General features: G+C 34.9%; 5 protein-coding genes and 2 long non-coding RNA genes across 10 annotated transcripts; 3 read left to right on the top strand and 4 right to left on the bottom strand.

The window, feature by feature from the left end:
* Nucleotides 1-6053: 6053 nt before the first annotated feature.
* Nucleotides 6054-7019, top strand: LOC132613030 (uncharacterized). The gene is made up of 2 exons (XM_060327091.1): nt 6054-6219; nt 6358-7019. Exons 1-2 carry the CDS (start codon nt 6054-6056, stop codon nt 7017-7019), a joined length of 828 nt encoding a protein of 275 aa, XP_060183074.1.
* A 5820-nt stretch (nt 7020-12839) lies between these two features.
* Nucleotides 12840-19805, bottom strand: LOC132614661 (uncharacterized). Of its 2 annotated transcripts, none has more exons than XM_060329169.1 (2): nt 19645-19805; nt 12840-13572 (listed from the first exon to the last, which is right to left on the bottom strand). In XM_060329169.1, exon 2 carries the CDS (start codon nt 13531-13533, stop codon nt 12943-12945), a length of 591 nt encoding a protein of 196 aa, XP_060185152.1. In that variant the 5' UTR covers nt 13534-13572; nt 19645-19805; the 3' UTR covers nt 12840-12942. The 2 variants fall into 2 exon arrangements, with proteins under 2 accessions (XP_060185152.1, XP_060185151.1); XM_060329168.1 differs by having other exon boundaries at nt 12840-13584; nt 19645-19791.
* LOC132613029 (uncharacterized) lies at nt 14627-16157 on the top strand. Its single transcript, XM_060327090.1, has 2 exons — nt 14627-15416; nt 15859-16157. Exons 1-2 carry the CDS (start codon nt 14627-14629, stop codon nt 16155-16157), a joined length of 1089 nt encoding a protein of 362 aa, XP_060183073.1.
* A 10544-nt stretch (nt 19806-30349) lies between the features above and the next one.
* Nucleotides 30350-35100, top strand: LOC132614244 (uncharacterized). The gene is made up of 8 exons (XM_060328660.1): nt 30350-30641; nt 31021-31148; nt 31349-31596; nt 31711-31920; nt 32004-32096; nt 32996-33100; nt 33188-33576; nt 34833-35100. The coding sequence occupies exons 3-8, from the start codon at nt 31432-31434 to the stop codon at nt 34864-34866; spliced, it is 996 nt and encodes a 331-aa protein (XP_060184643.1). The 5' UTR covers nt 30350-30641; nt 31021-31148; nt 31349-31431; the 3' UTR covers nt 34867-35100.
* Nucleotides 35101-38412: 3312 nt separating this feature from the next.
* Nucleotides 38413-41551, bottom strand: LOC132615461 (uncharacterized). Its single transcript, XR_009572697.1, has 3 exons — nt 41392-41551; nt 40917-41041; nt 38413-38805 (listed from the first exon to the last, which is right to left on the bottom strand). It is a non-coding gene; the product is annotated as an uncharacterized LOC132615461 (long non-coding RNA).
* Nucleotides 41552-43717: 2166 nt separating this feature from the next.
* Nucleotides 43718-49174, bottom strand: LOC132615063 (uncharacterized). Of its 2 annotated transcripts, none has more exons than XR_009572540.1 (3): nt 45825-49172; nt 45450-45545; nt 43718-44427 (listed from the first exon to the last, which is right to left on the bottom strand). It is a non-coding gene; the product is annotated as an uncharacterized LOC132615063 (long non-coding RNA). The 2 variants fall into 2 exon arrangements; XR_009572539.1 differs by having other exon boundaries at nt 43720-45545; nt 45825-45908; nt 46107-49174.
* Nucleotides 49175-50753: 1579 nt separating this feature from the next.
* On the bottom strand, nt 50754-65222 carry LOC132615416 (two-component response regulator-like PRR37). 2 transcript variants are annotated; one of them, XM_060330020.1, is made up of 9 exons: nt 64971-65222; nt 63041-63523; nt 56425-56586; nt 56180-56313; nt 55769-55951; nt 52924-53110; nt 52357-52795; nt 51478-52276; nt 50754-51122 (listed from the first exon to the last, which is right to left on the bottom strand). In XM_060330020.1, exons 2-9 carry the CDS (start codon nt 63396-63398, stop codon nt 51015-51017), a joined length of 2370 nt encoding a protein of 789 aa, XP_060186003.1. In that variant the 5' UTR covers nt 63399-63523; nt 64971-65222; the 3' UTR covers nt 50754-51014. The 2 variants fall into 2 exon arrangements, with proteins under 2 accessions (XP_060186003.1, XP_060186004.1); XM_060330021.1 differs by having other exon boundaries at nt 55790-55951.
* Nucleotides 65223-72089: the final 6867 nt, after the last annotated feature.

Raw genomic sequence — 72089 nt, 5'->3', positions numbered from 1 at the left:
CTATTTTAATTAAAGTTAACCATAGTGTTGATTATTTCTTACATCCACTATTTTTCTTTAAATTGATTGAATTAGATCTAAACTTACTAATTGCTACTCAATTCTATCTAATACTTAGGCAAACTGAGATAATTCAATGTTTCAATTAAAGTCAATCATAGTATTGACTACTTGTTACATCTACTTTATTTTTTAAAAAAAATTGATGAAATTGAATTAATAGTTATCAGTTTTTTTTAACTCAATCTTATATAATACTTAGCTAAATTGAAACAAGTCGATATTTCAATTAAAGTCAATCATAGTGTTGACTACTTATTACTCCACTATTTTTTTATTGAATTAGATCTAAACTTACTAATTGCTACTCAATTCTATCTAATACTTAGCTAAATTGAGATAATTCAATGTTTCAATTAAAGTCAACCATAGTGTTAACTATTTGTTACATCCACTTTATTTTTGTTTTAAAATTGATGAAATTGAATCAATAATTATCAATTTATTTTACTCAATCTTATATAGTACTTAGCTAAATTGAACCAATCCAATATTTCAATTAAAGTCAACCATAGTGTTGAGTACTTGTTACATCCACCATTTTTTTATTGATTGAATTAAATCAATACATGTAATTATTACTCAATTATATCTAATGTTTAGCTAAATTGAGATAATCTAATGTTCCAATTAAAGTCAACTAGTCGTGGCGGCCATGAATGTGCCCTCAAGTCTCCGTGTAGAGAAAGAAGAGAGTGTTAGGGTTTTAGATTAGATTATGTACTAGTTGATTCATTTTTTCGTCCCAATCATAGTGGTGAGTGTGTGTGTGTGTGTGTGTGTATATATATATATATATATATATATATATATATATATATATATATATATATATATATATATATATATATATATATATATATATATTCTTAAAATTGACAGAATTGAATCGACACTTGGCAATTTCTTTTACTCAATCATATCTAATACTAAGCTACATTGAACTAATTCAACGTTTCAATTGAAGTCAACCATAAAGGAAGAAATGAAAAAAAAAAGATGAAGAGAAAATAGGATATATAAAAGATTAAGATATATGTGATGATCAATGAAAAATTAAGAGCTTATATCCATCTTAGTATGTATTCTTATAAAATAATACGTTTGCTAATGTATAAGGAAAAAGAGGAAAAATTAGGCATGCAAAAATTTATCTAAAAGTGAAGTTCGATGCACGCCCCCACCTTGCATCGCTTAATTATAAAAGTGAAGCTAAAACCACAATATCAGAACTATAAATCTTTGTTAATAATTTTATTTCTATGTTTTACTAGACTACTTTTTTATCTAAACATATTTATGGCCTTATATCAAAGAAGACAGAGGTATAATAGGAAGAAAACATAATTCACGAGAATGTTCAAAGAAAGGCATTAGGAATAATGGGACCCAACCCCACGCGCCCCATATATGCTTTCCAATGAGACATTCTCGGAGTAGATTTTAAAAAAAAATAGGCACGCAAAAATTCATCTAATCAATATATTGGAAGGAAAAGCAATAATTACATTAAAGAGAATGAGAGTAAAATTCTGTTACACCTCGGACATTTCCTGTCGTTGTGCTGTGAATAGACTAACGCAAGATTAAGGTGAACATGAAGTCCTTAGGACATGAAGGAGAGTAATTGGTAGTTTAAAGTGAATACTATAAGATTTTGAAGTCATATGAACCGGTGAAATTAAGTTCGTCGAAGGAAGTGAAGCGTAAGATGTGTTTGGGAAGGTTTCCCAATTATTGAGTTAGTGACTATTTAGTAATGTCTTGAGGAGGAGCTATAGGGATCCTTATATGGTTGATGAAGTGTTATACAAGTGCCAAGGAGGTTCCATAAGGATTGGAGATCAAACGAATCAACGAGAGAAGTTCGAGAAAAAGTGGGTTATACGACCACTTATACGGTCCGTATAAATTTATATGGTCCGTATAACATTCACAGAGAAGGTTCATATCAGATGGAATTATACGGTCACTTATACGGACCGTATAAGTGTCCGTATAACTCAATCGGGTCACTTTTTCAGAGTTTTTTTTCTCTTTTTATATATATGTGACCCAAGTTCATATTTTTCATTTCCCACATTTTCCACACCTCTTGAAAGCTCTAGAACATTCCCCAAACCATATCAACACAAATCCAATAGAAACCAAAGATTAATTAGCAAGAACCAAGGGAATCAAGTGTGGAGAGGCATTCTAGGGTTTGTAGAGTTCAAGATTTCTTTGGGTACTGAAGTTGGAGTTCCATTCAAGTGGGATACTTGATCCAAAGTTCATCCTTACATGATCAAAGGTGAGTATTACATCTATTTCATGTTATTAAGAGTATTCAGTTGTGGAGTAACTTGAATGAAGGAAGGAAGAAGAGTATGAAACTCAAACATGGATTTAATGATATTCTTGAATAGTAACTTGACTTGAGTCATGATTCTTACTATGCTATGAGTATAGTCTTGTCGTGAATAACACTAATGATGTTGAGGAAGTATTATATGTAGATGAAAATGGTGTTGTGTTGTAGTTATTGATGTGAATGGCTTTGAAAGGGAGTTTTGACAATTGAACAATGTTTAAATTGAAGAAGTCTCTTGATTATGATATTATGGGTGTTGTTGTCGATGCTTGGGAGTTGTTTACCATATGGAGAAAGTTCTTGAAACAAAGGAAATGCTGCCCAATTTCCAATAGCTTTTGGTCGCTTTAGCTTAAACTTAAGCGAATCTTCAATTATCTAATTTTAGTGTGAATTCTCTTGAATGTAGAGTCATGAGCTGGAAGGAGAACGTGTGGTCATTATGAAGACGTAAAGGTATGTTATGGCTAGTTCTCTTTCTTTCAAAGGCATGACTCCTATACTACGATTCCCTATATGCTTCAATGACCTTCTTACATTCCAAAGGTTGAGAGTTAAAGATTATTAAGAACTTCTTATGAGAAAAGAGATGAGATGTTTCTATGATGATTATGATAATGACGATTTCAATGCTAGAAGTTTCAAAGCTTATGGTTGCAAAGATACTGTGACATAATTGAGCTTATCCTATGATTTTCGTGATATTTCTCATTGTTATGCTTTCACCTTATGTTACTTGTTCCTTCGAGGTGAGATGTAGTAATGATGATTATTCCATAAGGTAATCGGAGGTAACCGACCTTACGTCACTCCAATATGATTGTAGCTTTAATTGGGCTCACATGCATGCTTATTTTTATATATGATTATACCGGGCCTAGTTGGTCGGGCAGACACCACTACGTTGGGCGTAAGTGGGCAGCTTATGGATGATGATAGTTACACCGGGCCTAATTGGTCGGGCAGTCACCACTAATAGGCAGCGTGAGATGACTATCCCGGACGCGGACTACTAAAGATATATATGACTCAGACAGCTTATATATGTATATATACATATGTTATGATGTGGTTTTTAAAAGTAAAAGTTAGCATGCATGGTATCCGCCTTAAGAGGCAATCATATGTGTTGGTTATCTTTTTATCTCATGTTTCCTTATCTCTTTATTATATCATTATTCATGCCTTCTATACTCGGTACATTATTCGTACTGACGTCCTTTCTTTTGTGGACGCTGCGTTCATGCCTGCAAGAAGACAGGGAGACGACTCAGATCCCTAGGAGCTTATTCAGCAGATTTTCAGGAGCACTCCATTACTCCGGAGTTGCAGCTGATTGGTATATTCTTTTGTGTACATATATAGGCATGGCGGGGTCCTGTCCCGTTCTTATGATTCCAGTACTCCAGTTAGAGGCTCGTAGGTACATATGTGGGTAGTAGGTATCTTATGATCTCTTTAATGTATGTTTTGTATATTATTTTGTAGCCTCGTAGGCTTGTACATATATGTATATTTTGAGGAGTAGTTGAGGATCGTTTCATGGTAATCTTTGCTTAAGAATTGTGTTGATTCAGGTTGAATATGATAATGAGCTTGATGAGTGGTGCTCGGTAGGCTAACTCCGGGTGCCCGTCACGGCCCCTAGTTGGGTTGTGACAAATTCAATCAGGGGCAGATTTAAAGGGAGGTCTAATTTTATGTAGATATATATGTTTTGAACACCCTGAACAGCATGAAAAAAGCCTAGCTCAGCGGTTCAGGGTGTATAAATACACCCTTATGTCCCGCGTTCAAACCTCACGAATGGCATATTTTTAAAGTTTAGCCTTGTTATTTTTTTCATTTAATTTTGAAAAAACAGACGACGTCGTTTTTGGTACTTCTAATATTTTTTATTTAAACGTGGTGGAATTAGGAATATTTAATCTCAAAAATTCAAAAGTCAAAATCAGTTCAAAAAATCTTGTTTCCACTAGCACTTGGGTATAACCATTCACAAATCACAAAGCACTGCCGCAGCCATCGGCGCCCACCGCCCGCGGGCCGAAATTTCTTTCCAACTACAGTTGCTTTCTCTGGTGACTGGTAAGTAACACATGCTTGCAAGATTGTGAATCATTTGAATGATATATAATATATTGGGGGATGGGGGTTGTAGATTCAACCTGCTTAATTAGTTTAGTTAAAAGTTGTTGTTAAATTTTCAAATAGATACACGTTTTATTGGGGGTTGTAGATTCAGCCTTTCTGACAAGTTCTGAATTTAGTTTGCATCAGAGAGTTTAGTTTCTAAGCAGCAATCTTTTGGTAGCTATGGTGATTCGTTCCAATGGGTTTTGGCATTATAGGGATGCATTGGTGATAATATATTTTTAGTGAATTAGCATTTTGGGTAGATCCTTCAATTATATGTTCATTGGAAGTATTGAGATATTTATTTAACGAATCAGTTATCTTATACAGATTCAAAAGTCAATGAAGAAGTATTTCACCAAAGTATTCAAGTTCGGGTTCTCATAGTCAACCAAGTCGGGAAGAAAATGTGAATCATTTTGCAGCACCGTTGCATTTTTCTCAAGAGTTCGATTTAAGTTCTTTAAAGGCCGATCCAGGTGAAAGAACTCAAATCTTGGACTTTCATCCAAATCATCGTGATGCTATTAGGAGAGATTATCCTCAGAAACGTCCTTGTCAACCTCAATTGAAAGTTTTTCCTCAAATGTTGATTTCTAGAAATATGTGTTGTTTCAATCGTGAAGGTGGACGAAATGTATGGTCTAGTTTGGGGTTTAGGAATTGGCACAAAAAGGATAGTTTGACCAAACATATTGGTGGGCCGATTAGCATCCATAGTCAGTCAAAAAGAAAATTTGAAGGTCTAATGCGGCAACAACAATATATTCATGCTGCATTTGATAAGCAACTTAATCAAGATAAGCATGGATATCAGATCCACTTAGCAGCTTCAATTTGTGTAGTGAGATTTTTTGTGAAACAAGGATTGGCATTTCGCGGTCATGATGAATCTAAAGCATCACTGACAGAGGTAATTTTCTTGAAATTCTTTCATTTTATGCTGAAGAGTCTGATAAAATTCCTAGTTTTGTATTGGAAAAGGCTTCTCAAAATGATCAAATGACTTGTCCAGTGTTCAAAAAGAAATTGTGATTGCTTGAAAGATTGAAACAATTAAGGGTATCATAAAGGAACTAAATGGTGACTATTTTTCCTTATAGGTTGATGAATCTTTTGATGTATCACGCAAGGAGAAAATGGCAGTTGTTTTATGATATGTTGATAGAAGGGGATTTGTGATGGAGCGACTTCTTGACATTGTTCATGTTAAAAATATAGTGCTTTAGCTCTAAAAGGTGCAATTGTCAATTTACTTTCTCAACATTCCTTGAGTCTATTATGTGTGCGTGCAATGATATGATGAAGCAAGTAATATGCAAGGTGATATCAATGGCCTTAAAATATTGATTAAGAAAGAAAGTAGATCGGCTCATTCCATTCATTGTTTTGCTCATTAACCTCAATTAACTCTTGTTGGTGTTTCGAAAAAATGTCTTCAAGTGGGAGAACATGTACAATTGGTTTTAAATATTTTGAATGTATTGGCGGATTCTTATAACATATGGATGAATATCGAGAATCTCAAAGGAAACAAATTCAAGAAGCTTTAGAAAAGGGCGAGCTTAAAACTGGTAGGGGCTTGCATCAAGAACTTGGTATTTCTAGAGCTTGTGATACTCGCTGGGGATCTCACTTCAAATCTTTTAATTGGTTTATTCTTCAGTTTGGTACAATAATAGGTGTACTTGATACTATTGTTTAAACTGCACATACTTTGGATGAAAGTGCCAGGGCGACGGGATATATCAGAGATGCTCAAATGTATGAGGTTACATTTATATTACATTTGATAAAAGAAATTTTAGGAATTACAAATGACTGTAGTACATGCTTACAAGAAAAAGAGCAAGATATTGCGAATGCCGTGCGACTTATTAATGTGGCAAAGACAAGGTTGCAAGAGTTAAGGGAAGATAAAAAATGGAATTTGTTTGTTGCTGAGGTATCTACGTTTTGTGTCAAATATAACATTGTGGTACCTACTTTTGATGAGTCGTATGTTAACTCGGGGAGATCACGGCGTAAACCTGCTGATTATACTTTTTTACATCATTATCATGTTGACGTATTTTGTAAAATAATTGATTGGCAACTGCAACAACATAATGATCGTTTTGATGAGGAGACAACTGAGTTGCTTCATGGAGTTGCTTGTTTGAATCCGATAGACTCATTTTCAAGTTTTGACATCCAGAAAATAATGAGAATGACTGAATTATATCCTGATGACTTTGATGAATTTAGTATGTGTTCTCTTGAGAATCAGCTTGCAAATTACATTATTGATGTTCGTGATATCGATAAAAGATTCTCCAATTTGAATGGGCTTTGTGATCATTCAAAAAGACTGGTTCAGACAAAAAAGCATTCATGTTATCCTCTTGTATTTCTTTTAATGAAATTTGCTTTGCTTCTCCAGTTGCCACTGCATCCATTGAAAGAGCTTTTCGGCAATGAAGTTTATTAAGAATGAGTTGCGGAGTTAAATGAATGATGAATTCTTGAGCGGTTGCATCGTTCCTTTTGTGAAAAAAAACGTGTTTAATGATGTTTCAACTGATGATATTATTTTGACTTTTCAAGCAAAGAAACCTCGTCGAGTAGTGCTGTAAATGTACTTGAGAAGTATTAGCAGTGATCTTTTTTTTGTAGTTTGTACTTAGCACCCTAATTCTAGATTGATACATTGTAAAGGGCTAACTTTTTGCACTATTGTAGTTACGACCTTTCTATTCCTGTTAGTTTGAGGTCCTTTGTAATGAAACTAACTCTCTATGTATTATTACATTCTCTGAAATTGTGTTTTTTTCGGCTTTCGCATGTGTACGTTTTTATTTTCCGAACCTCCTGAGTGAAAATTCTAGATCCGCAACTGAATTCAATGCATTGGGAAGAAAACCAATAATTACCTTAAGGAGAGAGTAAAAGTCAAATTTTCATCTTCTTTTTTCATAGAAGGGTATTTTTGGTATAGAAAAAATAGTAAGCGACTATTATGTCCTCAAAAGTCGTGTGAAGTTACTTTAATGCCCCTATTTGCTTTCATTTGTGTCAGTTTTACCAAATATAATTTTAATTTTTTAATAATTTATATAGAATACATCTTTGAGGCTCCAAGCCATTGCTTTAGTAGCTTATAGTACCATCAAATATGGCTTCCGGCATATTATTTATAATGCTTTCTTGTAAGAATATCAAGATCTTGGTATGTATAAAGTATGAAGTATATATGTTGTATCAGAGCTAAGTTTACCAGGATTTCGTTAAGAAAAGATCTAATTATGAAGTATCAGAGCTAAATTTACTTGAATTGGTATTCTTATTCTCTTATTCAATAATACAAGAGAATAAGAATAGTGAAAGTGGGAAGGAAAATGCAAATATAGAAATAATAATATGGGTATATGTTAGTTGTTAGGATATAAATGAGACATCAAAATAGGTACCCAAGTACGGAAGGTCATATTATAATTATCTAAAAGTTATTCTATTTTTCAATTATTGCAACGGTCTCCCAATAAAAGATAAAAAGTTATTGTAGTTTCTCCCCGAAAATTTTTCTTCAAATTTAACAGTGCATACGATTTTTGTTAATAATCTATAAAGGATACATCTTTAGGAAAAGTGAGACCCTAAGCTATTGCATCAGTGGCTTTATAGTACAGTCAGTTCTGACTTCAGGTATATTCTTTGTAACTTCTTCTCGTAAGATTATCAAGATATTGGTATGTATAAAGCATGAAGTTTACATGAGGTATCAGAGACGGATTTACTTGAATTGGTAATCTTCATTAAGAAAATACCTAGTTATGAATGCGTTGATGTTATATGAAATCATGTGTTGCCTTCAACAAAATGAAATCATGACTTTAAAAATTACAGTTTATGAAAAGAACATGATTTTGTGAAAATCGAAATTTTACGATGTGTCTCATGTATCATGTCTAGTTGTGTGAGACATTTATTATTTTGACAATTGGACTTTTTGGGTCCCACCTACCAACATTCAAAATATTTTCAAAGAAAGGGTTTCTTTCCTCATTTATCCAGTTGAGGCATTCTTGATTGATTGAGACAAAACGACTTTCGGAAATGGGATTCCGAGAAGGTGGAGTTCAGTAACCCAGTTCAGTGACCCCCGTCGCGGCCTTAGATTCATTGGTGATTCCGCCGTGGCTAAAAGTCAACCAAAAAAAAGAGCTCAAACTCTTTTTTTTTTTTGAGTTCCACTGAGAAAGTCTAATGGGCGTTTTAGGGCGGGATCTAAAAGCTCTCCAACGTGTTGCGGAGCCTTCACTGTTCTTTGTCCTCTTCTAATGGTTTCTTTCCTTTCTTCAGTTCTTTCTTTCTTTACTTTTTCTAGTCATTTTTTTCCGGCTCTTTAAAATATATTTTTTAAATGTTTGGTGAAAATAAATGATGATATAATTAAGTTCATCATTATCACTACACACTCAAATTTACCAAATATACCCAATAAAACAAAACAATAACTTTATTATATTTTCATGAAGCTCCATTAATGAAAAACAATATCATTTATACTCATGAAAAATATACCACCACTTATGAGATTCAATTTAAAATTCTCCATATGTTTAAAAAATTTCCAACACAAAAGAAGAGCATAACAAAAAAACAGAAATACTACCATGGTCGAGTTGACCAAAAGATGTAATTTACTTACAGACATGTACAGATAAGATTTAGAAGGAAAATAATAGAGGGGAAAAAAAACTTTAGTATGTGGGACTCAAAAAGTTCATTTTTTCAATATAATGAATGCCTCATACAACTAAGACATGACATATAGGACACATAGTAAAAAAATTGTTAGTTTAAGCCATGTAATTTTGACAATTAAGTTGTTGTCACTTATTTTTACTCATTGCTATTCCCGTAAAAATCAATCTTTATTTACTGAGCTATAAAATATATTTATTGACTACAAGTTTTGGAGCCATTAAGTTGATAAAACTTTATTGACAAAGATTATTTATATTGTGCAATAACTAAAGATGATATTTATGTTAAGCAGTAATTGATGTATGAATTTCTTTAAACTAAAAAAGTTTGTTAGTCATCAAAGTGACTAAATTAGAATGTTTAATATCTATTTCATTGACTTATCTCATCCTTATTCAGCTTTTGATATAGTTAAGCTATTCTCGGACAGTATTTACAAAATACATGGGTTGACTCAAACTATTGAGTGACCTGGACATTGTATTTCTGAGCAAATTTTTATAGGAGTTGTTTTGCATATAAGATGTGCATTGTATCACTCATCAGCTTACTACCCTCAAAGCGATGGTTAATATAAAGCACTGAATAAATGCTTAAATGGGTACTTGAAATGTATGTGTGGTGACAGACCTAAGGAGTGGCTCCACTGATTGCCATCAGCAGAATGATGATACAATATTAATTTCCCTTCTTTATTCAGCTGACACCTTATGAAGTAGTCTATGGACAACATCCCCCTCGCCAGATTCCTTACTTTCCGCAAGGCTCCATGATTGAGGCTATAGAGAGGAGTTTGCAGGCAAGAGAAACAACTATAAGTTGTTGAAACATCACATAATCTTGGCTCAACAGAGGATGAAACACCAAGTTAAAAGAAAGAAGTTTGAGAGGGATGAGATAGAGAATTTTGTCTATGTTAAGTTGCAGTTATATAGACAAATGTCTCAGAGGGTCATTCTTTTCAGAAACTTGGACCTAAGTACTTTGGTCCCTTACTAATTGTTAGAAAGACTGTTAAGGTTGTTTATCGATTAGAATTACCATTACACGACAAAATTCATCACATATTCTATGTATCTCAACTGAAAATGAAGATTGACGATAAGCCTATTGTTCCCATGTTCCTATCTCATTGTCTGCTCATGGAAATGTCATTTTAGAACCTAAGACTATTAGACAAACATGTGATGCCTAAAACAGGCGTACAATTACACAAGTCCTAGTGAAGTGGTTTAATTGTTCTCAAGAAGATAGTGCTTGGATGGATTTGCATGTGCTCCAGCGGCAATTACCCTTATGCAATCTTGAGGACAAAAATTTCTTTAGGGAAAGTGTAGTTGTTATATGCCAAATATTTAGGAGGCCAAAAGAGTCCTTTCAATTGTTAGTTGTTAGCGGTTAAATCGTTAGAGGAGCTGTTGCAATTTGTCACTGGGTGAAAGGTTAGTTAGTACAATTTTCTTTTTAAACTCTCTCTCTCTACTTTCTTTACAATTCTACAACTTTGTTCAAGAACCTTTTTTCTTATAAGCTCTTTAAGATTTGCACTACATATCTCTGCTTTCTTTCTTAAAGCACTGTGAAACTGTTATAAAATGATAAAAATACACGATTTTGAAAGACCTATTCAAAGTGGCAATAGATAAAACAACAAAAACAAATTTCTTTTAACAAAAATAAGCGACTTGACAATCACTTAATTCATTCCCTCCCACTTCTATGCATACTCTTCATGTGATACTCAGTTTTAGAAGAAAAAAAAGAGGAAATACATAAGCTGCTCTCTAAACTTGTCCGAAAAAATTATTTAAACACTTTAATTTTATAGGCTAGCTATCATCTCTATTTTAGTTAGAAATGAAATTATTACCCCCTGAAATGTAGAATAAGTCTTGTGGTGAACAACATATTCCACGCGCTATCACATCAGACTCATATCAGATTCTAAATAATTCTAATTTCTCACTTTTTTGTTTCTCTTTTCACCTTCTTTTCTTTTTAATTTTTTTTATTATCTCTTTTGTCATTAAATTATATTATGCAAACCTCCCTTTCCTGCCAGGCTGCTACCACCTTAGCCAATCAAAACGGATTCAAGTCCATTGAGCTCCAATTTAATGTAACGACTTGCAGGACACTCATGATGCTTTTTGACAAACCAATACTAAGAGACATGAGATTAAAGTGAGAAAGATGAAATAAAAGTTGAAATTGAAAATTTTGCGAGGAAAAAAAATTGTCGGCCAACTTTTGTTGACGCATGACAAAACTTAGAGAATACAAATCAAACTCAATAGCTCTCAAATTAGTCTCTATTAACTCTTTTAAGTTGGACAAAATTTTCAATTTTACACTAACCAATCACACATCCCTCCACACAATGGGTATTAAAATTTGTCCTAATCACATATTCATTGATATGAAAACTCATTTTCTTGCTAAACTGTGGCATGTTTGTTGCTACTATGATAAAGAAAACCCGATCTGTTCTGAAATTGATGTATGGCACTGGTTGGGTGGGAAAAGAGAGGGTTGAAGTGAAAAAGAAGAGAAAAGAAAATATATCATAAATACTCTCTTTTATCAAAAAATTATTAGAGTCTAAGAGATGGAATTAGAGTACAAAAGGTTAACGGTATTTGAAGAGAGGAGGGGGTAAGGGGGCAAATTTGAGCGTTTCTATCTTCTATTCTTTTTTTTCCTCTTTTTTTTTTGGTAAATTAAAGAATTTAAAAAGTAGACCGCACTTCGAGCTCGTAGGAGCGGAGTTGGAGTTTACCTTGTAGGAGAGGAGTTGGAGTTTACCTTGTGTGCACCTAAAGGGTAGCGGTTGTGGATGCCCTTGTCATAAAAAAGAAGAAGGAAAAAGTAGACACTTTTTACAAGTTTTGATAAGTCTGCGAATTGCCCTTCGCTGGGGGTGGTCTTTAATTTTTGTCTCTCAAATTGGTGGTCTTTAATTTTTGTCATTCACTAAAAATCCCAAAAATTAAAAAAAAAAAATCGTAAGATAGAGTTTGGATTCACAAGGCAGAGTTTTGCCTTCAAAATTCTGCATTAAGAGAGTTTTAAAGTTCCTTCTTTTTTTTTTTACTGAACTGAAATTTAAACCCAGAACTTCGGGATATTAGGCGAAGAACAAAAATTAAAGATCACTAATTTGAAGGGCAAAAAATTAAAGACCACCCCAAAGGAAGCACAATCCCAGCGCAAAAAAAAAAAAAAAAGACTAAGAAAAATCTGTAATTTTGGATTTCCGAAGCACCTAACATAAGTTCACGCCAATTCCTTTGCCACGCATCACTTAAAGAGGTATTAGTTCCACTTCGGACCAAAATAAGAGGGTGATAAGTCACCATTAAAGTTAAAATGCGCAACTGAGTTTTTTGAACAAGTTTAAGGGGCAACTTAAATATTTTCCCGAAAAGAAAAACCTAGCTTAGTTTTTCTTTTTAAAAAAAGGAACAAAAGGAAAAAGAAAAAAAAAACACCGTGTGTTACTGTTGGACAGTGAAACAAAACAATCATTTCAAGAGATAAAGCGAGCAGAACTGAAACAAGTTTTATTGGAACATAGAGAAGCACACTTGCTATGTTCTGAATTTCTCACAAAAAATAGCTACAATAATTTAATGTCCTCAGCGCTAAGAGAGCTCAACTATGTTAGCTCGGTTTACTGACTGTCGCTTTCTCTTCACTGCTTTGTTAGGAGAATCCTTGTCCATAGGCTTAGATTCTTCTCCCGGAGAAGAAGCTCCATCATCATCATCATCACTTTTGCTGGTGCTGCTATCATGAATGTCATCCTCATCGCTGCTGTCTTCAGATTCTTTCTCGTTATCATTGGTAGGCAGATCGATTACCGGTTGGTAACTTGCTATTGCGGATTCAGCAGCTGATACAGCCTCCTGAGTGTGAAGCTCAGCGACACCCAACATTAAGTCCATCTCTATGTATTCAGATTCTTCACCGGTAAGAGCTTCAATATCATATTTCTCAGGATTCCTTCTAGCTTCAAGCTCCACTTTTCTAGTATTTTCCAAAAACACTCCCAAAAAATCCTTGACCTTCGATAGAACTTGGCTTTGGGGTACAGAAGAAATATCGGGCTTCTTATCAGAAAGGTCAGGTTTCAACTTTAGGGATTGAGATCCGCCATCTGTATTGCAGAAGAGAAGTTCCAAGGGCGAGGTTTCAGCCTCCAAATGAAGCAGATCTTTGCTGTTTGACTGCATATCAGAACAAAGGGCAAGCAACTGATGATCTCCTATATGCTGCATGATAATCTTTGAGTTAGACTTCTGATCGTCAGAAATGGGTTGCATTGCAATTGTCAATATCCAAATTTCATAAGTGTAGGAATAAGAAAACATCCAATTGAGAATGCAAGGCAACAAAAGCATATGCAGAGTGGGCCTGATATGGACAAACAAATGTACAATCATAAATGCTTTTAAGAACTAATAACTTGTTCTATAATTTAAGTTTCATATTTTGAAACTAATTTTTGGTTATTTCTGCTTATTTACATGAATTTGTTATTCCCATATCTCTGCTTACCCTTGAGTTTATTCAATAAGCTATGACTTGTCAAAGTGAACAAGTCCATAAATGCAACTAGATGACACAACAAGAATGAGCATAGACCTGTAAACATTTTTCCAGCAATTAGACAGGTCATTTTTTTATTTTTATTTTGAGAAGGTAACATGTAATTAGACAGGACATTTTCTGAATAAGGCAGGTCATTTTCTGAATAACTAATCAGCTTAATTTAATTAGCAACATTACTGAATATTAATGAAGTACCAAAACCAACTTATTATTGTTCATCTTCAATTTCCTCTCTATCCTACATCCTTGGCTTGGCCAATTTATTCTCAGTTTTGCAAAGCAAAAATCAAAGACGTCTTGTTTTGCATAGATTTTCAAAATTGGAGGTAAGTTTGGTTGGTATGACATCCACTCCCCATTTCTTGATTTTTCTTTTATTTGTCCTCCCACCCCAAACCCCCGCATGCGAGAAGCCTTTAACATTTAAAGATAAAAAGTAGACAAGACTGCAAGAGTTCAGTGGCTACTATTGATATATTTGGACTTATATTAACTGCTTGTAGTTCTAATATAGGGACTGCAATTATTTGATTTCTGGGTTGATTGCATGTCGATGATGTGATAAAATCAATTTATGAACAATGCCAAAATCATCACTTTAGAGATGATTTTATAAAGAATTGTACAGCAAGATATGGGCCTATATTCACCAACTTTTGAAGGGTTATCCACCTTCAAAAGTTGCAAATGCCCCAAATATTTGTTTCTTGGATAATGAAGTGTGTTACCACTGTTACTTACTCAATTACAATTAATGGTAAGGCCTCTACTCCATTCCATGCTAAGAAGGGTGTAAGTCCATTATCTCCGTATTTGTTTGTGCTTGCTATGGAGTACCTCATAAGAACTCTAAAGACCCTACATAAGCAACCTAGATTTCATTATCATCCAAAATGCAAGAAGCAGAAAATTGTGCAACTCAGTTTTGCTGACGATTTACTAATGTTCTGCAGGGGAGATAAAGTCTCTGTTATGCACTTCTATGCATGTTTTCAGGAGTTTTCCATGGCATCAGGTTTGATAGCTAATGTTGACAAAAGTTGCATTTACTTTGGTGGGGTTAGCACAGAAGTCCAAAGCCAGATTCTGCATGAGCTCAATTTTGTCAAAGGTGATCTGCCTTTTAGGTACCTGGGGGCCCCTTCCAGTACCAAAAGGATCACTATTGTGCAATGTAAACCCCTCACTATTGTGCAATGTAAACCCCTCATAGACAAGATACTGGGCAGGATAACTAGCTGGATTTCTAGGTTTTTATCTTATGCTGGTAGATCCCAACTCATTAAGAGTGTTTTGTTTGCTATACAAATATTTTGGTCTCAAATTTTTGCAATCCCAAAGAAGATTATTCAAGTGATCGAGTCTATATGCAAGAGATTTTTGTGGACTGGCAGTGTTGAAGTATCCAAAAAAGCCTTAATTGCCTGGGAAACACTATGCTGCCCCAAGTCAGCTGGTGGCCTGAGTATTTTAGACGTGTATACATGGAATAAGGCTGCTCTTGGTAAGTTACTCTGGAATTCATGCAAGAATAAGGAAAAAATGTGGGTTATATGGATTCATACTTGTTATGGGAAGAATTGCAATATTTGGGGAGCTCAGCCAAGCAAGCATCTTGGATGGTATGAAAGATTCTATAGGCTCAGAAATACTTCCTAGAGGCTGGTATACAAGAAGAAGAGGTGTTAAGAATGGAATCCTACTCAATTAAGGATGTATATAAGAAGATGAGGGTGTTTTTCCCAGAATTGAATGGAAGAAACCGGTCTGGGCAACCAATGGGGCTCCAAAGTGGAAGTTTATTTTGTTTCTAGCTCTGCACAGGAGGCTACTGACCAAAGCTTGACTAGCTAAATGGGACTCTGTTGATTCTGTAACATGTCCACTATGCAACCAAGTTGATGAAGATATTGATCACCTATTCTTTGCCTGCTCTTATGCTTCAGCTGTTTGGTCAAAGATACTAATCTGGCAAGGGATAGATAGGGTTTGTATGAATTGGCAAAGTGAAGTCGAATGGGCTCTGGAACACAGGAAAGGAAAGAGCAGCAATGCTCAAGTGTTTAAAATGACTTTAGCTGGGAGTCTATACTACATATGGCAGGAAAGGAACTTAAGGGTGTTTCAAAACAATGCAAGGAGGGCTGAAGTAATTGTCAAGCAAGTGATCCAGGATGCGCATGGTCGAGGAGCTTTATTTACAAGGATGAATAGGAGGCTGGAAGAGTCGAATATGTACCCCTGAGTTGCATTGATGTTCTGCCAAAGGGTATAAGAGATACTATAGTTTGAGTGCAAAACTTGGGGCTGTTTTGTCCTAGTTTGCTGTTTTTTCTGCTTTGTAACTGCTACTTTGGTAAATAAAATATTTACTTACCAAAAAAAAAAAAGACAGGGAATTATGATTATTTGGTAAATATATTGCAGCTTTAGTACTAAAAGTTCTTTAATTTATCTATGTTCGGCAAACTTGTAGCAGAGAGATAATATTTTTTGTGTATTTCACTTTTGATAACACTTGATTATCCATAAAAATTACTTGGATGTGAAAAAACAAGAGGAGAGTTGCAAGATTGATGGGAGAAGCGGGACAAGCGGTCACTTGGGAGTAAAGCGGTGGAAGTCATGATGGAAGAGAAAAGAAGGTATAAAGTGCAACCTCAGAAGGCAGAACAGTGAGTTGCAAGGCCAACAATGGATTGCCATAATTTCACTTGAACCTGAAAAGATGATGTGCAAGGTTACACAGAAAACTAGTTGAGGGTGAGAAGACAGAGAAGACGCTAAGTTAGTTGTTTTGGCCAGAAGACGAAATTATGCACTCTCTTTTGAAAAGATCAAATTATGCACTCTCTTTATCCCAATTGTATGATACAACTGCTACTTGAAAGGCTAAACAAAACTTCACTTAAATACAATCTTTTTAAATATTTTAAATATTTTTTTTGAGGTAAAAAATATTTTAAATATTATAATAGTTTAGTTTCTAATATTTTTTTTGATTAAGTAGATTCATTGCTGGCTCAAGAAGATGCTAAGTGAACAAAAGAGATGCTATCAGCTTCATTAAAGTTGTCTATGCTATAGTAGGAAGCTGACAAGCTACAAAAAAGGCTATACTAAAACTATTTAGAATGTTAGCTCTAGGAGGGGAAAAGCTAGTTTATGAGCATGGAGCTAACAAAATCCAAATAACTGTTAAGGGAAGATAACAGGGGATAGTTTGTCCCAGCTGAATACTAGTAGTACACATTCGGCTTTGACGGAATCTCTTGGAGTTGATAAACCATCAAAACATCTACGATTCCTTTCATTCCATATTACTCAAAAATAGTTTAGTTTCTTATATGCAACTCCTTTTATCCCATTCTAATAATAAAATTGCTTTCTGAAAAAGTCATAACTTCATGTTATTTTTGCTCAGTGAACTACGGGTTTCATGTTAGCTCGATCCCATCTATTTATCAATTACTACCATGTCTTCAACTGAATTACACTCCAACGCAGCCCTGTTGAAGCAACCAAAACTAGCTTCAGCCTTGAGAAGCCCATTTATTGGGGTTTGGGGAGAGCAATCTATCATGCTTTTTTTTTTTTTATTAGCCACGGGTGTCCGAGTCTCTTTGAGCCCCGACTAATCCCGTGGGTGCACAGGCCCTCGGCAAGGAGTTTCCTGCAAGTGCACCACAGTTAATTCAGGTTTCCCCAGTCCGATGGCCCTCAGAAATTGTTTGCACCCAGTGGGTTTCGAACTTGAGACCTTGAAAGGGAGCACCCCAAGGCTCAAGTCAATTGCCACCAGGCCAACCCCTGAGCTAGCAATTTTAGAATCTATCTATCAATTGCTAACATGTGCTCATTGTCTTTATTCCTTTAAACCCAGTGTAAACTCTCCAACGCTACTTCTTTTCTGAAGCATTTAGTTTAATGTTTTATTATTTTATACTAGTTTTCTGTATTTAAATCAGTGTCAACACAGTTTCTTTGCTCCAGCATTCAAGTAAAGAGCACGTCTTTTGCCTCCGAACATGTACAGCTGACTAACCTTTGCAAAACCCCACTAGATTGCAAGAAATATAAACCTAATCCAGATAATAAACAAGCACCATTAAAATAGCCAAGTCCGTGAATCCTCGTGCAAAAATAGATAAAATAAAACCCAAGAAGTGCCAAATTTGCACAGGAAAGAGAGAAGATCTAAACCACCCAAGGGTGTGGCCTAGTGGTCAATGAAGTAGGCTCAAAATCATGAGGTCTCAGTTCAACTCCCAGCAGAGACAACAAACACTAGGTGATTCCCCTATGACTTAGCCTTGATGGACATGCTTTTTGTTGGTGGGAGGTGTAAGGTATCTCGTGGAATTAGTTGAGGTGTGCGCAAGCTGGTCCAAACACTACGGTTATCAGGGAAAAAAAAAAGAGAGAGAATATCTAAAACTTTCCTGGACACGGGTGAAAAAGGAGAGAGTAAGAGAATGCTTCAGCCTTCAGCCTCCACCTTTCAGTTTCAGGAGCTGAGGGAGACACACGCTAAACCTAGCGACTAGGAGAAGCGACTAGTGAGCAGGAATAGTTCAGAAAAAAAGATGTTCACAGGGGTAACCGTCGGTCGGTTTGATTTTTTCAGTTTTCGATTTGGTGCACCAATAACCGAACCGAAATTCGTTCGGATTTTGCTAATTCGGTTCAGACGGTTATTGGTACGGCTAGGCCGGGTTGGGCCTGTCATATTGGGCTTTTTCTACTGAAATATGTGTTTTCAAATAGGTTTTTTGGTTAGTATTATTCAGAGTCTAGCATTAGTGTCCTGTATTAGGCATTAGCGTTTCCATTCACAAATTTAATAATTTAATTGGTTTATGATTTTAGCATTGCATGTCCTGTATTGTGGCAGTTTAATTTCAGTTTTGAAATGTTACTGCAAATTCAAATTAGAAGCAGTCAATACAAAAACATTCATCTTCAACTCTAGACATAAAGGAAGTTTGACATACTAACAGATTTCATAACTAACACCTCACTTACTCTATTTTCAAGTTCTGCCATCTATGAAAAGAAAATTGAAAAATGCAAACAGAATATAAATTCAGCAACAGGATATCTAATTCATCCGATGCTTTCTAATTTCTATGCCAAATAACTTGTCAAGAATATAGAGAAATTCATCCAACCAGTGCTTATACATTCCAATTTACAACAGTAGGCACACATGGAGTAAACTGAATCTAAGTTTTCATTCATTTGATTAATATAATCAGTACAGGTATACTCATTAAGCATGAAGAAGGCAAAATCAAAGTCTAAGCCGAGATTTCTAAGTGTCAGAAATACATTCAGCTAGCATTTGGATGAAAATTTATCTTCAAAATACTTTCAAGTTTCAAAAGCTGGCTCAAACCAGAAAGCTCACTTCCAAGTAAAATGCATGTCCAAACACAACTTCAAGTTCCAAAAACTCAAATTTTCAAGTTTCAACTTCAAAATCTATGGAATAAATTTTAACTGGGGAAAAATAGATAACTCAAACATAGGAATAATCGAACTCATAGCTTCAAACCTTCAAGAAGCAGAAATCAAGCTATTTATTTAAGGTAAGGAGATGGGAGTTGGAAACGTCAAATTCAGAGAATATGCATAATCTATGGAGTGTGTGTATACTTGACTGCTTTTCAGCATATATCTTTTTAATTTTCAGTTGTTTCTTTTAAAGGAAAAGAATGATGAAAGTTTACCTGATGTCAAGGCAGCCGGACGACCAGCGGAAGGCGGCAACCGGCGGCAGCGGGCCAAAGATGGAAATTTGAAAAAATGAGAACCCTACTTATCGCAACAACAAATAGGAACCCTACTCTAAAGTTAAATAACCCCCTGTTTGGATGGTTGTTTTCGGGGTTCATTAATATACACACTAAGGTATGATATTGTATTATATTGTATTGTAATAAATATAATGTTTGGATGGACTGTATCATTTATTGTGGTTTAATAACATTTTTATTGTTTAGTTTCACTGTATAATATTGTCTAATACTCCCTCCATTCCATAATAAGTGACTCTTTTAACTCATGCACACTCTTTAAAAAATTACTTACTCCTAGAAAAATATGAGTATTTTTACTAACGTACCCCTAATTAATGCTTAGAAAAAGAAAAGTTATTTAATGATTCTTGATTATAAATAAGGGTAAGTTTGGAAGAATAGGATTAATTTCTTCTTGAAATCCTAAGTGTCACTTATTTTGAAACAAAATAAAAAGTCTAAAAGGTCACTTAATATGGAATGGAGGGAGTAACATGTAAGTTTACTAAAATACCCTTAACCCTTAATTACAAAATAGTTTATATTATATATATATATATATATATATATATTAATAAAACTAAGATAAAGAATAAAATAGGAATTTAAAAAATAAGTAGGTGGTGGGTGGGGGTAGTAGGGGGTTAGGTGGTTGTGGGTTGGGGGTGGAGGTGGGTTGGTGGTGGGATGGTGGAGTAGTGGTCGGTGGTTGTGGGTTAGTGGTGGGGTAGGTAGGCGTAGTGGGGGGTTGGGTGGTTGTGGGTTGGTGGTGGGATGTTGGGGTGGGTGTGGTGGTGGGTGGCAGAGGGTGAGGGTAGGGGTGAGTGTGGTGGTGGGATGGTGGGGGTGGGTGGCAGAGGGTGAGTGTTATGTTCCGTGTTTTCGTATAATTGGAAATCGAGAAATAATTAAGACTTGTGTGTTATGAGGAAATATTTTGATTCTAGTTGACATGACTATGTTGGTTATGAAATCATTAATTTTAAGACATCGGGGAAGGCCGAGGGTAAATTTGGAATTTCGGGAATTACAAAACGGGACTTTTAATGAATTGGGCCAAGAAAAATTAGAACAAATTGAGGCCCAAAGTCTTGAAGGGAGCCGGCCAAGACATGGCCCAAAACCCATTTTTAATGGTCATGTGTTAGGCATGTGACCATGTAGAAGATATATATCAAGATTTGCCTTTGGAATTTTCAAGAAGATCAAACAAAACAAAACAAAAATTGAAGAACACCTCTCTTGAGGCTCTCGGCCGAACTCCATTTCCAACAACAAGAAAAAAAATTCTAGCCTTGTTTTAATCCTAAAAATCGTGTCCCTTTTGTAGTTATAGCAAGCACAAGACGCTCTCCGACGTGATACAATTTGTTTGGCACAAGAATCACGTTTGCGGCAAGTCGGATTCTCAAGAAAAGGTAAGAATTTTGCCCCTCTAATGTTATGGAATTGATATGAATGTGTTAAGGATTGAGAATAGACGAGAATCCCGTAACGTTGATGTGTGTGTAGAAAGCCGTGTGTGGGTGTGTTTGGTATGCTAGCCGTGAGCTATATAGTGTGTAAGGCAAGGTGGAATTGATTTGTTAGTTCGTTAGTTGTGTCGTTGTGACCTTTATGACGTAAATGATTGATTGATGAATCGAATAGGTGTTGGAAAATGATTTCGGAACGTTATGGGAAAGTATATACCTTTGGTATATTTGTATATATCATTGTATATCTATGATGCTAAAGACTTTAAATGTGACTTATGGTTGATGTTAGTAAATTCGGAATGAAACAATGCAAGTTAGGATGTTCGTCGTAACTTTTGATGTTTTGAAAGGAATATGGACAATGACGAATCACCTGAACCTATGAATATTGCTTGGAACGTTATTGGAATAAGTTTGAATAACTTTGAATGAACAAATGAATATGATAATGTGGACGTTAGTTTGATGTTGTGAAGTTTGAATGAAAGTTGTTGGTTTAGGTAGAAAGGAAGAATATCGACGCTTTAATGACTTTTGTGTGCCTTATGATATTTGTGATCTTATGGGCTGTTGTGTTGACATATATTGAGCCGAGTTAAGTCTCGGGGGTGTTAGATTTATAGGGGAAATGCTGCCGAAATTCCGGTAGGCAAAAAAATCAAGTTAATGGAAATTTTAAGCCTAAGAATCTCTAATTGGTAACTTTGACCATTTGCAGATTCTGGACGAAACGGGATTTGATTTTAAGGAGAGCATAAGACGCCTATAAGGTATGTAAAGCTCCCCACTTCTTCGTTTGGCATGTCTTAGTATGTTAGGTGAATATCGGAACCTCTGGAGCAAGTCTGCTCCTCGAAACCCGATCCACATAATAGTTACTATTCATTCAATTCAGTTGAAGCCTAAGGGCTCTATTTTGGTTAGAATGCAACCAAATGTCCGAAACCTATCGAAATGTGATCGGGTCACTTGGAAATGATTATGTATGACCTTTTGGCCTTAAAATGTTCGTAAATTATGTTCGCCGCCTCGATTCGACCCGAGGTGGGCCCGCCAACCCCGAGACGCCCTGTTTGTCCTATTGGGCTCTCCTTTTTGATAAAGTGTGATATGGAACCTATGATTTTGAAACGTTCCTCTATGAGATATGCTTCGATTATTATGATATGTTAAATTACGTTTTGAGCCATATGCCCCACTTTGGAAACGTTTTGTGAAATAAACACTCGTACCAACTAACGATTTGACTACCTTTGGTTTATGAAAGGACTTATGAACTCATTATGTTTTGAAAGGCTATTTTGAAATATAATTTGCATTTGTTCGCTCACGACTCCGCTCGTGCCTCATTATGACTTCGTTCGCCGGTTCCCGGGCCGGTTATAATTCGTGCGCCCTATGATAATTCGGCCGTATGCTGTGTTACGGTTCCCGAGGCCTCGCCATAGGGCTGGGTTCCGTTTGGAGTTATGCTGTGATATGGCTGGTGATGCGATACGCTCCCATATGTATGTGTTCGGGGATGTAAGGAGATTTGAAACCTTCCGGTGTGATGCTGTGTGTGGCACCAGCGTCGGAGTGGTGACCACGTTCTTGAGCTTTGCATGATTTCGTTTGCATTATGTATATGTATATGATTTTGATACGGATTTTGACATACTGATTTGTACTTCCCTTTGATATCCGGTTTGCTTTCAGTTTTAGCCCATATTTCTGTACTCCGTGCTTTACATACTCAGTACATATTTCGTACTGACCCCCTTTCTTCGGGGGGGCTGCGTTTCATGCCCGCAGGTACAGACATTGGTGATCCTCCACTGTAGGCTTCACTCTCTGATATTTCGGAGTACTCCTTCTTGACTCGGAGTCCACCTTTGGTACAGACTTCTTTGCTATGTATATATTTTGTACATTTGACTATTTGGGTACGGCGGGGCCCTGTCTCGCCATATGTCTTTGTTTTGAATTCGTAGAGGCCTGTAGTCATATATGTGGGGCGAGGGTCCTATGCATGTTTGTTTGATTTTGTTTTCTGGTCTTACAGTGGTCAGTTTGTTATGATGGCCCTAAATGGCCCTTATGCTTATATTTGCACTTATGACCGACGATGTCTATTCCGCCGCTCCGTTTGGATTCGATATGTCATTTTGATTTGTGCGACCGCTTAAGACATATTTTGATATAAACTATGTTGATATGACTTTTATGAAATTCTAAAATACGTTCGGATTTGGTAAATGAATATGTGATTTGGTCTGGGTACCCAGGTAGGGTGCCAGTCGCGGCCCACGGGGCTGGGTCGTGACAGTGAGGGTAGGGGTGAGTGTGGTGGTGGGATGGTGGGGGTGGGTGGCAGAGGGTGAGTGTAGTGGTGGGATGGTGGGGGTGGGTGATAGAGGTTGGGGGTTGGTGGGGTGGTAGGTGTGGGGGTTAGTGGGGTGGGGGTGGAGTGGGTTTGGGTGTGGTGGAGGTAAGTAGAAAGTTCATATTCTTCGGTCATTGATAAACAATTTGTTGAGCAATACTCAACGCAATTACCACAAAATATACAGATTCCAAAATCAATACTGTAATTAAGCAATCGTTTCTTTCGAATATCAGTTTCCAACTTTCAATCAACAACGGGTATACGTAACCACGCAAAGCCACCAAATCTGTGGTTACAAAATTTGGGCTTTTTCATGGTTATATAACCACGGGATTACAACGGATTTACAACACCATACAATATAACCCCTGAACAATGGAGACAAACATGGTTTCATAGGAAACAATACATTAATGAACCACGGGAAACAACCATCCAAACATGGGGTAAGTGTTTGTTTGCGGGTTAGGAAACCCAGTGCTAGGACTCGTTTGGTAGCCGGTTTGGAGGCGGGTTAGGCAGACATTAAATATTTTCGTTTGTTTCAATTTATGTGAACCTACTACTATTTGGGAGTCTACGAGGTGATTCTTTGACCATGATTTCCTTATTTCTTTTATAAATTATTTGAATTATAAATTATCATAACTTATACTACTTTTTATGTAGTTTCTAAATATATAAATTTTATTTTTACAAACTTGAAAAATCTATGCCAAAATTTACAGTTAAAGTTATAAAGTTTGACCCTTGTACTTCGAAAATGTTCATAAAAATTAAACAAGAGGGTCTACCATGTTTGGTAGTTGGTTAGCAGGTAAGTTATTCATGTATAAAATTAATACAATATTTTGTTTGCAATTGAGAAACCTGCATAATTAATGCATGTATAAGTTATGAGGTAATCTATGTATTATTTTATTCAAGTTAAAAGGTGGAATAACTAATACATGAATAACTAGATCATGCATAAAATAATATATTGATTTCCTCATAACTAATCCATGTATTATTAATACATGAATAACTCTAATCAGCTACTAAACGACCCAATCTATTAAAACTAGCATAGTTAATACCATGTTTGATAGATTATTAGTTGTTTTGTATAAAATTTAGCACACTAAGTATGATGTTTGCTATGTTTTATCATTTTACAATACGACATAACTTAAATAAGTATAAATTATAAGTTAATTTATATATTGTTTTATGCATATTAGGTAAAATAAGGTTGATAGTGACCATGCAACTTTTAGATTATTACTTGAAAATGATTTAGCCCCTTATAGAGAAACCCATAGATTTATGCATATTGTGTTAGTACGGGTTGCATTCAAGCCACTTACATTAAGACGCTTACCTGAAAGCTTTATAGCAGCTTTACGAGATGGCAGGAATCAAAATTGAAAAAAAACTTAATAGGGACAGTTCAAACCAGTTTAGCATATGGTCCGGTATATTTTAATGCTTATCCTAACAAATGTGTGATTTAGCCACGAAACTTTTAGATACGGTTGAAAATTCGTCACTAATTATGCACTTTTCGTGACAAAAATTACATTTCGTTGTCAAATGCACGAGTCACATACTTTTGGTGACGAATGAAAAATTTCGTAGCTAATGTTTTGTCTACGAAGCTTTCCCGCCAAAAAAATGAAATGGAGCCAATTATCAAGTAGTTTTAGCTACAAAATTGAGGACATTGGCGACGATTAGTTTTGTCGCGAAGCTTTTTGACAATTTGTGACAAATCATTATTTGTCTTTAAATTCGCTTAAGTTTGGATACGAAAAGGTTTCGTCACTAATAGTATGTAATCAAATTAGCGACATAATAATATTTGTAGTGCAATGGTGTAAACTTTGGCGCCAATTATCGGGTAGTTTTAGCTGCAAAATTGAGGACACTGGCGACGATTAGTTTTGTCGCGAATCTTGTTGACAATTTGTGACAAATCATTATTTGTCTTTAAATTCGCTTAAGTTTGGATACGAAAAGGTTTCATCACTACTAGTATGTAATCAAATTAGCGACATAATAATATTTGTAGTGAAATAGTGTAAACTTTGGCGCCAATTATCGGGTAATTTTAGCTACAAAATTGAGGACATTGGTGACAATTAGTTTTGTCGTGAATCTTGTTGACAATTTGTGACAAATCATTATTTGTCTTTAAATTCGATTAATTTTGGATACGAAAAGGTTTCGTCACTAATTGTATGTAATCAAATTAGCGACATAATAATATTTGTAGTGAAATTGTGTAAACTTTAGCGCCAATTATCATGTAATTTTAGTCTCGAATTTTGAGGCTATTGGTGATGATAAGTTTCGTCGTTAATTTAGTTGACAATTCGTGACAAATTATTATTTGTCTTTAAATTCGTTTAAGTTTGGATACGAAAAGATTTCGTCACCAAAAAGCATCATATAGGGTTTTTTTAGCCACAAATTTTGGGTTTTTTAAGCCACAAATTTTGAGATATAGTGACGATAAGCTTCATCGCTAATTTTATTGAGAATTCGTGACACACCATAATTCGTCTAAATTCGTTCAAGTTTGGATACAGAAAGGTTTCGTCACTAAAAAATATGTAATCAAATTAGAGACTTTATAAAATTTATAGTGAAATGGTGTAAACTTTAGCCTTTAACTGTATATTATTTGTTACCTTAGATTTTGCACTAATTTTACTAATAGTATAGACAATAGTGATAACATAGATGAGACCATTTATGCCCTTATCCTAAAGCATCAGATTATGTCAAACATTTACCAAATGATACCTCAGATTTCACACAGAAGATATAATGTAGAAGATTTGACAAATAACAAATCGGAGAAATTAAAAGTGCTTCATAAGAAAGAACATCACAAATTCTCCAACCTCTTTCACCTGACATGGCAGAGAGCTTTTCAAATCTTAAAACCTTGGTTAATAAAGGAAGTATTATACGATGAAACACACAATCCAAACTAAATCTGATGAAAAATCCAACATTTCTTTTCTTGGTCTACAACGAATGAAAAAGTCCCTAATTTCAACTCATGTTACCACGGAAGGAGGAGTTTTTGAGGGTTAGGACAAAGAGATCAGTGAGAGGAAAAAGACACATGCATATTTCCGTCTAACCAAACAAAGGAAGAAAGAGGAGCAGCAGCAGAGCGAGCGCACACAAAGAATTTTTGAGAAACAACTCTGTTTCAGTCAATTGTGCTACTCCTGCAAAGAAGTCCAAGAGCCCGCACAAGAATATGACTTCATCTGTAACAATTTCAAGATTCCTTTTTTCCTGTAACAATTTTGATTGGTATAAAGCAAGAAAAGGAAAAATTTATTCTCCTTTGTATGGTCTGGCAATTCAAAATTTTGATCTTCTGGTAGTTTCCCCTTGTTTCTCCTTTTCTATTTTATAATTTGAGCATATTCGAGAAGTAGCGATTTGGGTTATTTATAAAATTTAATTTACACTTGAATTGCTGAGATGTAGAGATCTGATATATGGGGGTGTTTAGATAGTTTTATGAGTTGTTGTTAATGAAGCCTATTTGGTTAATATAACTGTGGAAATAATTGTACCGCGGGATAATAATGTTGATGGGTGGGGCAAGTCAACTTTTGTGACATGGGTATTTTTAATTAAATGAGTAATTTTGGCTGAAATGAAAATTTATATTCACATAAGGTATAAGTGAACACTTTGCAAAAAAACTTGAAGTATAGGTATTTCAACAATATGTTTTTGCTTCATAATAGACCCAAATTGGTCATAATCGACGAAAAAATGACCCCGAAATCATTTTTTTGCGTGGATTTCCCTTCATTTGGTGTGGTCTTTAATTTCTGCCCATCAAATTGGTGGTTGTTGGGGGGGGGGGGGGGGGGGGTGAAAATATTTTTCAAATATTTTTCTAATTTTTTTACTAAACGAACATGAGAAAATTGGAACTAGTTAAAGACCACCAATTTGGAGGGCAAAAATTAAAGACCACCCCCAGCGAAGGGCAATCCTGCAAATTGCCCCTCCAAAATTGATATATAGGCCCTTTTAGAAGTTCTTTTTTTTTTTTTTTGGTTTTTAAAAGTTCTTGATCTTCGTAAATAAAAAATTTCCCCAGAATTGTGTTTTACTTGTATTTATACCATGTAGAAACATTCGAGGACAGAAACTCCCTCAGGGTGTGTTCGGTATGCATGGAGGAGTATGTTTTCTTGAAAAATAAGTGACTTTCTACTTATTTTCTTATGTTCGGTTGGTTAGAGGAAAATAAGCCATTTTCTTACTTATTTTCTCATGTCTGGTTGGTTAGTAGAAGACATTTTTGGTGGGGTGTTTGGGTCGGGGGGAAGGGGTGTATAAAACTAAAAAAAAGAACTATTACATACTTTTTTGTTAAGTTAGTGGGGGTGGGGTGGATTGAGGGGGGGAGGGTGAAAATATTTTTCAAAAGTTTTTACTAAACGAACATGAGAAAATTGGAACTAGTTAAAGACCACCAATTTGGAGGGCAAAAATTAAAGACCACCCCCAGCGAAGGGCAATCCTGCAAATTGTCCCTCCAAAATTGATATATAGGCCCTCCTAACAAATGTTAGGACTAGTTCTTCGCTAAGTCGTATTAATAGATGAACAACAAATGTTAGAACTAGTTCCAAAATTGATATATAGGCCCTTTTAGACGTTTTTTTTTTTTTTGGTTTTTAAAAGTTCTTGATCTTTGTAAATAAAAAATTTCCCCAAAATTGTGTTTTACATGTATTTATACCATGTAGAAACATCCGAGAACAGAAACTCCCTCACAGTGTGTTCGGTATGGATGGAGGAGAATGTTTTCTTGGAAAATATGTGACTTTTTACTTATTTTCTCATGTTCGGTTGGTTAGTGGAAAATAAGTGATTTTCTTACTTATTTTCTCATGTCTGGCTGGTTAGTAGAAGACATATTTGGTGGGGTGTTTGGGCCGGGGGGAAGGGGGTGTATAAAACTAAAAAAAGAACTATTACAAATTTTTTTGTTAAGTTGGTGGGTTGTTTTTTTTTGGGGGGGGGGGGGGGGGGTGGGGGGTGAAAATATTTTTCAAATATTTTTCTAATTGTTTTACTAAACGAACATGAGAAAATTGGAACTAGTTAAAGACCACCAATTTGGAGGGCAAAAATTAAAGACCACCCCCAGCCAAGGGCAATCCTGCAAATTGCCCCTCCAAAATTGATACATAGGCCCTCCTAACAAATGTTAGGACTAGTTATTCGCTAAGTCGTACTAATAGATGAACAACAAATGTTAGAACTAGTTACAAAATTGATATATAGGCCCTTTTAGAATTTTTTTTTTTTTTGTTTTTAAAAGTTCTTGATCTTCGTAAATGAAAAATTTCCCCAAAATTGTGTTTTACATGTATTTATACCATGTAGAAACATCCGAGGACATAAACTCCCTCAGAGTGTGTTCGGTATGGATGGAGGAAAATGTTTTCTTGGAAAATAGGTGACTTTCTACTTATTTTCTCATGTTCGGTTGGTTAGTGGAAAATAAGTGATTTTCTTACTTATTTTCTCATGTCTAGTTGGTTAATAGAAAATATTTTTGGTGGGGTGTTTGGGTCGGGGGAGGGGGTGTATAAAACTAAAAAAAGAACTATTACATACTTTTTTGTTAAGTTAGTGGGGGTGGGGTGGGTTGAGGGAGGGAGGGTGAAAATATTTTTCAAAATTTTTTACTAAACGAACATGAGAAAATTGGAACTAGTTAAAGACCACCAATTTGGAGGGCAAAAATTAAAGACCACCCCCAGCGAAGGGCAATCCTGCAAATTGTCCCTCCAAAATTGATATATAGGCCCTCCTAACAAATGTTAGGACTAGTTCTTCGCTAAGTCGTATTAATAGATGAACAACAAATGTTAGAACTAGTTCCAAAATTGATATATAGGCCCTTTTAGAAGTTCTTTTTTTTTTTTGGTTTTTTAAAAGTTATTGATCTTTGTAAATAAAAAATTTTCCCAAAATTGTGTTTTACATGTATTTATACCATGTAGAAACATCCGAGAACAGAAACTCCCTCACAGTGTGTTCGGTATGGATGGAGGAGAAAGTTTTCTTGGAAAATATGTGACTTTCTATTTATTTTCTCATGTTCGGTTGGTTAGTGGAAAATAAGTGATTTTCTTACTTATTTTCTCATATCTGGTTGGTTAGTAGAAGACATTTTTGGTGGGGTGTTTGGGTCGGGGGGAAGGGGGTGTATAAAACTAAAAAAAGAACTATTACATACTTTTTTGTTAAGTTGGTGGGTTGTTTTGGTGGGGGGGGGGGGGGGGTGAAAATATTTTTCTAATTTTTTTACTAAATGAACATGAGAAAATTAGAACTAGTTGGGTCGCATCAATAAATATGAGTTGAGTAATTTAATTCACATTGAATTAATATCTGGACCAAGCATACACTGCCACGTGGATTTTTATAAAGCCCTATCTAGTCAACTTTTAGTTTTAGGGGCATTTTTAAGCCAAAAGATTACGATGAAGACAGTTTTGGTCCAAATAGGTAGATGGAGGGGCATTTTTGAACCAATAAGTGGAAGGAAGGTATTTGTTTAGCCAAATCCAATAGGTCAGGGGTATTTTTGAGACTTTTCCCCCAAAAAAAAAAAGGGTAATAACTTATGGGAATGAGCTCTTATGCCTCAATCCCTTTAACTTGCCTTCACCTCTTAAAACACTTCAAAGCAACTTATTTATTTATTTATATTTAATTTAAACTTTTTATATAACATCTTAACTTGATCCAAGAGGAAAGTACGGTCATACAACTCCTACCACTTCTCTACAACTTCTCCACTTCCTAAATGTTTGGGATAACCTGCACAACTCTTCAAATTGCTTTTTCTAATTCCCACAAAAAACAGAACCATCCGTAAAAATGCCAAAAAGAACCGTATTTTGGCGCTTAGTTTCTAGGTTTTTGGTTCCAAATTAGATTTTAGAAGAATATATATATATATATGGGACAAATGAAAAGGCTAATTGCAGAGAAAAGAAGGATTCCTAAGCTTGAGAAAGATACTAGGTCACTAGGTATGAATGACTCCTCTTTCTTTTTATTTGAACAATGTTAAGCAGATTGTTTGTAATACTCATGTATCGAATAATTAATTCATGGATTTGATCTTGTTTTCTCCTTTTTCTAGAATTATGTATCTAGAAGAAATAAATCTATTGAAGGACTTGATTCAGAGTCTTCTGTATGTTCAGTTTCAGTTGAAATTTTCATTAGGGCGACAGAGAAGATTGAGTTAATAGGAAAAGAATTTAAAGAATGAACTCAAAAAAGCCTTATGGCGCATAGAGAACTACACTCCAACACTTAAAATTGTGTTGCAAAGGATTTGAAATATTATTTTATAGATTCCAACTGCAGCTATCCTTTTTATGCACATACTATGATATTTAGCAGGGATAAAAGAAAAGTGCTCATGGCACCAGGAGGACGTGTCTATAAGCAAAAAACACTTACTGGAGAAACTATTTCAGTTACTCAATCTGCCGATGAGTGAAATAAGCATACTCCTGCTACTACTACAGGTAATATTATTCCTTAGATTAATCAGTACATATTTATTAGTTACTTTTCTGGTTTGAAGTGAAAATTTAAACAATTAAGGCTCTCATTCATGTTAAACTTTAACCATAATGTTCTGAATTGTAATATAGAAAATACTATAATGTATACACCACTATTTTGCAATTTAGATATTATTTTGAACTGAGCTTTTCTTAATCAGACGATACAACTAGAATTAAGAAAGGTCGAGGAAAAACTAGGGGTAAAGGTCTCGAGAAGTTGAAGTCGTCTTTGGAAAAAAAGATGGTGATTGAGATCCCAGTTGGTAAAGGGAGGCCAGTTGAGGCAGTTCAATCAGCAAAACTCTCAAATGAGTTAGGCATCATTGCACGGAATTTTCTTACGCTTCCGAACAAGTGGAAGGAACTCACAGTAGAGGAAAAAGATGTTGCGCTGATTAGATGCCACGTAAGATTTCTATATTTTTTTGATTTTGTTACATTGTTATATGTTAGTGTCTAATCTTTTAGTATATAATGGGATTTTGATTTTTATCTGTGTTCCTTTAAAACTTATTTTTAGGAGAAGTTTGAAATTAATTTGGACGAGCATTATGTCAAAGATAGTTGTGAGGATATCCTCAAAAATAAAAGTCGGCAGTGGCGCTATAAATTAAAAAGGAAGTTTGAAAGTGCAAACTCCGTGGAAGATGCTCGTAAAATTGAAGTTCCGGAATTGACCCCAGAAAACTGGAATACACTTTGTGGCATGTGGTCAAGTCCAGAGCATAAGGTGATCGATCCATATTCAAATAAATATACACTTCATTTGTTTCATTGCTATTTAATTTACTTATATTTATATTGTCTTTGTAGAAACGATGTCAGGTAAACAAGGTCAATCGATCAAAACTTAAATATAATCATTTCATGGGGTCAAAAGCATTTGTAGCTGCTCGTGCTGAAATTGTAAGTTATACAATTTTTCATTTTTTTACTGATGGTATTTAAATGCTGAAATTATTGTTTGCGCCTTCCTTTTGTGAACAAGTACATGTATTTGTTGTGTTTGGATAGGCCTGATTTTGTTTCTCCAGCATTTTGTATGATTGTGCCCAATGTACAGAAGACTATGCACGCTCCTAGAAAATTGTTACAGTTTATCTACCAATCACTACTCTGCATTGCTGCGTGCTTACTTACTTTCTGCCTATGCAACCAATATGAAGTATATTTCTGTTGACATAAGCTTAACAAATGAAAGCCATAACTTTGGATATCTACACAATAAGTAGGAAAAGCAAAACAATATGTACTCTTTCAGGACATTTGTTGTTATTCTTGGTAATATTGGTGGATAGGCCTATCAGTTGTATCTTTCAGTTTTACCATCAACATGAGGTGATCTTCTTTAATTTGCTTATTCCAGTTGAAAATATCTCCTTGTTTTCATTGAAAAAATACAACTTTTCGCTGGAGCTGATTGGACTGCATAATAACACAGTTCTCTTTTCAACTTTGTTGTTTCTTCATTTGTCTGATCAAGCTTGTGAAATTTCTTCTTGCTCCATAAAAGAGCTGAAGAAGGTTCTCAGTATATATATATATGTATGAAATAAAAAGTTGAAGAAAGCTCTCTTTGCCTCCCCTTCTATAGGGCAGAGTGCATGAAATGTGCTGTTACTTCTCGGTTAAGTACACAATGATACGATAGTAGCTTTTTCTTTCTGCAACTTATTTGGTCGAGTTGGCTTGTATGAATTACAGTGTCCAGAGAGTACCCATGAAGAGAACTAGAGAAAACCTTGCACACAACCGGTACTATTTGTTGTCAATACTAATATTCATATTTTTTATTTATTCTGTAGGGTAAAACGAATGAAGGGGTAGAACCGAACAAAATTGAGTTCTACAAAGATACTCATTACTCAAGTGAAAAAGGCTGGTCATCTCAAGAAGCTAAAGATAACTATGTGAGAAAGCAAATATTTTAGTCGCATATTCAATAGGATTTATTTGTTGTTATCATAACTTTTAAATAATACATTATTATTCTGCAGAACGACATGAATGATTTGAAAGCTCTATATAGCGAGGGAGATTCTACTATGACTATTGATGAAATTGTGGATGTTGTACTTGGTAAAAAGTCGGGATATTTAAAAGGTATCGGTTATGGTCCGAAACCTAATACTGCTCGAGCAACGCAAAGGAGAATGGCAGAGTTAGAAGACTCTCTTAGAAAGGCGAAAGAGGAAGCTGCCGATGCCCAAGATGATTTACAGAAACGATTAAATGCAGCTGAAGTTGTGGTAGAAAATCAGCAAACTCTGATACAAGACCAGCAGTCGCAGATACAATCATTAAATTCACAACTGAATACTCTATTGGCACGCCAAGATGATATTTCAAAACAACTACAACGTTTTATGAGCTCATCTCGATCAAGGTTAGAAGTAGTATAACTTTATATAATAAATCTCATTATAGTTTTTTTTTTTTTTTTTAGAAATAGATCGTACAAATGACATTTAAAGAGAGAACAATGGGCATGAAGAAGAAATCAAAAGAAAAGATTTGCATGTTGAATTTTGATATATAAAGGGTAGATGGTGTCTTAGTTATTTTAGATCAAACATGGCAGAGACATAAATTAAATCCATTATTATAAAAGCATATCCCTGTGTATTACTATCTTGCTATTTTGCTGTATGATTTTATTTTAAGCCGAAAGTCTATGGAAACAAACTCTCTACCCGGTCTACTTACATCTTACCCTCCCCAGACCCTACTTATAGAATTACATTGGGTATGTTGTTGTTGTTGTTGTTGTATAAAAGCATATGTCCATAACTTGCGCGATATCAAACTTTTCACCATAAAATTACTATAATACATGAAAAGGTAGAAGGTACCTAAAGAGGGTTGGATCATTGGAAATAGTATTGGATATTTGAGAGATAGACAAAAATTTGATATGAAGAAGCAAATGTTCAACTTCTTCATAATCTCCATTTATCCCTATGTTCTTGCAGCCGTAGCCATAGGGATTTGTCAGTCCAGCACGTTATTTTTCTGAAGCCAGTTTAGAGAAAAAACCGTAGCTTTCATCTTCCATCGCTTTGATTACTTGTTGAGGGACACCATGGTTGATGATTTTGAAGAAACCAAAGTTTTCAGAGGCTTTAACAATGAGTTTTATAACAACTTTGTAGCTTTTAGCACCTAACTTTGTCTCATTTTCTTGATGCAATGATCACTGAATCCTATCAAGTTATCCATTAAGGTACATTTAATAACTTCATATATTTTTTCAAAATTTTATGTTTCAAAATTCTATTGCTTATTTAACCAATTGTGACTGCTGCTGGCCATAAATCATTGTAAATAGAATCGAAGTCCTACAATAGATTTGAATTGTCTTTTGTTGTTTACTCTGTTTTCATGTTAGTTTGTGCCTGAACTAGTACTTTTCTGTTCGCTCCGTTTTATCTCTTCTTCATTTGTAAAAGATATTACATTTGTATCTACTTTCAATTACCAATTACCGAAATCGAACTTTGAAAATATCGAACCGAATAAGAACGCCCACCCCTAATTAGCTTATACTTTTTACAAGAGTTTTAGTTTGTATGTTAGTTTGTTTATCTCATGATATCAAAGTATGAATTCAAATCTTAGATTTCTCTTTCTTCTTTTACACAGGTTGTGGAAGGTGGAAATCAAGAAAAGTTCCTAGAGAAGTGTTACTACAATGGTATTTTGAGAAGCAACCTCCATTTTTTTCTTTGTTTTGTTGATGTTTAGTATGTTTTACAGTTACACTTTCAAGTTGGATAACATTACTTAATATTAGTTTTTAGGAGTATTAGTTTTTCTTTTAGGAATATGTCATGAGATAGCATCTCAATGTCATTTTGGTTGTTCTTAATTACTATGTGACAGTGTTTAATTTTCTTATTATTTATCTTGCTTCTTTTAGTATGTTGTTCTTTTTAGTTTCTATAAAGCTCATTATAGAATAAACTACTCCAGGCTATATATGAAGTTTAAGGTATTTATATACTAGTAAATAATTGTAATTTTTTTTTTTATAAATTTTCAAATTAATGGAAACCTAGCGAAATACAAATTCTAAACAGTATCGTTACAATTAAAACGCCATCATTCTTGTAATTAGTGACAAAACATTTTATCCTTAAAAGCTTAACCTTTAGCGACGACTACATTGTACCTTTTTAGACGATCACATTTTCATCATAAAAATATGACATTTAATGATGAGAATAATGTTTGTCCCCAAAATTGCCTACTTATTACCTACAAATTAACTTTGTATTTTATGACAATTGTGATCGTCACTAATTATGTCATTTTGTAGTGACAATTTTGTTTTGTCGGTAAAAGAAATAATTTTACGAAATTGTAAAAAGCAAAGCTGTCACTAATATATACATTTAGGGACAAAAAAATAAAAAGACGAACACATTTTCGTCATTAAAGTATGACATTTAGTGACGAGAATAATCTCTATCCACAAAATTTCCTACTTATTACCTACAAATTAACTTTGTATTTTATGACAATTGTGATCGTCGCTATAATGCCATTTTGTAGTGACAATTTTGTTTTGTCGGTAAAAGAAACAATTTTAGTGACGACATGATCGTTTTCAACTACGAAATTGTAAAAAAGCAAAGTTGTCACTAATTTATACATTTAGGGACAACAAAATTGAATTCGTATGTAAAAGGTAGTCTTTAGTGACGAAATAATATTTATTTAACTACGAAATACATATAACTTTCGAGACAAATTACATCGTCACTAATTAAACTAAATAGTTAGTGACGTATCAATTTCGTCGGCATTAATAACCTCTTTAGTGACGAAAACATTCTATTACCTACAAAATTTTATAATTTTCATGACGAAGTCATTCGTCATAAATACTGTGCAATTGGGGACGAAAAATATATTCGTGGTTAATACAACTCTATTTAGCGACGAAACACTAACTTGTCGTTGTATACATTTAGTGACATATGTTTAGGGACGAATGGTTGACAATTTATTTTTCATCACGGAAGTTATTTTGTGACGAAATTTGAGTTTTAAGTGACAAAATTACTCGTCGCTGATAGAGCAATTTGTTGTAGTAACTTGCAGGTATCTTTGCAGGACGAAAATTCTCTAAACGCTTTAATATTAAGTGTTAAATTACATGGCTATGATTATATGTCTGGTACTGAAGTAATATGTATTTGCTATAGGATATATTTTAAACCATTATATACTATAAATCCTATGTGCAAAATTATGAATTTTAAAAATGAAACTATTTTAATAGAAACAATAACTAAATCATGTATTATTAGTACCTACATAACTCTAAACAATAACCAAAGGACTCCTAATCCACAAGGGAGGACCTATTTCACACAAGGGTCGTTTGGTTAGTCCTTTAGAAGAGTCAATCCATGTATGAAATTAGCTATAACTTGTTACGGACTTACTGTGTTTGGTTGGTGTTTTGATCTACATACAAATTTTTGTATTTTCTCCATCCCAAATTAGTTATCATGTTTCGCTTCTCGTGAATTAAATTGGATTAAATCAACTCAATATTTTAAAATTAAAATTTATCGATTCAAAGACTATACGAAAAGTACTACATATTGCATCTTTTTTCATATCAATTTAGTGAAAATATACACTTTAATATGTTAGTCAAAGTTCACATGGTTATGTTTCTGCTCTACTGATTTCTCTCCTCTCTTCTCCCTTTTCCTGTTTTCACGATTCCACCATTGAAGCTCATAGCTCAAGCTTACTGCATAGTTCTGTGTGCAGTTTTGATAAATCTCAAAATGCGAAAAGTGTCACATAAATTGGGACCGAGACAGTAGAAAAACTTCACAACAATGAAATCTCTTCTTCACTCTTTCAATACAAGGGGATTTCACTTGGGAAAAAATGTTTCATACTAACGGATTTGATCCATAACTATGTGTCCCAATGCACGAGATCTTGTAGCACATACCAAATGAGCGTCCTATCGATTAGTGTTATACAGAAGAAATCAATTTTACCCTAACATAATTAGATATGTTCTTCATAAACAAACTTGAGACTTGTGATTCTAGGTCATGATGGATTGAACTCATAATTCATTAGATGATTTTTATATATGTCAGCTAGGTTCCGTAAGTAAATTGTCCCTGATTGTTCAATCATTTGATAATCAGAGCCATTATTTTTATAAATGGTCCCTATGAGTCAGGCTTAAGAATTTGATCAATCCTATTTTGTGTCATCAAGGTGGACAACTGAACTAAGAATTCTCTTTCTTCATCATCAATCGAATCACTATTAGCTACTCAAGATTCTATTTTATCATCAATCCAATCCCCGTTCACGCTTTTTCATCCTAATATCATTTACCGAGACTTCCTTTCGAAGCTTATAACACTTCTTCTTCCGACCTTCCAGCACCGGGTAGGTGGCCGAATCTATACATGTATTAAAAAAACAGGGAAAACCGACCAAAATTTTCGACCGCATGAGGTCGAAAAAGGCGATTTTTCGACCAAATTTTCGACCTTAAGGACTGGTCACTAATTGATAGGGTGAAATGTTTTTGACCTCATGTGGTCGAAATTTTTCGACCACATGAGGTCGAATTTTTTTTTTTTACGCAATAACAGTTTTCGACCTTGTGTGGTCGAAAATTGCATATTTTATTTAAATATTATTAAAAAATTTCGACCGCACGAGATCAAAAAAATAATTTATATTTAAATATTAAATAATATTTTCGACCTCATGTGGTCGAAAAAATTAGATTTTTTAAAATATAATTTAATTTATCGACCACATGTGGTCGAAATCCTGGACAACATTTTTAAATTTCGACCACAAGAGGTCGGAATTTAATATGTTGCCCAGAATTTCGACCACATGTGGTCGAAATATAGCAACATTGTTGCTAAATTTCGACCTCTTGTGGTTGAAATTTTAATGTGGAGGTACATTTTAGACCTGGTGAGGTCGAATTTAGCAATATCTGGGCTAAATTTCAACCTCGTGTGGTCGAACATCTGGGAAAAAAATATCAACATTTCGCTGCTTTTACAGCAACCTACCTGCCAATTCAACCGAATCAACATTATTCTACAACACATCCAATTCATCAACAATGCGACATTACAACACATTCACTATCAAATTCAAGGTACTTCTAAATATCCTTAAAACTACATTCAAACACTTAAATATCGTAAAGTTAAACAACCAAAAACTACTTTCTACATTCAAACACTTAAACATTGTAAAGTTAAACAACCAGAAACTACTTTCTACATTCAAACACTTAAACATCGTAAAGTTAAACAACCATAAACTACTTTGTACAATCAAATTCACCTTCAAAAGTAAAAGACTAATTCGAATTAAAACTATAATCAAATATCATATACATATCCAAGAAAACATAGTAATATTTTGGTAAAGATTGAGTAAGCTGTCTATTTCTGCCTGCATATGCAACATCCTCGCCTCCGTGGCACTAAGTGTACTTGTTAGTTGAGTAACTTTCTGCTTCATTTCTTGGTACTCCTTAGGATCCACTGCCCCTTCAGAAGTAGCACCTACGCCTTCTCCATCCCCTCTCGAGCGTCTACAAACAAATCAAGATTAACAACTAATTTCATATCCAAACGAGCCACAAGTAAAAATGAAATATGGGAGATATTACTATATATGTTAAGAAATCCAGCAACACAATACTCAGAATTGCCTAAGAGCATTTGTTTTTCTTCTTTTTCCCACCTCGAGCATTTAAACACTTCAAATCAGTAACAAACCAGCAAAGCAACAGAACAACCAGCAAAAAAGCTGGTAAACCAGCAGAAAAACAGCACCAAACTAGCAGAAACCAGCAACCAAAAAAAAAAACAGCAAAGCAGCAGAGAAAAACAGCAAAAAAAATTGGTAAACCAACAGAAAAAACTGGTAAACCAGTAGAAAATTAGCAAAAAGCAAAACCAGCAGAAAAACAAATGAGTTCAATGCTTAGAAACAGACATCTGTTAGCAATCGTCGTGATTATTAATTTTCTATCGTCCGCACTGCTCTTTTTAGCAATACCTTAGTGACATTACCCACAGGACTTGGAAAGATATTTATTGCTGCTGTTGTAATGTATAATTATTTCACGTGGTTCCCAGAAGGTAATGCAATGCTACAACTATCTTATTTCTTATCTTTTCGAACTTGTCACCATACTATTTCCAGTAACTACTCACATCATGTCTCTACATTGGAGAGCTAGTTTATGAGAAGCTCTCAGCTGAATCTGCTGAAATCTTGAGTTAAAGAGATTTGCAGCTTCTTCACATTCACGTGAATTATAAAACCATATCCCATTTACTTCTTGGGAAGAATTCGATATAATAAATATGGGATCTGGAGCTCAGTCCATAACATCAAAAATTGTTGTAACGAATAGCCTAACGATTAGCAGAATGTTATGTTTAGCTTACTCATTGTTTTAGTTAGGTGAATGATTTGATGACGTTCCGACTTAAAGTTGCATGTTTGTTTTCATTGACTTTTTCCTGATCAGTAAAGGGATAAGCTGTTTTACTTTGGCTTGAGGATGTTCTCCTTTTTATTTCCAAAACACCCGAACTGTACTCTGACTCGGGACCCTAATAGGATTAAGGGATAATTGATTGATTTAGGGAGTTATCTCCCATACTTCTTGAGTATTTTGGTACAGTTGCTAGAACTGGTGAACTATGTGAGTTGGTTTTAATAAGGCATGTGTAGAACAGAATCTACAGGCACAGGCCGATGCATATTAAAGTCTACTTAGGACATGTTGAAATTATTTCAGGCGATATTCTTTCATTATTTCAGGCGATATTCTTAACCTTGTCAAACAGTCAAACATACTTAAACCCCCACTGCAAAAAGAAACAAGATTTAGACAAAAAAACAATGTCAAAGTGAATAGTAACATTACACGGTCGCATCTAAATATATGACCAACAAAACAATTTTTCCCGGAATTATACCCACGCTCTTATGAGAAGATCATTTTGATATCAATGCATCTCTGTCAGCAGCTAATTCTACTTGTTATATTTTGCTTTGACTTTTCAAGGTATTGTTTCGAGTTCTTGTATATTGTACATCCAACTACGAGAATCCAACTACCCAAATAGCACAACGTTTGAACTTGTTAAACTAATACTTAGTTTATATGTTATTAGTAAAAGACTCACCAACCATAATTACCATAATTCTCAAAAAGGGCATCATAATTACCAAAAAAAGATCAGAGAACAATGAAGAATTCACATTCAAGCTAAGCACCATTTAACTAGTAATTGCTTAAACAAACAAATCACATAATTGCTAATTAGGCCAATAGTGGACTAACATATCCACTAAACAGATCCATGCAACTAACAATTAAACTACTCAAGCCACATGATTAAGAATCAAGCTTAGTCCAACACATTAACTAAGAGGTAACACACATAATAGTGTGGAAATTAAAAAAAGGAGGAGAAGATTAACTGTTAACTAGCTTCACCACTCTAAATTCCAAACAGTCGACCAAAATTTTCAAACTATACACCATTATTCATTTTCAAAAGGAAGCATTAATTTCCATAGGCAAGGAATGCCCTTGCGGTCAATCTAGAGCATGTTCATATTTTGGACCACTGAAAACTATATAATGCATGACATAATTAGTGATTACTTAAGACTATATACCTAAAACCAGTACTTTTTGTTCTTGTTGAAGCTTGAAACTTTCTTGAAGTACCCTCCTTTGTTAATTTGAAATATCTGGTAGATTTTTAGTACCAACAAATTGGTTTTTGCTTTATGTAATGTGCCTGAAAATTTCCACAAAAGCAAAGTAAATAAGTAAATAAACACAGAGAGTAATTATATCAACAACAGCTCAAAATGAATAAGTCATCTTTAAAAAGTATTTTTCGAAGAATATATTATCATCGTACCAAACACACCCCTAATTCTGACCAATTTTTGTGCACTATCTATTCCAACTCTATTTTTAAACTTCAACCTTCACTAAAAATGTAGTTATGGGTGAGATTGTGAGCAAGGTGGGAAGTGAACTACTCTGCAGGGCCTATATTTACATGTATTTAGGTTAAGATCAAGCCAAGGAGAAGTTTGGTGCATCCATTTGAAAAAACAAAATGGCAACAAAATTACTTACCTTTAGTGGCGGCGGACAGCAAGGGCGGCGAGGGAGGACAGACAGTGGTGGGGAAGGGGCGTCGGCGGCGGGGATGGGCGGGGCGGGGATGGGCGTCGGCGGCGGGCTAGGGGTGGGAGTGATGGGAAATTAGGTTTAGTTTTGGTATAAAATATTTGGGAGGGGAAGACGATTGAAGTTGGGGGAGTATATATTAAATTTTCAAGTTTATTATTTTGACCGCGTGCGGTGGAAATATGTTTTTTTTTTTTTAATTAATTATTTTATTTATATAATTTATTTTTTTATTAAAAAAAATCAGTTTATTATTTGTGAAAAAAAAGGTTTCGATCTCATGTGGTCGAAATTTTATTTTATGTTTAAATATCGACCGCGTGAGGTCGAAATCTAAAAAAAAAAAATTAAATTTTGAAAATTTCGACCTCATATGGTCGATTATATTTTGACCAAAAAGTGTGGTCGAAAATTTTTGGTCGATTTTCCCTGTTTTTTTAGTAGTGACATCGTGTTCCCACTTAGTAGGTAGTCCTGTGTTTTTAATAATAACCCAATCACAATGCAATAATGTTCAAGAACAAAAACTCTTATGCTTAATATACCTTTAGTTTGATTGGTATTTATTTTAAGTCCAAGACTAATTATTTTAGACGTCTCTCCGCATCAATTGTGATGGACAAAATATCAATTCAAATTGAATGGATTTAAAATAATGCTCTATCAGTGTGTTTCGAATGGCAGCTTCTAGATTGTCCAAATGAGGTTACAATTTTGCCATGTGATATTATTTCTTCCCTAAAAATTAGGTGATATGGTTCGTCATGTGATACTACTTATGCTCCCCTATTCTTATGGACACGTTTGTTTGATATATATAGCTTAGATCTTGACCAAGTAAATCCTTAACTCATTACACATTTCTTGAGAAAAAAAGGAAAAAATTCAAATGCATAGAAGAACTCCCCCTTAATTGCCCCATTTGTTTAAATATACAAATGGGGTTTTACTTCACTGATAAATTATCTTACATGGAGAAAAGCCAGAATATAATGGTGTGTTTCTTAATCCATCAACGTCAGGAATTTTTTTCTCACATGGCTAAACTTTGGTGATTATAAGAGTTACTCATTACTTGCATTGTCGGAAGGTACTCAAAGAAATAGTTGAGGTGGACAAATTATCTTTTATACCGCCGTTATAAAAAGAAATCATGCTGTTCTTTTTAGTGAAATTGAACAGAGAATAAGCGTGAATTCATATTCATTCACTTACTGCCTTGCTGTTGTCATCATTATTCAAGTATGTGATGCTACTTCTTATTAATTACTATGTTATGCAGGGCGTCTTAGTGTGATCTCTGTCCATAGAATATTGGATTGAATTCATATTCGAAATTAATGCTATGACCTGAATCGGATCGGAAGGCTTGATAGATGAAGGGGTACTTTATGTATAGAGAAGGTACGTACTCATTAATTTACCTAAGTTCGTTTGTGTAGCACAGGTTTCATACGAAAAGAGAAAGCACAACAGCCTGTTGGTTAATTATCTTATTTTTTTATTAGGATCTGGTCATTGATTTTGTGAAAATATTTATACATATAACACCTACAAATCGGACTTTCGATCCTATGATCCAAAATATTAAATCGTCGTCAACAACCAACTTTTAAAAATAAAAATGAACACAGTAAATAAAGGGGAGAGAATATTTTGTTACTACGTAACGAAACAAGTATATGTCAATCTACGTTCAGGGAAGAGTTCAATTAGGGTTCCTTTTACCACGTGAAATGTGAAAGTAAACAATGATAGTTTCAATTAAGCATGTGCTATTTAAAATAGGTCACGTTCGTTTTGGTTGCATCTGTTGTTTGGATTACCTGCATGCATGGGATATCTTAACCAAGTATTCTCCGAATCAACCCCCTCTTCACAACTTTTTTCTCTTTATGAGAAAAAAAAAAGACGATAAAATGAAAAATCCAAGTGAGGTAACTTCCCACTACAAGAAAATAGGCTTTTAGCGAGGGGAAATTTGGTCGTTGAAAGTGCTTTTCCAGTCGCTATTACTCATTTACGACGGGAAAAAATCCGGTCGCTGCCGGTCACTAAAAGCTCTGTCGTTAAAAGTGGATGATCGGATTTGTAATCCGGTCGTAAATATCCTTTAGTGACGGCAACAAATCCAGTCGTTAATAACCTTTCCTAACGACAGGTACTCCGGTCGTTGCAACACTTTTTAGCAACAAAATATACTCTTTCAATGACAATTAAAGATCTGGTCATTACTAGCTTCATTTTGTGACTAGAATTTCCTTTCCTCTACAACAACATAAATATACAAGCTAACATGTAATCCGAAAATAAACAAAATAATCAATTATTATATAGAATTTCATAGTTAATTACAAAAGAAATAAAGTATCCCAATGCTAAAATAACATATATCTTCTGATTATGTGAAATTATTTCTTCGGCTCCTAATTCCACTGTAGCATTTACAAATTTGAACTTCAAACAGCCCCTAAAAAGAACCAGCAAGATGAACACGCATTTGCCTGTAGTTTTACACTAACTTCAATCGCCTCCATTTTAGCAGGCAAGTGACAAACAAGCTACACCCAGTAACTGCATTTTCCATGCTTCTCCCTTTTATCAAAACAAGAACATATGCAGCTATCTGAGTAAATGAAACTAAAAACATAGTATTACCAAAAGCAATGATCAAAGAACTTACAGGTAAATCCTATGTAGATAGGCAGTGGCGGAGCCAGAATTTTCACTAAGGGGTGTTAAAATATAAAGAAGTAAATTCACGAAGAAGCCAAGAAGTGTCAATATGTAATATATATACATAAAAATAATTTTTTTATCTAGCTACACAATGTAATTTTCCGACAAAGCTCAACTATATGTGGCTCCGCCAGTGTAGATAGGAACCATAAAGGTAATTGACAGTCAAATATGCATACATTAGTCCAATCACAAACAGTAGCGCAAACTCCAGGAACACATAGAGGGTGTGCTTATAAGATCCTACAGAAAAAAATAGAACATTAATAGAAAGTGAGGAAAATATATTCAACCAACACCAATCCTTTTACCAATTAACATCTTAGAAGATTTCACAAAACCTTTATCACTTAGTTTTCGACTTTTCGGGAATAGAAAGTGAATCAAGAGACACGAGGAGCAAATGATTACTATAATTTAGACAAAGCTAGATCGAATTAAGCTGAATCAAGAGACACGAGGAGCAAATGATTACTATAATTTAGACAAAGCTAGATCGAATTAAGCTTTTAACGGTTTTAAGTTGTATAGGGAAATGGAATATTAAAAATTTAATTATGTTGTATTCCACATCATTGACACCAAGAAGATGCTAACAGAAAAGAGTCGGGACCTAAATGATCTCTTAATTCCTCACATTATACTTTTAACCTATATGTTTGGAAAAAATAAAGCAAGGAATTCCTCAAGCTAAAGCACATGATAAACAAACTAATACAGGTATTATTTGCAAGTTTAACAATGAATACAAATGATAGAAAATCTCAACGAATCTCTTGAAGTTTAGAAACTCACAAACTGATAGTAAATTGGTGTTGGAGAAATGGACTTTTCTACTAGCTTTTTCAAGGTAGGATTAATTCATTATCAGCTAGTCTCTGCATTGTTTGACTAGTCTAAAACTAATGTTAGGCAAATAAAATTGTTTGCTTAGACAAACAAAAAGAAACAGGTCCTAAACAAGGCTAAGCTTCCAGCAGCCCCAAGTACAATAGAATCAAACCACAACAAATGTTTCAGATTTGAAAAAATATAAATGATTGCTCTGTTATTTAAGAGGTGCTGTCCAAAACTGAATGCTTTTAGCAGCTGGGCCATCACACAAAAAAAGGTACATTTAATTGTGGCAAGGAGACTGACTTAATAATGGGCCATTAAGCTAGTTTAGCACCAATGTGAATGAAGAATGAGCTATTCAAGTTTTGCTTTTGATAAAGCTTGATTTAAGAAAGATTATATTAAGTCATTTGACAGTTTTTGCTTACTTGATAGGTTATATGGGAGACAAGTACCATTGTCATTTAGTTACATATTCTTCACATAATTGAATACCTTGTATATGCCAAACCCCCTCTCCAAAACTGCAGAAAGAATAAATAAATGATTAAATAATTGTCCCTCTAAACCCAAATCTGAGCCAACTAACAAGATATTTCGGAGATCAAGAAGATGGAATCCAGAAGTTGAATCCTAAGAAATTCACGGTAAACGCAAAGCAAAAAAACTCCACTAAAATTTCTTGATGTTCATTGTTAGCTTTTAATTCAGCTAAATGTCATTGGAAAATAGAGAATTAACATGATATACAATCAGAAAGTATATATCCAAGAGCATAAAGACTTTGTGAAGAAGTAACTCACAGGAGTGGTGTTAGCTTCCTCAAGTTCATCGTCAAAATTATCAATGTCAACAACGTGGGACTCTGAGTCATAAGGTGAGAGCGACTAGATGTACCAAAAGAAAACAGAAAAACACGACATGAACCCGCTTTTGGTTAGAATAAACCCAAACACTAGAATCTCACAAAACATTTTAGAAATGGCAATTCCAATACTCTAAGATGAGCCATTACCGAAGCAATAGACCTCAGAAAAGGTCCTGCATAGACAAGAATAATAAGAGCCATTCTCAGCAAAAAGTACCTTTGGTTGACAAACTTGATTTCCCCTCTTTGTCATGAATCCTGTCCAACATTGAAATGCAGACTTTTAAGAGAATCCTGCTGCTCGTAGGTGGCAAGATTTTCTGAATGCTGCCACCAACTGATAAAACGTGTCGGCGCCCAATCAAAGTTAACATTTTCCACGTATAAGCATTTCTATGTTAACAAAAGATGATATCTTAGTGTACTGCATATATAGTGAAAATTGAAAATGCCTTATTTTACCACGATAAGGGAATAGCAAACTTGAGTATTGTCTAATTGAAGAGAAAATGCACCAAACCATTGTTATCCAAAAACTTAAAGAAAACTCTTCAAAGTAAAAACGTATGGTTCCACCATTAGATTATAAATTGACGTAGACAACTCTGATATTAATAGAAATAAAGGTGGTGCATTTGTGGGGATTAAACATTTTTACATTTTCGTGGATCATCTGAACCACAATTCTAGCGTCAAAAATTAAATGGCGAGCACAGATGAAAAACAATTAGGAGTTCAATCACGGAAGATAAACCACATTAACACTCACATACATGTACATAAACTGAGCTGGACTATATTTATGGTTCATACCTTATGAATCAAGGGATTTTCCTTTACAGCAAGGTTGACCGATTACCTAGCGAAGGTGCTATGACTTTCTAGAATGCAACTTGCTGACAAGGCCAGCAAAACATCTTAATCGATTACCTGCAATAAGGGATTTGACAAAGGGAAGGGACTTTTTGGCATTAAATATAAGAGATCAAATTTTGCAATTAAAGTTGGATCGTAGCTTCTCCTTTTCTATCTAAGAATCCTTTCATCTTTTACCAAGTAGGGATCACATACCTCTCCTTTCAGATACCTCCGTCAGTACAACTATTTATTGGGCACATAATAGCCACCTTACTAATAACATTAAGTATCAAGAGACACACCTTAAAAGTCACAGATATTCAAGCAAATTTATATTATACTGAGTAGCGTCTTTACTAACAATATGAACCTCTATATATTAGGAAGGTGTTAGTATCCCCAAACTCCATAACGATTTGTCCCCTTTAAGGGATAAATACAGCGAAATTATTAGTGAAATTGCGAGCAAAAACATCTTTGGTAAACCCCAATTATTAAGTTTAATTAACTAAAAATATTAATCAAATAATACCATTAACTCTTTCCATAGTTATATCATCAAAAAAGGCACACAATAAGTCAGAGGAAGAAAATAAGCGACTGCTGCACATTAATCGTAATGCTCTAAAAAGCTGGATGTAATTATATAAGCAAATATGTAATTCTAAGAAGAAAACCAATATATTTAATAAATACCAAGAGAAATAATTGGAACAATAAAGGAATTCTCAATTCTACAACAGTTACAACTAGAAGTTTAGATACTTGGCAGAAAACATAACTTGATGAGAAGGAGAACGAAACCATAAGGCCACTTCAATGGAAACGGAAGATTAGTCGCAGTGAGGATTCCAGAATCGTTTGTGGTTCTTCGTGGAGTTGCTCCGTGCTCAGTAACTGTAAATTTTGTATAGAAAATAAGGGTGTTTCTTTCTTTTATTTGAGGGTTGCGGATGGTCGGTTGGGGAAAGCACAACAGAGATACATGAGGGATTTTGCTTTTATTTGCTGTTGGGGTTGGAGGTGTGGGTGGTCTTAATGGAGTGTTGGGAAAAACTAAGAGGGAAAGGTTAGCGCCCTTTTTCTTATTAATTAAGTGTTAACGACCGGATGTTATGCTTTTAATGGCCAAATATTATTCCCTCATTAATATTGAAATAAAAATTGACTTTAACGACCGGAAAATAAGTATGTCGTTATAAATATGCTTCTAATGACCGGATTCGTATCCCTCCGTTAAGAACTGGTCGTTAAAAGTCTATTTTCTTGTAGTGTCCTCTGGAGCGTAGAACTTTATTTCGTTATTGTTTGCTATTATAGCGAAGCGTTAAGTAAGGGAAAGGAGACACAATGAGAATTGAACACACACCTAAGCTATAATGGGAAATACACCTACTGATATCACTTGAGCATGGGGTGTGGTTTCATTTTTTCTTCTTTTTCTTTCCTTTTTTTTTTTTTTTTTTTTTTGGTTTTTATTTGGGAGAGGGGCCTGCGGTGGTTGGGCTAGTTTGTCCTACGTTGAGAATAGGATTTGTTGGTAGACTTCCTTGAAAAATTTCTGTCCGGGTTCTTAACAATAAGAAGATTATTCTTGACAAATATTGCATTTGCATTTGCTGTATGGATGAAAAAATGCCGAGAGATATAAACAATAGCCAAAGTTTCTTACGCCTTCTTTGCGGATGCATGTCTTATGCTGTAGTATAAATTTTCCTTTTATTGAACTGATATTTTGTTACTTTTTTTTGTAGGCATTTTCCCCCTTAGAGCTGTCAAAGCTGCGGAGCAGGCTTTCAGCTTGTGGTCTATCAAATCCTTTGAGAGCTTTGTCAGAGGTTAGTCTTCAAATTATCTTAACCTTCCATAGAAAAAGAAAAATAAGAAATTAAGGCAATCCGGTGTCTAAAGTCCCGCTACGCGCGTTAAGCAAAAGGATTTAACTACACTGGTTCTATTGTAGGCAATCTTAGTTTGCTTTTGGTTTTTGCAAGAGATTGTTTCTACAGCTTGAACACGAGACCTCTGATCACACGATAACAAATTTTACCACTACACCATGACTCCCCTTCCAAAGGAGGCCATAGAGATTAACATGCATACTTGTCTACTAGGTTGGTGACTCAGACTTCTATAAGAAAAAACTACAGAAATGAAAAGAATAAACAGTCACAAAACCTTGTCCCCCAGTAGCAGCACATAATATTTGGGGAGGTTCGAGAGATTTTACTTCCTCTTCATAAAGGAAACATTATTATGTTTCTAATAGTAGTACTAAAAATCTCTAAAAGCAAAAAGATAATAACAAAACAAACCAAAATCGTCCTATTAGTTTGGGACTTCCCTCCGAAAGTAGTTGCCCTTTCAACAAGTGCAAATTTGGAGAGGATAGATGCTTATAGTACTGTTCTGCTGGATCCCTTCAGAATTTTTAGGACAAACGTAGAGTATATCAGAAACCAAACTTCCTTAAGAATAAAATATTACTATTATATATAAGAGCAAATGTGGAACTTTTTGTAGTCCTCACATTATGCTTTGCCCTGTGATGCTGCACCACGTGGCTGCTTACTTTTGCTTTCTTTCATAGCCATGCCCACTTGGGCCTCTCTAATTGGATCATATGTCTTTTTTTTTCTTTTTTCTTTGGTGGATGTCTAAAAATATACTCCTCCCGTTTTAATTTATGTGAACCTTTTCAGAATACGAGAGATCAAACTTTATAACTTTGACTGTAAATTTTGACATAAATTTTTCAAGTTGGTAAAAATATACTTTATATATTTAGAAACTATATAAAAAATATTATAAGTCATGATACTTTATAATTCAAATAATTTGGAAAAAATTTAAGAAAAACGTGATCAAAGAAGCATTTCGTAGACTCTCCAAATAGTAAAAGGTTCACATAAATTGAAACAGGGGAGTATTTTTTACTTGTTTATTTTAACAAATCACGAAAGCTTTATTAATTCTTCCTATATTACCCTCATCATTAAGTAACTATATAGAGTATTAATAATCAAACTTAAATTTTCAAAGCATAATTAATAAGGGTAATTAGTATATTTTACTCCTAATAAATAATTTCTTAAGAGAAGTGCTGAGTCAACGAGAGACAAGTAAAAAAGAATCAAGGGAGTACCTTTTACATTATTTGTTATTACATATTTTCCTAAAATTTATGCAACTTTGTAGTCATTGTTTCATTTCAATCAGAGCAGTTATTAGATCTTACTACTTAGTACCCCAATTCTTTTCTTTGGATGTGTTTATGAAGGAAAATATTATGTTAAAACTATTTTTCATCAAAAATAAGTGTGTTCTTACTTATTTTCTTGTATTGGTAAGTAAACAAAAAATATTATCTTAAAATTATTTGTATATAATTTAAACAAGTACTATGGAATGTGAGGTTGGGGTTGCGGTGGGTGGTGGGGATGGGGCTACGGGGTCGGCGTACTAAAAATGAGGTGTATTGGGAGGCGGGGACAACACAATGAATGTGAAATTTCATTTGTGGAACTTGATTTTCCTGCTTCTCCTAGAGAAAATGTTTTTAAATAATTTTGACCAACCCAATATGAAAAAATTAAAAAATATTTTTTGATAAATATTCTTCTCCATACCAAACACACGCTTTATTTATTTTAAACCTCCAAAATTTTGCTTCTTTAGTGAATATTGAATATTGTGTCCCTTTGTATTTGCTAATTCTCCTTCAAAACTTCCTCATAAATAATTTGTTCTTTAAAATTATTCAATTATGACTAAGAAAAATAATTACCAATAAGACACAATTAATGTGCTGTTAAATTAAATTAATTATACAATAGAAAAATGTGATACAAATAATTTATATTTTTATAATTAAATTTTGTTATTTTTAGATCATGAGTTTGAGCCCGGACTTAGCACGAGCCTCATGCAACTAGTGGATAAAATAAGTACGAAATTGTAACAATGCGAGGGACTTTGGAAAAGCAGTTTTAAGCACACCAGAAAGCACAGCATACTGAAGAATTTATTAGGGTATCCCAACATCTAGAAGTTCAAAATAAGTATCTTCAAACCGAATATATAACAAAGATGTCTTCATAGGACTCCCCAATTAATATGATCTCCAATAAGCAATTATTACTAGACAGCAATACCTCAACTAAATAAATTTAGCTGTAGAACCAAACTGCTTCCTCCGTACCTAGACGATCAAAGTTAAGCTTCTTGAACTCATTTTACATGAACCATCCAATTAAAATGGTAGGGGTCAGGAATTTGTATCATTGCTTTTACTTTTGTCTGCATCCTGACGCACAAATTGCCCTCGTACGCGTGGCCTCTGTTCTGCGAGTCTCTTTCTACTCTGGTACCGGACCTAAAATGTATGGAAAGAAAATTAAGATAAGTTTTGCCCTCTGCCATCTATTGATAGTTCGATAGCTTCAAAACCAAGAAAAGCTAAATTCTGTGAGTCCAAGTTTGAACGGCAAAGAACTTTTAGATTTCATCGATGAGATATAGTAGGCAAAGTTGCATCATTGACTTCATGTGCAAATTATTGTACGCAAAAATATACTATGATAAAAGGAAAAATAAAACAAAAGAATTGATATGCTGAACGGCATAGAAAGAAGGTTAAGTGGGATTTCAACTAACTACAGAATTTGGTTGGATTTAAGCAGAACTTCAATTATATATTGCAACCATAGTGATGATCCCATAAAAATTACCTTCTTCTCAAAGCACCTCTCCTTCCTCTTTTGCCGGAATTTAATCAAGGCAGCCACCCTTTGAGCCGAGTGATCGCCACTTCTGCTTGCACTTCCACTCCCACTGCCAATTTCACATTTTTCACCAGTTTCATTTTCAGCAACCATATTTGTTCCTTCAGCAACTACAGCAGTGCTGCTCCCATTTTGGCCACTGCTTCCATTTTGCCCATTGCTTCCATTGTTACTTCCTGATGCACTTCCATAATTAGCCGCATTTCCTTCAACAGGAGTACCTACCATATCAGATGTTCCGTAATCTGGATCAGCTTCAACGGCATTTCTCAGACACGAAGCATCAGTGTTAAGCAGTTGCTGTTGCTGCTGCAAGTTAAGCACATGGTGGTGATGGTGATGGTAGTGATGATGGTGGTGCTGAACTTGAACCTTCTGGTGCATCGACCTTGCTTGGGCCAGGGCTGCCTTTGCAGCATCTTGCTTTCCTGGAACCATAGGTTGATGAGAAGAATTATGTCCATGTTGCACTAGTTGAAATGCGGAACAGGGATGGGCATTGACTGCAGGCTTGTTAATTGGCTTGTCAGTTAATGTTTCTGGTTTGATGAAGAAATTATTGGTCGAGGAGCCCATGTCATTGTTGTTACTACTCCCATTTGAGCGCTGGTTAGGGGTACTGCTTGACTTAGATCGCAAGTTATGCATTGATTCTGTTTTTGCAACATCTGAACTATTATTAACTGGTGAACAGCTGCCCACGTTTCCTGTTGGAGCCTGATTAGCAGTTGAACCAGCATTATACCTGTATGTGATGAGAATCGATTAGCAACAGTAGTTTCTTTAGTCAGGTTACTGAGTTTTAGTGACAGTTGAATCACATGCCTAGAGAACGCTGACAGGTCTGAATGTCTGAGTATATTGCGCTCTTGCACACCAGTCCCATTCTCTCCAACATCTCGAAGTTGCTTCAAACTAAGTTCAAGTGAAGGCATGTCTTTACTGTCATAGGTGCCAATTTCTTTGATGTTTGTGATCTTGGAAGGATCGTTTGGAACTTCATTGGCCGTACTTTCTACTTGAGGCATACATGTGTTGGTTATGTCACCCATATAACCAACATCCTTGCTCTTCAGGTCATCTTCCCGTGTTTCCTTGTTGAGCTCTAGGTTTCTACCCATTTTCTCATTATCTTTGGGATCTAATTCCATATCTTTGTCCTTCATAGAAGCTGCTAAACCATCCCTAACTTTACCTGTTAGGCCTTCAAGCTCTGGAACATTACTGGCGCCTATGTTCAAATCTTTACCCATTCTAGCATTTCCTGAGATGTGAACCACATCATGGATATAACAGATTAAATAATAACACAACAAAAAGTAAACAGCATAAAGAAAAATTGATCTAAGATGTTTTTGTTATTCCCAAGGGGCTTGGAAGAGCCACACCTACCCAGTTCATCCTTCTCATTGAGGCACTCTCTGGTGGCATATGCAGGCACCCAGGTAGCACTAAGTGCTTCTGGCCTTGAATGGATAACCTGGGCACAAGTGCTATCAGGGGGATCATCAGCCAATTCATTCCATGGTGACATGGGTTGGGGGCTGTCAACTTCTACAGCCCTTTTGGACCATGAACTCTGCCAAAAAAGAAATAAGAAAAAGATTTACAATGGAAGAATGTTACTGCAAGCCCTTATCTGATATGGATCAAGAATATGGATCAAGATGTTAGGAGTTAATAATTCCAGAGTTTGCTACAATAACCTAGACACAAATCCACAGACATGAGCTAGCTTTTCGGTTTTTGCTACCTATCAGTATGCAATATGTATTATCCTGTACATGAGATGTGTTTAAATATGAACGTTGAACTAAATTTGGGTGGGCTCAAACATGTTGAGTCAATGCATGGTTCATGATCCACGCTGGAAGTTTACTCGAGTCAAGATAAGTGGGTCATTTAGGCTAAACAATGGGTCATAATAACCAACCCACATAAGTCAACACCATTATAAAGAGAGTGAGTGTGAAGAGAGAGATACACCCGCAAAACCAAATCAAAAGCTTTCTTTGTCTACAAAGAGTGCGCGTGAACAACTAGAGACAAAAATATCCCTAACTAACCAAATAGATTTTATTTCTATCTTTACAGTGTTTTCTTATGGATCAATTAAGGTTACATTAGGTGCCCAAATTGACCCAGACTTTTGAGGCAATTCTAGTTGTCCAATTGAACCATCCATGAACATGTTCCTAATTCAACCAGCACAAAGTTTGGGTATAGTTTCAGCCTTTCTTTGTCAAGTTTGTAATGAAGAGAGGGGATAAGAGTCTAAGCAACTCAAACTAGATAGGAGGTAACTGTTAGACACCCTACAGGTTTTCACACAGGAAAAAGGGAATCTCAGAGATCATGAACCTGCTTGATTTGGATTATTTTGCATGAGTCAATCAACTTCTTTCTGATTTAACAATTTTCATTAATCAAAATCACTATTAGTCTGAGCTATTATCTCAATAAAACTAGTTATGATCGCTCTTATATAGAATCAGAAATAGTTAACGTTATCCAAAACAAGATTTCAGTAACTGCGCCAGCATAATTGTTTGACCACATCGTTCTACATAGCTATTTATCTACTAAGCATTAGGGCAATCTCAGGAAAAAGGTATTACGGCAATCATATGTGTGTGTGTATGTAGGTTTTTAACTACTACATGGTTGTAGTAGGTTGGCAGTGTACACACTTTTTTATTACTAAAATACCCCTGCATCTCATTAAAATAGGAGCTTTTCGGTCTTTCACCTAAATTCCCCAATTTCCCTCCATACGATTCCCAGACCCCCATCAGCTTCTCTGATCTAATCCACTGTTCTCCGCCAATTTCCTATCTTAAGTTCGGTACTTCCCACCACTTCTCTGTCCGGTTAATAGTTAGGTTAACATAAAAGTTCCTTATTTACAAAACAACGCAAAGAATTGAATCCATTCTTATTTTCTCTTCTCCAGGGATCAAAAAATCAAAATTATCCAAACACAGAATAACTTCCAAGAAATCGATATAAAACTCAACTTGAAAGCATGTTTAAGTTTTGATTGGTGTCGGCTCATTCCTAACCTAAAAGTGACTGGGTTATTCCAACTGGTGTCGGCTTATTGCTAACCTGGGTTAATAAGTTCTAAGTAACCTGGGTTTGCTGACCTTAAATCATCCAATCTTGATTGTTGTCTGGCTAGTCGCTCATGATGGGAGAGAAAAGAGTTTCAGGGCTTTTGGATAAAATCAGAAGTGAGTTTCTGGATGATGACAATAGAAGAGTTGCATTACAGCTTGTTCTCTGTTCCTTTTTTTGTACTTACGAATAAAATGACAATTTTACCTAATAATTTATCGAAGGGATAGATAATTAACTGGGGTAGTTGGTTATCTATCACAGTAAAGTCTAGAAACGTTCATTAACAGACAGCTTAAAAGTACTTGTACATATGGATGTTTGCTGACCTTAAATCATCCAATCTTGATTGTTGTCTGGCTAGTCGCTCATGATGGGAGAGAAAAGAGTTTCAGGGCTTTTGGATAAAATCAGAAGTGAGTTTCTGGATGATGACAATAGAAGAGTTGCATTACAGCTTGTTCTCTGTTCCTTTTTTTGTACTTACGAATAAAATGACAATTTTACCTAATAATTTATCGAAGGGATAGATAATTAACTGGGGTAGTTGGTTATCTATCACAGTAAAGTCTAGAAACGTTCATTAACAGACAGCTTAAAAGTACTTGTACATATGGATGTTTGTGCGTATGAGAGAAAATTCAATTTGAAAGCCCTGCTTGGAGAAGAGAGTAAAGTAGTCTGGCAAAATGAGAGGAACAAGTTATTGAGAAACCTGGTGGGCAGGATTGTACAGAAGCAATAACTACCAAGGAGCTGGATTATTGGAGCCATTATTTGTATTTTTTTTAATTTTTTTTTGAAACTGGTACTGTTAAGGAGCCATTATTTGTTTAGCACAACAGATATACGTATTGGTCATGCCATCAAGATAACCAACAATTTGTGAAAACTACCAAACTTCAACGAAATGTCTGACAGCTAAAAAAATGAACTTCCGTTTGCTTGAATTATTCAAGCCCATCAACTTACGATACTAAATAGAAAGAAGAAGAAACTGGGTTATCCCCTTGTTTGAAAAAAGGGGAACGGCACAGGGACATGCAGGGCAGTTGCTACAACATTAGAAACCACTAATAGAAGAGAGTCATGCCAAACTACAGCAGTGAAGAAAGAATACCTGAGTGCCACTTCCATTTACCTGAGTGCCACTTCCATTGTCACTTCCGTCCCTATCGTCCAGATCAAAGCTCCCATTCTCAGCTTTATCATTGCTATCAGAGCTGTTTTCTGACTTTTCAACACTTTTAGATTTCGTCGACTTCTGAGTTTGTATACCACTTTCACTTCCGCTTCCACTTGACTGAGGAAAGGATAAGAAATCAAAGCAAAGTGGGTCACTCAATATGCAGTTCGTACTAGTGTCTTTCTAAGAAAACATGAAAAAAAAGAGGTCTACAAGAATGACATGTTAAAAAGTCCAGTTCAAATGGAGTCAAATAAGATGCTTCCAAACCAAGAATCGGTGCCGAGGTTTAAGAGGGCATTCCCAAACTTCCAGTAACAAATGAAGATGACTGCATAAACTTACACTATGGCATTTCCTCCAGACATGCTGCCAGAGATTTTTAAGCTCATTCTTTCGAATAGGCTTCACTAAAAAGTCAACTGCGCCCTTTGACAAACACTTAAAGACTATACCCATAGAGTCATTAGCAGACATCACTGCACACAAAACTCATCAGATGGAGCAGTTAAAAGTATCATATTGTCAAAATATATAGCAAAATTTTGAATATGAGTAAACAAAATAAATTATGTGGGAATGATACTTACTAATCACTGGAACATTCTTCCGAGTTTTGTGGTTCATAATCTTTGACAAAAGACCAATGCCTGACAAATACGGCATGGCCACCTCCGTTAGAACAAGATCAACATGGTTAGTTAGATCTTCTAGAATCCTCCATGCTTCAAGGGCATAACCCACAGCTATAACTGCCAATGTTTCATCATAATAGATTCGATAAGAAAACCAAAAAGAGAGAGAACAGATCAAGAAAATAAAAATCAGCAAGTCTTGGTTCTCTGTCAAACAATTGAGTTTCAAAAATCTTAATAGATCCACATCCCGACGAAAAGAAATACTGTCTCAGAACTAGATTTTTGCCCTTTATCTAGTACATATCCTCTTATGCATATTTACCTGCTTCACTTCACAAGCAAGCTAACTTACCCAGCAAGTAAGGAGTAACGGAAACAAAATGATGTTGGGGCACCCTTTTACAGAATCAAGTAATATCATGTACTAAAGAAGCACAAAAGAGATGCACAATGTTTTTTTAGGCTTCTTAACAACAGAGCTGCAAGTACTTGTTATGAAGTGAAAGACCTACAAGTATATATAGATTACTTGGAAGTTACAGTATGAAATTACTTCATCCAGATCCTTTGACTAGCGGGAGTTGAAGGAGGACAGGTATCATAATTATACCAATAGCATCTACTGAGGGAAGAAAACCTTCAAATTATGATGCATACAACAACTACTACGACGCCTTAATCCGAAACAAGTTGGGGTTAGATATATGAATCCTCATTGATCATGTCGCTCCATTTAAACTCATCTCATATTACATTACCACTTAATATAAGAGAGAACTTCCGCTTTTGGTCGTCCTCACGGGGATAAAGTTGGAATAAAAATATTGTACTTTTATGAGTGATGTGGGTCCCATTTGGATGAATTTTACGTTCAATTTTTGCAAGTGCTTGCATCAATTTGGCTTAAGGGACACGTACACCAATATTTTCAATAAGAAAGTAATGGGCCCATCTTAATTGCCCCCTTCGTCCTAATTTATGTGGCCTTTTGAATTTCGAAAAAATCAAACTTCTTTTCTTTGATCATGATTTTTTCACGTCTTTTTAGTATTTTGAGTTGTCAATTATTGTGACTTGTAGTATCTTTTACGTAGTTTTTAAATATGTAAATTTTATCTCACAAAACTTGAAGATTCTTTGTCCGAAGACATAGTCAAAATTAATAGGTTTGCCCCTCGAAATTCAAACCGTGCCACATAAATTGAGATAGAACAAGTATCATTTTATACTTAACTGAGTGACAGTTGGATGACTATTAACTTATCTATTAAGTTACCGTAATGTTTAAAAAACAAATATTATTACATGTAAATTGAAAGGTTAAGTAAAATCTAAGAATATTAGAAGAAACTTGCTTTGGATCAACTTGAATATGATACTCTCTTCGTCCCATTTTGACGGTCGTTTTAACTTTTTTCACGTCCATTGAGAAAAATAATAAATACAACGTATAGTTTACTAATACCCTATTTATTAGATGTTTTATGAGAATTAAATAGTATTGAAAAGAACTACTTCTTTAATGTTAAGGGTATAGTTGAAAAAAGATGTCAGCTTTAGTCTTGAATTCCTAAAGTGATGATTATTTCGGGATAATTTTTTTAAGCTAAAGCGACTATTAAAATGCGCCGGAGGGAATATTATTATAGCTTCCATATGTTAGCAACTTAATTTACTTTTCCATATTTTATTCCACAATATTAACATTTCTGAATTTTCATTTGATGTACTTTTTATATCGTAATTTTAGTGTGAATTTATATGAATATCTTAATCTTTTTACATAAGTTTACCTATTAAAAAAGGTACTTTAAATTATTACTTTTTTCATAGTTAACATTATTCGAAAAAAGTTGTATTTAAAAGATAATGTAGTACTTCGACTCAACAAATAATAATGAATTAAAGGGAAGTGAACTGTTCACGTTATAATATTTAGGACAAAAAAATTAAATTAATTATGAACCTTTAACTCATTATTTATTATTTTGTCATGCCACAACGTATGACGTTTACATGGTATATTTTCCTTACAAATTATTCATGAGAGATCTAATAAGCACACATTAAATGACAATAAATTGTATTTTTTTTGATGAAGTAAGAAGTTTCCATTAAGAAAGGCAACTGGAAGGTGCCATTTACAAAAGCAAAAGCTTGGGAGCTTTTGGAGCAAAAACAAAATCTAGTAAGCTTTTGGCGATAAATTGTATAATAAGGACAATAAATTGTATAAATGACAATAAATTGTATAATAAGGACAAGCCTCAATTGAGATGTGTAAGTAAAACTTGCTACCAATTTTAAAAATTACTATAGCTGATATTCAGCAATAGTTATTATAATGTAGATTTCATTTAAAAAATCAATAAATAAGGAAAAAGAAAAATAAATATCTTTTCTAAAGATAAATGTTTGGAAGAAAAGGGTAAGCTAAAAGTTCAATTTCTTTTTTTTAGCTTTTAAATATTTTTTGTTTTTTTTCTAACTTGGAAGAACATCTACTGAAGTATTGTGCGGTGTCTAACTTTTAATTATTGAATGGTACATCTACTCTTTATTCACAAGTTAACTTCGTTGATTTAATCATATCAATTTTTTTAAAAAATATTTCTTGAATATCGGGACAAAGTGGGAGTGGCATCAATGGCAGACAAGATGAGGGAAGCGAGATTGAGGTGGTTCGGGCATGTGAAAAAGAGGTGCGAGGATGCACTGGTAAGGAGGTGCGAGAGGTTGGCTGTAGCAGGAGTTAGGAGGAGTAGAGGTAGGCCGAAGAAGAACTGGAGGAGGTGATTAGACAAGATATGGCACAACTTCAGCTGACTGAGGACATGACCCAAAATAGAAAGGTATGGAGGTGGGGGATTAGGGTAGAACATTAGAAGGTAGCTAAGAGTTGTCGACTTCTATGTGGGGAGGGAGGGGACGGGTCCCCTCCTCTCCTCTTTTCCTTTTAGTAGGAGTATATCGATATCGCGTACTTTCTTATTCCTTGATTTGTATTACTATCTGTTGCCACATTTTTTTTGTATCTTGTTATTTTGCTATCTCTTTTCCGACATTATTGTGCTTGGTACCTTTTCTGAGCCGAGGATCTACCGGAAACAGCCTCTCTACTTCACAAAGGTAGGAGTAAGGTCTGGGTACATCCTCTCCTACCCTCTCCAGACCCCACTTCTGGGATCACACTGGGTTTATTGTTGTTGTTTTCTTGAATATCGATATTTCTTTTTGCAACAAATGGGTTAGCCAGTGAAATTAATCCTACATATAGCAAAGCTCAATTTGATTATTGGGACTTGATATTTTCAAAAGCTTTCATTAAATGGAAAAGAGGAAAGCTTTTATGCCATACATTGTTTGAAAATAAAAAAGAAAGTTCAAAACAAGAAAAAACTTCTCTAACTTTGAGATACTTTCGAATAATTTAACCTTTTAAAAGTCGTTAAAAAATATCGAACTAGTTTTTCAATAACATGATGTAATAAAAACAAGGCAAGTATTAAAAATAGTAATTACAAATTTAATTTTAATGTCAATCTACTCCATCATACATATCCTTTATGGATTTATATAATTAATACGAATTTCATTCTTCTCCAACACCCATCAAATGACTTTTAAAGGTACTTTCATATGCTATATCTAGGTCAATTAACACCATGTATATATTCCATCCTCTCACGATAAATTCCCATCAATTTCCTTAGCAAGAATATAATCTCCGTTGTAGATCTATGAGGTATAAATCCAAGCTAATTTTTGTTACTCTTATACTGTCCTTAAGTTTATGCTCGATCACTTTTTCCCAAAGGTTCATGTTATGTCGAAAGTATCTCTTTCTAGGAGAATATTAGGTACAAAAGAAACATTGAGAAAATTAGCCTCTACCAGAAACATTATATACAAGGCGATAAAATCCTCAAAGATTCTAGCAATGCTTTGCCTAAATGCATTATATTGCAGTGGATGTGTCAATGTATCAATATATTGTTACTAATGTACGCTTTAAAGCAATTGCTTGATAAATGAACTTCTAAAGAATGAGGCAATTCAAGAGAAACTATCATCCATGTTATTCATTTATTCATCTGATCTCCGCAAATGAATAATGTTTAACCCAATTGATGCAAGAGATCCAACAAGACCTTCTTGTCTAAAGACAATCACTAATATTGTCTTACACTAGCTAGGGTCCAAGAAAATGTATTAGGAACCTTTGCGACAACATTAGAAAAAGATTTTTGTTTTTGTGTTAGCTAGGTAGGTCTTGCCTCTACCTTGTGACTTACTTTGTCTTAAAACCTACACACACACACCCATGATGCTATTAAAGTGGTTATGCATTCTGAATTAGTCTTTTATATCATGCTTATTCAAGAATTAGCTGTTATTTGTTTTCAAAAGTGAATTCACGTGCCCTATGCCATTGATGTTTTATATTATTGTTTCAATGAAGAGAAAGGGATCATCATAAAATTTTCGGGTTGGACTCTATAATCGTTCCACTTCACCGGCCATAAGACATATCAAGATAGATTCATAATAGTGGGAATCACATCTATGAGAATATCTGCCAAAGCATCTCCAGTTAGTGTTTCAATGATGGGAAAGGTGATCAAGCTACCTATAGTTTTCTGGACCAATTGTTTAGCCAATCTTTGCTTGCTCAAAGACGAGCAAACATTTGACTAAAAAATACTACTTGTGCTTTATGCAATTTGTCCTCATTTGGATGTCATAAATTGATATTTTGTCGTTTGAATACGCCTAAACTTGTGTTGTTTAGGTGTTAGGTGCAATTGGTACGAAGAAAATGATTTTTAGACATATATGCCAAAACACATGAATTGAACTTAAGATCTCACATGAGGCAGACCAGCTGAAGATTGGAAGAAATTGGGAAAAGGAGGAAAAGAGGACATCACGCGGTAAAAAGTGAAACATAACGCATTGCACTGAGCCAATCTTCCACTCTAATTCAGTGTGACATACTAGGAAAATAGGAAGGAGTGGGGTGCTACACCGGAAAGGCTAAAGATAGAAAATTTTATTCACTTGCACAGTGGCACATCACACTGGTTCCGCTGTCGTGAAGCATTTTTGGGGCAACTTCGACATTTCCTATGTTTTAGGAAAAATCTATATACACTTGAGGCCTTTTGGGGGACTATTGTCAAACATTTGGGAGCCATTTTGGGAGACTTTGGAGAGGAGAAACTTAAAAACCTTTAGGGAAAATTTGAAAATTTTGAAAATGTTGCACTCTTGTGCTTAATTGTATATTTATTATGGGAGTACTGAATTTGCATGGTATTTTAGACTAAAACTAGTGTGCATACTACTTATCTCTACCCTACTCATTTTATTCAGCACACGACAGTATAGTGGGACACAATTGTGTCAGAGACGATTTGTCTATGATGTCGAAATGGTAGAGTCATGTAATGTTGTGATCATCTAGTTGACTTTATTGAATTGAAGTTGGGTAAACCGGTAAAGTCAATGAGATAAGACATATGATAATTGTGATGAATCTGAAAAGAAAAAAATACAATAAATCAATGAAAGAATATTTATTTGTGGACGGAGTACAGAGCACACAAGCAACAAAGGGAAAAGCAAGATTTAGCAGTTGGATTTGACATCTCAAATGTCAGAACTTGAGTGAAACGGCTAACGATAGGATCTCTGTAAATCATCAGAAATCATAACGATAGGATCTGCCAAACACTACACTATTTGTTAAACCAAGGCTATGCTCTACTGCATCCATGAGATAAAAAAATTTAACTGGATTGACAAGGCAATATGGCAGTCTGATAAGACAAGAATCCAAATTTCCAGGACATCATTAGATGCATGAAGATGAATTAGCTGGGTAGTTTCATCAAAAGTTTCACTACAGGAATGTGTTCAACATGCCCTTTATAAAATTGAGCAGACAGCTGAATAAGGGCTGGGACTGGATACGTACTGGGATAAGTTGCATAAATCAAAAAAATTCCAGCTGGATACGGACTAGGATCTGATGTTACAAGAGTATGGCCTCCACATACTGTATTATTTGGGATCCAATCTGGCTGTGTTTTTTTATTCCTACAAAATATGCCAGAATTCTTATTGTCCACCATAGGGAGGTCAAGTAAGTTTTATGGAAAGAAGTAAGATTTCCCAGTACACTCCCAGTTTGAAGCATCAGGAAAGGAAAATGAAGTATGATTTAGTTTCACTGTGTGTTTGACTAAAAAGGTAATGTATACTTTTTAGAAACGTAAACTTTCACATATATTTGAAACCAATAACTTCATAAAACTTTAAACGCAAGACTAACAGCTGTAACATCATAGTGCAGCACAAGAATGCACTGAAATATGTAAAATCATTAACAGGAAAAAATGGAAACAGCCAAAAGTCAGGTACAAAGCAAATATGAATTTGTATATGCATATACCTGCATATTGAAGTGTATATGGCACACACACAAAACACTTGGATGGGAGAAAAAGTTGCCTGTGTTGAGTTACTCACGAAATTTTTGAGGAAACAAGTAATAACAACAAACCTTCATAACTGCAGTTTCGCAGCAATGCACTGACAACATGACGAGTTGAATCATCATTTTCCACCAGCAGAACCTTGAGGGATCTAATAGGAAGAAAACGATCCCACCTAACCAAAGGCCCTGGAGGCTGTTGCTGCTGTGTTTGTAGAACAGCCTGCACTTGTACCAAATCTCGCTGTGTTTCATTCCCACCTTCGACATCCTCATTAATCCTTGACTCATCTTCCTCTGAGAGCCCCTGTCCCTCACCAGTAATTCCATCCCTTACTCCATTCTGTCCATCCTGTATGCTATGACGATTGAGTTCCACCAACCTTTTAGTTGGGGGACCATTTGAGTCCATCCGAACTCCTCTCATCAACCAGATTCAAAAAGTCCAATGATGAATAAGGCTGCGGATTGAGTCTCTAATTTTGAAGAAAAATTGCACATGCCGTTGTCTTCAAGTGCTAACGTTTTAGTTATGCAGCTCTTCAACAAGTCCTATACCAAAATTCATGCACGTCAACAACCTTACTTATAGCAAGTGATAATGAAACATAAATGGGAGATAAGTAATTAAATATCTTACTAAAGTGCTTATCTTACACAAAATTTGCATGCATCTTAAACTATGAAAAAACATCCACTGATCTACAAAATTGAACCCCAAGAAAAACCAAGACCGAGAACCTTATGCAGTATGCACCCAACACAACCTCCTCTCACCTTTTCCTCCCCCTCACCCCAACCACAATACACACACAGCATCAGAATAACAACAACAACATACCTGATCCCACAGGTGGGGTCTGGGGAGGGTAGAGTAAACGCAGACCTTACCCCTACCTCGTGAAGATAGAGAGGCTGCTTCCGAAAGACCCTCAGCTCAAGAAAAACATTTCAAAACAGTTGAAAAAGGAATGCGGCAATAAATAAGACATGAAAACTAATAAGGAAAGCGTACAGTTACCAATTTAAAAAAAAAAAAAAAACTAATAAGGAAAGCAGTACATAGAATTCTGAAAAAAAAGAAGCAGTAACAACATCGAATTAATGTGTAAACTGAAGTACAACAAAAACACAAGTGGTAACATAAATCGAACAAGTGCAGCTTTAATTGATTAAGAAAACTTTCAATTTTCTAGGCTTGAACTTGAGCCTAATCAAGAATCAAAAAGCTTCCATTTTTATTATTTTCAAAATAAATAATTATTGATCACAGGCTTCCTTTAATTCTGAAAGCTATGAATTATATTTCTAGTTAATGCTCTAGTATTAATAATATATTCCGTTATCCCAAAAAAAAAAAAAAAAAAGGAATTACATTTCTACTGCACTAGGCAGCATGAAATGAAATCAACTGAACATCAACATAAAGCTTAACTATCCAACTACTCAAATTTCAGTTCATATGGGAGTCAAAACAATCAAGGTAAAATCAAGATCTTAAAAAGAAAAACAACATTTCACTATATAAAAAATAATGCAGATCATCTTCTTAAAAGTTCACACCTGTTTGGCCATGAGAATTATTCACTTTTTTCCAGATTTTTTTTTACTTTATTTGAAAATCAACGTTTGGCCATGAAAATTCCAAATACAACGGAAAACACCTAAAACCAAATTTTCACTTTCAGTACATTCAAACAACCAAATATTCTTTGCAAAAACTATTACCAAACACAACTCCAACTTCAAAAATTCCAAATAAAGTGAAACATATATGGTTTCTTTGGCCAAAACGCCTACTTAATATACAAACTCACTACTCAAATCCAAAATTTAGTTCATTTTCCATTGTTTTTTAAACAAATATATAAACCTGTTCTTACATCCAAAAGATCACAGAAATGAAAGAGAAAAAAACAAAGTCAACAAATTTCCCAAAATTAACTCAACAGATCCACCAGAATCAAGAACCAGGCAAATAGTGGATCACAAAAATTACCTTATAGACTTCATTAATCACAAAAAGAAGCTTATTCTGATATTCACTGCTAAATAAAAAAGGCTTCAGCAGAAAAACAATTGAAGTCTTTCAACAAATTTGTGTATAAATTCCAAATTCAACTATTTCTCCAATTCTTATAGACCCATCTTCTTGTTCTAGGGTTTGCTTTTTATGGGAAAAAATTATAAATTTCTAAAGGGGATTTTTTGGAGGTTTTTAACTGGTTGAGAAACGGCGATGAAAAAAGATAGAGAGAGAAATTATAGATACGAGATACTTATTATATTCGTGATGACGTGGCGGTGTTAGAGGCCAGGTTAGGTGCCACGTAAGTGACAACAAGGATGACACGTAGGAGTAATTTCAGTGACGTGGAGGTGAATCTAAAGACAGGCGCTTAATTGTTTAGGCCGGATCCTATTTGATTACCTGGATCCGATTTAGAGACACGTGGCGGCCTCTGTGATTAGCTTTATATTTGGGGTCGTTAGAATTTAGCAGGACCCCACATGGGATTGTTTTTTTTTATTTTAATTTAACTAAAGACAGACTAACTGAGATGAAATGACGATTTTGTCCTTCTGAACCTTTTCCTTTTTTAGTCCTTGTTTTTTAATTCCAATTGGATAATGTCTCAATCAAGCCAAAAAATATCTAGGAGGTTTTTTGCTGTCCGTTGCAACCCCATGATAGCATAAGCGTGCTTTTTGTATTTTCCTTCTTTGGGGGTAAAATGGAGTTAACTCCCCGGTGGTCATAACCTAAAAAAATTTTCTATAAAAATCATTTTAATTTTATTTAGGATAGTAAAATTATTCAACTATCATTTTTTTCTCAAAAAATACTTACACTTCAAAAGTCTTTTTCTCTCCTAGTTGGTATGCCATATCATTAAAGTTTCATCTTTTTTAATAATAAACATATTTAACTCATCAAACTCATTTGATCAAACCCACATTTTATACCTAATCTAATATGATCCGGTTGAAAAGTGGCAAAGGAATCAAACCATGCTTTCTATTAAGCCGCTTTTTCAAATATTTTTTTAATCTCAATTCAAATATATTATCTTTCAATTTGAATTAAAATTCAAGTAGTTAATCTTTCTATTCAAATTCAAATATTTTTAGATAACATTTTTTTCCCACATCAAACAACATATTCTTTCCACATAAAATAAAATTACACAAATAACATAAAAAATAGTTTAAATTTTAAAAAATCTAATTGAATCGTATATTTTTTAAATAATGAAGTATATTTTTTAAATAATGAAGTTATTATTAATTTTTACTTTGTATTTTGAGTTATTTATCTTTAATATGTAGTATGTAATTTTTGACATTTCAATTTTCATACCATCAAAATCTTTTTATTTCTCATGCAGAAGGTATAAAAAAATTAATTGTAAACTATTTATTTTAAAATATTATATTATTACTCTTATATTTTGTCTGAAACATTGTATCATTAGTTTTATATGAAATATAATATATTCCTAACTTATTTCATGTTAAGATAAAAATATTCCAACTTGTTAATATCTTGCAATATATTAAACTAAAGCCCTAAAGTAACTCAAACCCAAAAAAAAAAAAAAAAAATTTAAAACTTATCTATAGATTTATAAACTTCATCTTTAATTCAAAGTCATTTAGATTACATGCTAGTTTGTTCCTTTGCCCTTTTTTTATCATCATGTTTGATTGGGTATAACGTTTAAGACATGTGTTGGGTTAAATGGGTTTAATGAGTTAAATAAGTTTATTATTTTTAAAAAAGAGGTTTTAATGATATGGTATGCAATTGTCACGCCCCGAATCATGGCCTAGGCGTAACAAGGCACTCGGTGCCTAACTGTATGTGACCGAGTACACCCATAGGCTGGTTGAATCAACACGGGATATCAAAACATACAGGAATAGAGAAATAAGACTAACTCATGTTGATCTACTAAAAGTCTGACTGAATTATATTAAATGCGGAATTTACTTTTTAAGTCTAAAACATTTGAATAAATAGATGAAAAGCTAATACATCAAAGTTTGCTAATATCTGACTGACTGAACTGTGTCTATGAAGCCTCTAATGAATACTGAAAGATTGTCTAAAACTGGAAAGACTGAAAGCAGGATAACACTCCGAAGGAACTGGGCTCACCAAACAGCTGATACGTGCAAGTCCTAGCTAGCTGGGTCGTCAACCTGTAAGTCGTTGCCTGGATCGCTAGATACAGGCCCCCAAACAATAAAAAGAGACATCAACACATTTGAATTGTGCTGGTATGTAAAGCAATTGAAAGAAGAAATATAAGTATTGAAACTGAAACTGAAACTGAACTAAACAGGAAGGCAAATGTCACGACCCAGCTAGGGGCCACGACGGGTATTGTCACGACCCAACCCCGTAGGCCATGACTAGTGCCCGTATTGGACACCCAAACGTACCCAATAGCCCTAGCTAGCATATTAGCAGAGTATATCAATATAAACTTCAATTGGCGTTACTAAATATCGCATAGGCACAAGTATAACACGTAGAAGCCGATAAGGCCATCACAGATCATAACAACCCAAAAGCATATACAGAACCCACATGTGTGTCTACAGACCTCTACAGAACATAACAAAATCATAAGACGGGACAGGGCCCCGTCGTACCCCTGAATGGCGTATATATACACAATAACAGAAGGCTATACCAAGATGTAGGCTCCGGATAAAAGAGCGCTCCAAAATAGCGGAATAAAGTCCTAAGCGGGCGGATCAGCAAACCTGTCGACTGTACCTGCGCGGCATGAAAACGCAGCCCCCGAAGAAAGGGGGTCAGTACGGAATATGTACCGAGTATGTAAAGCAGGGAGTGTAGTAAACAAGCCAGAACAGAAATCGAAAATGTGAGTATGAACATAATAGGTATAGAACGTACCCGGCCCAATAGGGGTCTCGGTGGTATAAGTACATCATAATCATATGCATGAACATATATAATTATATGCCAATATCACAAACCGTACCCGGCCCATTACGGGACTCGGTAATATAAGCAAATCACACCATATGCATGCACACATATATATTTATATATAAATACCGTAGCCGGCCCTCTAGTGAGGGACTCGGTGAATGGAATCATCAGATGCCCTCCTGGCCGCCGTAGCCCGTCATCACATCAACACATCACCACATCCTCATCAGATATACATATACATACCGTACCCGGCCCTCTAGTGAGGGACTCGGTGAATAATGCAGTAGAAAGTGCACGATAACATACCCGGCCCGGGACTCGGTGAAAGAGATCATAGCACATGCACGAGCAGAGTAGTGAGAAACTGATGCACATAATCAAGACTCAATGAAATGATCGAACGTATTATCAGAGTATTCATAGCGGATCTCTCACATCACATATTTTTGTTAGAATACTTATACCGGAATACTTGTATCAAATACTCGTATCAGATGATTCATATCAAAATATTCATACCAGAATACTTATGTGCGAATGCTTATGTCGGAACATTTACATCAAACTACTTATGTCAGAAAACTTATATCAAAATGCTTATACCGGAATGTTCGTAGCGGAGATCTTATGTCAAAGAGGGCGTACAATTCATAACAAACTTGGAGTGGTTAGAATACCACCATTTAGTAGTCGGAACGGTAACCAAGAGTTTCCTTTAATTATCGTATAGAAGTAAGTCAAGTAGAACAATAGGAAGGGATTCGGGAATGGTGGACCCACCTCGGGTCAAATGAGGTGGCGTACATAATTTTACGTATTTTACACTTCCTAATATCCCTTATGAAAGTTTTAAAGTAATCGAGTCCTATTTGCTCAAGTTATAGGTGTTTAGACAACTTTTCTAATCATTAGCAACATAATCGATTCAATTCCACTGAATGAAAAAGGGAGAAATTTAATCGTGGATTCCGAAGAGTAGAGTCATCCCCGGGGTCCAAATTCAAACCTAACACGTCTAGGATATGCCAAGAGAAGAAAAGGTGGAGCTTTACATACCTTTCTTGCCTCTTTCGATCGCCAAAGCTCAAATCCCGTTTCGTCAAAAACTTACAAATGGTCACATTTACCAATTACTATTCATAAGGCTTAAAGTTCCAATTTTGATTTAGTATTTGTCTACCGAAATTTCGGCAGCACCTCCCCTATAAATACAACATCCCCGAGAATTCAACTCGGCCAAATTCATCAACACAACACCCAAAGCAACACCAACAACATCAAGAATCACAACAAAAATACATTCTAACATAAATGTTCCTCTTTTCTACATTGTGCAATAACTCCCATTCCAACTTAACAACCAATCTTTCATGCCAATATGGATTAGTATCCTTCCAAATCCATCAACTAACATAATAATCCACATTTAGAACTTCACTCCCATAATTACACAAAACTATATTAAAATCACATAATTTCCCATAACCATTTTTCTATAAATTTTTATACCAACTTGAACCATTATTCTTCCATTTCCATCACAAGGCCACAACAACACAATTAACATAACAAATAAAATTTTTACCATCCTTCTTCATCCACACAATTTTCGGCCATACACACATATGCCTATAACACACAATTTTTCATACTCTACATTCCTTTCCTCATTCTACAACACACACACACACACACACACACACACACACACACACACACACACATATATATATATATATATATATATATATATATATATATATTTCTTTCAAGACAAAAGGAGTAAAATCTTACCTTTCTCAAGAAATTTCCACTTGCCAACACAAGCACTTTCTTTCCTTAAAAATTATACCACGTTGAAGAGGGCCCTTAAATTAGTGAGAATACTAGAAAATTATAATTTTTGAGTCAAGAATTGGTGGCCTAAAGTTTTTTCCTTTCTCTCCTTGCTTGGCCGAAATTCTCCTTCTTTTTTGCTCTTGTTTCTTGTTTTCTCTCCTTCTAGTTTTGTCTTGAAACTTCTAATGTTTCATGACAATTAAATGGTCCTTATATTTAATTACCACATGGATAATTTCCATGGGCTTGGGCTTGGCCATGTTGGCCGGCCACCCCTTGCAAATTTGGGCCTAATTTATTTTTATTTTTTCATTTTTTTTTGGGCCAACCCGGTTGGTCCCGAATTGGGCCTAGCCCACAGACCTTTCGACCTTAAAACGTCCATATCTCCTTGTACCGACGTCACCTGGGAACCCACGACCTATGGATGGAAAGCTAATTCAATTATCTACAACTTCTATTTCCTGGTATTGTTCCAAATTCCAAACTTATAATACAGGTTTTTCCCCCCAAAGTCAGGTCACCCGAAAACGTTTTCTTAAAAATATTCGTTTGGAGGACTTCCACTTTGATTTGGCCCAAGGGCCCTTCTTGAGTTGTGTTTAACTTCACATATGTGATTCATATAATTTGTCACATGTCCCAAAAAAAATCTTGACGTGTGGGCCCCCACCTCGGCTTACAATTAATCCGACGTTCAAAAATACGGGATATAACAGGTACCCGGAGCTAGTTACCGAGCACCGCTCATTCTACTGCTTATCTTGCTCATTTAATACTCTTTTATCAATTTTACATACCAATTGTAGGAAAATCATATTTAATAAAAACATAAATACTTTATATACGTTTGCCTCTCGGCCATCAAAATAATATACATACATATGAAAACATCTTGTGAGACCATCTAACCCACACTGCGTATCTACGAGCCTCTACTAACATAATGAATACATGGACGGAACAAGACTCCGTCATGCCCAAAATATGCATATATGAATGTACATCAAAAGAATAGTCATAAGCACCTCCGAACAATGGAGTGCTATCTATCAGCTGACAGCTACTGAGGACCTGGGCCAAGCTCTCCTCCCTATCTACCTGTGGGCATGAACACAGCGTCCGAAAAAAGGACGTCAGTACGAATATTGTACCGAGTATGAGAGGCATACATAATGAAAGGAGACATCAGTAATATGGGAATAACATCAACATGAGACATATGGATCTGACTGATAATCATAAATTAAGTAATGCATGCTATCTTACTCATACTCATCATCATAACATGTATGCATCATGTGCAAGCTGTGGTCCATGTCGGAACGGTGTGATAATCAATAATATTAGCCCGCGTCCAGGCCTCCCGCGTCCGGGGTACCATCTCATGCCGCCCACTAGTGGTGTCTGCCCACGCCCGTAGGTCGTGGTGTATCCATATCGCCGCCCGCCGAAGCGGTGTCTGCCCGGCCAACTAGGCCCGGTGTGAAATGCTCATGACATGCTCAATATAAATGCTCATATTAATATGCTTATCATAAAATACTTATCTTATCATAATACGTATATAAGACTCATGATCAACTTTACTCTATCGGGGTGACGTAAGGTCGTGATCCCCCGATTACATTATGAAACCATCATGGACATTCCGCCCCACCTTGAAAGAACTAGTACATAAGGTGAGTGTAGGCAAGGAATAACATCATCGTCATTCTAGTGTCATCATATCGTATAACTCATCTCATATAGACATTCATAAGTATAAGCTTTTAACTTCTTAGAATGCAAGAACTTATGAAAGGAATAGGGATTCAAGTTAAAGGATTCATGCCATTAGAAAGAAGGACTAGCCTCACATACCTTGGTCGTTTAGCTAAGATATCGCTCATTTGTTCTCCGTCGATATCATGTCGTTACCTTCATAAGAGAATTCGTATCGACATTAGTAACTGACTATAAGAACGTGTCGCTAATTCTAGGAGAAGTCGGACAACGCTTCCTTCACTCATACTACTTTTCTCACGTTCTATATCAACTCCCAATATTCATAATATTATTCGCAATATCATAATCGACAATCGTCATTTACGTACATTTGGCAAAATCCACCATTTTCCTTTATTTCTACTTCTAGCTCATCCTTGCGTTTTCATGCATTTGATGCTTGTTTCATGATAAGAACATCATTTATAACGTATTTGTATTCACAACACTTCAATATTCATAGTTCAATTCCACTATCATTCATTCATGCCACTATTCACTCAATAATGACCCATTTCTACGTTCTTTTACATTTCAAGT

This window comes from Lycium barbarum, chromosome 10, assembly GCF_019175385.1.
Source record: "Lycium barbarum isolate Lr01 chromosome 10, ASM1917538v2, whole genome shotgun sequence".
Classification (NCBI taxonomy): domain Eukaryota; kingdom Viridiplantae; phylum Streptophyta; class Magnoliopsida; order Solanales; family Solanaceae; genus Lycium; species Lycium barbarum.
Note: the sequence above shows the minus strand (reverse complement) of the source record. Positions and strands in the feature narration are given on the sequence as shown.

Coding starts and splice junctions, on each gene's coding strand:
- LOC132614244 (XM_060328660.1), top strand. CDS start 31,432: ATGGTGATTGAGATCCCAGTTGGTAAAGGGAGGCCAGTTGAGGCAGTT. Junction 31,597..31,710: donor TTGCGCTGATTAGATGCCAC/GTAAGATTTCTA, acceptor ACTTATTTTTAG/GAGAAGTTTGAAATTAATTT. Junction 33,577..34,832: donor ATGAGCTCATCTCGATCAAG/GTTAGAAGTAGT, acceptor TCTTTTACACAG/GTTGTGGAAGGTGGAAATCA.
- LOC132614661 (XM_060329168.1), bottom strand. CDS start 13,578: ATGCAGCATATAGGAGATCATCAGTTGCTTGCCCTTTGTTCTGATATG.
- LOC132613030 (XM_060327091.1), top strand. CDS start 6,054: ATGGATGAATATCGAGAATCTCAAAGGAAACAAATTCAAGAAGCTTTA. Junction 6,220..6,357: donor TTGGTTTATTCTTCAGTTTG/GTACAATAATAG, acceptor AAGAAATTTTAG/GAATTACAAATGACTGTAGT.
- LOC132613029 (XM_060327090.1), top strand. CDS start 14,627: ATGAAGTGTGTTACCACTGTTACTTACTCAATTACAATTAATGGTAAG. Junction 15,417..15,858: donor ATGGAATAAGGCTGCTCTTG/GTAAGTTACTCT, acceptor CTTATGCTTCAG/CTGTTTGGTCAAAGATACTA.
- LOC132615416 (XM_060330020.1), bottom strand. CDS start 63,398: ATGAGAGGAGTTCGGATGGACTCAAATGGTCCCCCAACTAAAAGGTTG. Junction 55,952..56,179: donor TCTGGAGGAAATGCCATAGT/GTAAGTTTATGC, acceptor TCCTTTCCTCAG/TCAAGTGGAAGCGGAAGTGA. Junction 51,123..51,477: donor AGAGGTGCTTTGAGAAGAAG/GTAATTTTTATG, acceptor CATACATTTTAG/GTCCGGTACCAGAGTAGAAA.